This window comes from Martes martes, assembly GCF_963455335.1.
Source record: "Martes martes genome assembly, chromosome: 10".
NCBI lineage: Eukaryota > Metazoa > Chordata > Mammalia > Carnivora > Mustelidae > Martes > Martes martes.
In genome coordinates, this window is record NC_137898.1 from 77707240 (window position 1) to 77778873 (window position 71634).

General features: G+C 47.7%; 1 protein-coding gene across 1 annotated transcript; it reads left to right on the forward strand.

The window, feature by feature from the left end:
* Window positions 1–517: 517 nt before the first annotated feature.
* Window positions 518–39201, forward strand: PANX1 (pannexin 1; the record flags this gene model as incomplete). The annotated part of the gene is made up of 5 exons (XM_080817525.1): window positions 518–698; window positions 26015–26151; window positions 36788–37011; window positions 38054–38712; window positions 39122–39201. The coding sequence occupies 5 exons, from the start codon at window positions 518–520 to the stop codon at window positions 39199–39201; spliced, it is 1281 nt and encodes a 426-aa protein (XP_080673651.1).
* Window positions 39202–71634: the final 32433 nt, after the last annotated feature.

Below are 71634 nucleotides of genomic sequence, written 5' to 3' on the forward strand. Positions count from 1 at the left end.
GGCGGCGCCCACCCCGCCCGCGTCACCGCGGTTTCCGGCAACTCCACGCGCCCGGGCTCTCGGGCTCGCCCAGGGTCCCGGAAGAGCGCGGCGGGGCGAGCGGAGCGCGGGCGGGCCGGGGGCGGGAGGGGGGCCGGCTTCGGGCCCTGGGGCGGGGCGGAGGGGTCGCCGGAGCCGCTGCCTCTCGCGCCTGCGGACGCCGGCGAGGCGGCGAGCGGCGCGCGCAGCCGGGGAACCCGTACTGGGCGAGCGCGCGGGGGTGGGACGGCGGCGGACGAGCGAGCGCGAGAGCTCCTGCGCCCGGGCGCACGGCGGGAGCTGCGGCGGCGGTGCTGTGGCTCGTCGGGAGCCGGGAGCCCCGACACACAAAGGCTGGGGATCGGGGAGGGGATGTGTGAGCAACCGGGGAGCCGGGAAAGGGAAAGCGAAAGCCGCGGGCGCGGCAGGTGACGGCGAAGGCGCGGTACCCGGGCCGGCCCTCCAGAGCCTGTCGGGCTGACCCCGGCGCGCCGCAGCCATGGCTATCGCCCACCTGGCCACCGAGTACGTGTTCTCGGACTTCTTGCTGAAGGAGCCCTCGGAGCCCAAGTTCAAGGGGCTGCGGCTGGAGCTGGCAGTGGATAAGATGGTCACGTGCATCGCCGTGGGTCTGCCCCTGCTGCTCATCTCGCTGGCCTTCGCGCAGGAAATCTCGATCGGTAAGGCCGGTGCCGGAGGGGCGGGGTGGGGCCGGCCGGCGCGATTGGGCGTTATGCGAGGAGCCCAGGTCTGGTGGGAAGAGATTTTACCGCGCGCCCCTGGAAGCCCTCTCAGGCTGCGATGGGCGTGAACGTTGGGAAGAAAGGGAGCCCCAGCTTTATGTGTATTCTTTGCCCACGTGGTTCATTTTATACCCCTGTGGATCCTGTTTGCATCCCTACTGCTCAGTTCTTATGCTTGCTTCCCCACTGATCCTGAGTGTGGCTTAGCGTTCATGTCCGGCCCTTAGGACCAGCGCCCTTGCCATCAGATTTGTTGAAAGCAACGCTCTCCTATTCCCTTCCCTCTCACCCCTGCGTTTGTGTAATTACCTCAAATTTTGGAGCAGAGAAGTTCCTGAGTGGCTGAATGGTGAATGTGAAGAAAAGTACTCCATGAAATGTGTGTTCTCCCTTCATTACCTCACATTGAGTTGGTACTGATTGAGACTTCAGCTCTGCAGGGTCATGAGTGCTGGGAAATGACTGCACCTGGCAGGTATTAGAGGGATACCACAATCCTCCACCCGGACGGCGTTGTTACGAATGTGGGATGAGCAAGTCCCCATCATGTAGACTATCGTTTACTCATAATAACACTTCCGAGCTGCGAAAGTGTTTGGGGCAGGATCACATGGCTAATAAGACTGGTCTTTCTCATCAGCTGTTCTGACTTACAACACAGGAGAGGATGCTTTTGAGTCAATGGGACAGCTATAGCCTGTTCAGTAGAAGAGAAGAGAGGTGTGTGGCAATGGACCTTGGGGAAAGCTTCTATGAGAAGTTGTGCTGGTCCTGAGCCCTGGAGCACGGGTGGGATTTGGATGAACAGAGGTGAGACCTTTGCTAAGATTTTGAGATTTCACAGAATGTTACGTGTTCCTGGAAGGAGAGAGACAGTGACCGTCCCTGCTGAGGCAGGAGAGTTAGTCACCGTTCTTGGAATAGGAGCATGAATACGGGTCCAGCCTGTTAGAACAGAGGAGTACAGACTTGATGATTTTCAAAGCGCGAAGTTATCGTTTGAGCGGAGGATGGACCTGTTGAAAGCAGTGCTTAATAAACCTGATGGTAACATGTAGGGTCTAGGGGCAAGGAGGGAAGTGGAACTAGGGAGGCCAGATGCCAGATGATGGGGCATTAAATGAGGTCTTATGCATATGTGGGGGCCAAGATTTGAAGGGGAAGGGTGGGAGAGGATGATTTCTAAGAGATCAAGGAACAGTAAGCGGCCCTTGGGTACCTAGCTTTTAATAGGTCAAGAAGGGCAGATATTGACCAGAGTTGTTGGAAAGGCTGCAGACCTGAGTGACTGGAAAATGTTGGTGCCTACAGTGGGGAGAAGCAGAGGGAGAAGAAGAGAGACTCTCCAGTGGGCTCCCCACTGAGCGCGGAGCCTGACACAGGGCTCCATCTCATGACCCTGAGATCACCACCCGAGCTGAAATCAAGAGCCTGAGGCCTGAGCCACCCAAGCGCCTGGAGAATGGTGGTATTTTGATGGGACTTCTGAAGTTGCGGAAGGAGTTGGTTAGAAACGGCTTATGGTGAGCTTGATTTTGTGATCTACAGCACTAAATTGTTCGACTTGGCAGGAAGTTGCCAAATTCCTTGTGGAAAACAAGTGATCAGGGTTTTTTTTTTTTTGTCTTTGGGCAGGCAGAGTCATGTAGTTTTGCCTTCCAGCTGGCAAGGAGTTGGGACTTCTGGTAGAAAGGAAAACCACCAAGTAGCTGGGGTCCTGGAGATAGTCTCTCCTGCAGATGTTCTTTGAAGACCAGATGTGGGCTGGAGCCTGTGCTAGGCACTGAGGGCCCAGGAGCAAATGAGGCACGGTCCCCATCATGGAGAGGCAGCGGTCTTGGGCCTCTGATGCCAGGAGGATAGAGTTGGTTACCTTCAGTGATCAAGCTTAACGTCTACCCGCATAGTAGGGGCATTCCGGAGGCAGAAGCCCTCTCGAGACGTTCAAGTTGATGGGCTGCTGGAGGGGCATTTGGTTGGGATTGGGAGTCGGTTTATCCAGCAGCAATCTGAGCTTATGCTAGGTGCAGAGCACTGCTGTGTGTTGAGTGGGACACGAGAGGAGGTCCAGGCATGGTATTCTTCCCGCCCTATAAGAGTTTACCCCCCATCTGGGGGCTAGGACAGACGCGCTGACCGGTGATGTCCAACAGCACGTGGTTCAGTGACAAGACAGTGTCAGGCTCTGAGCGCCCAGCCGCTGAGGGTTGGCGGGGACTTGGGTGATGCTGTGGAGCAGACTCCCCTTATTCTCACGGGCTTCCGCAGGGAGGGCAGGCACGGGGGATCCCAGCTGCACTGGGGAACACCTATTAGGTGGAGTGCTTATTAGATAGTGCCAGAAAGAGAGAGAGTAGGGAGGAGAAGAGAGGTACATAAATTCATGCATGGAGTCATGTCAGGCAGCATTGAACTTTGTGCGGTGTCAGCTTTTGGGTGAAAGCAAGAATAAGCAGCGGCGATTAAGGAGAACAGTAACAACAAAGAGAGAGGGGAGTGATTCGATGGAGCTGACCCCCACCACTTCAGTCAGGAGCGCTGGCCCCGAGCACGTGTGAGACAGGCCTGCACACTTAAAACCTGCCTTCCTCCTCCCTCATGAGAAGTCCTCCCCACCTTGCTGGTGCCTGAAATATTCTTTCCAGGTTGCACTTTGCACGTTGCGTTATAACTTGTTTGCGTGGCTCCCTTGCTTATGAGTTACTCTGTATTCTGTTGCTCCCTAGAAGCTGGTGTCTTGTACGGCACGTGGAAGCCTTTCTGTAAGGCTTGTCAAGTGAACGAGAGGTGGTAGGTTTTGGCATCATCGACGTTTGTTGAGCCTGGTGTGCACGATGGCTGTTCTTGGCAGTGGACGTCAGACCATTATAGGACAGAGAACCTGCCCCTTGGAAGATGGTTGAGCAGAAAAGATAGTCATAACCTCCTCTTGCAGGACTCATGGCATCTGGGCAGTGTCAGAGGTGTGCACTGGGCAGTGTCAGAGGGTGCCGTGGAAAGCAGAGGAAGGGGTGGCTTCTGACTCGGGGTAACAGTCACAAGCAGGGGAAGAGTTCGAAGGAAACTCTGAAGAAGGGTTTCAGGTATAGGTTGCAGTGTGAGCCGAAACAGCAGGGCATGGGGTGCCATGTGGCTGTGGGGCTTTAGGAGCAGGCATGGTCACGTGGGGAAAGGAAAAAGGGGGAGTCAGGTCAGTCAGGTCCAGAGGTGCTGCTAGGGAAGAGGGTGCAGTAAATCTCACTGCTTTCCTGTCACTGTGGGCATGTGTATACAAAATGTGAAAATCACCTGTAGTGGCTACAGATACCAATTTTCCTCTCTTCGTCTGACATTGGTATGCTGGTATACATCAAAATGTGTTGATTGTGATATGATATCCTCTTAAGCCTAAAATAACTTTTTGTTTTCCAGTTTCTGAAAACTAAACTTTCCATGAACTAGTACTCTATAAAATAGGATCCAAGTCGTAAATGGGTGACAATTTTTACTTTAAGGAAACATTTTCTTTTAAAGAAAGGGTTCTACCAAATCTGAAAATTTGCACAGACTTTTTGGAATTAAAAAAGTACATGTGTACAGAAGCAGAGTGTGGAAGATTGGAGAGAGACCTCATGATAAAACCGACTGGGGTTTATATTAAAGGCTTCTCCTTGGTCTTTGGCCCATTTTCTCACTAGTTCAGCCCACTGGGCTTCTCTCAGAAAAGAGGGACAGACCCTGCCCAGGCCATAGAGACTCACAGGTGGGGCAGTGAAGGACCGTTATTTAGGCCCTCCTGGGTGCTGGCATGGGGGGATGGGGGGCTGCAGGCAGAGCCCATGCCACAGAGATTTTGCGCCCCACTCCCCCACCCCCCCACCCCCCCACAGCAGCAGATACAGCCCGGCATGGTGGACGCTGGTGTGGGGCTGCCAGCACTGGGGAGGATTGCTGCAGGGCTGGGGAGCAAAAGGGGCTCTGCCTTGCTGTCTGCTGGCAGGTTGTGGGTCATCGTAGAAATAATGAGGTGCAGGAGACCAGAGAGGGTGTGGTGCCCGTGGTCAAGTTCAAAGGAACTCTGGTAGCCTTTGCAGCAGCCTGGGGCTGGGACTGCTTGTTGATCCTGACTGCCCTGAGTTGGGGAGAATTACAAGCAGAAACATTCTGGAAGAAGTCACTAAGGGGACTTTTCTAAGCCCTGAGTTGCTGCTGGGCGCATTTGGAAGGCTTTTGGAGCATGAGCTCCTGACCGTTGAAATGATGTAAGAATTAAAATATGGTCTGGTCTGGTGAGGCCTGATACTTCTGCTCGGCTCACCTCAAACACTCCAGCCCCAGCTCCCCAGTGGGCAAGTTGGGTATGGAGAAAAAAACCAAGCAAATTTTGCATTAGCTGGTACACACCGGAAGTTTTGGTGTCCTCATGACTGGACTGGCAAGACTGGGATGGGAGCCAGAGAAGGGGGAACTGACGCTCTGTTTTACCAGCCCTCCCTTTTGCTCACCCCTCGCCTTGCCTCATGTCTTGTCCACAACAAGTGCTCAATAAAAATATAGCAAAGGATATGCTGGAGCCCATTAAGGACTCTCTGGAGTCATCCCCTGGACTGTGGCTGGGCTCAGAGGGAGCAGGGCCGTTGCGGGCAAGGGGAAGCATGGAAGATGGGAAGCCACGTCCAGATGCTAAGGTTGCCATGTCCCACCCAGTGCCTGGAATTCACCAGCAAGAGGCAGGGGTTCCTGGTATGGAGAGGGACACTTCCCAGTCGCTGGGCTACCCGTGTCATTTAAGAACACGAGTCATGTCCAGCCATGGATTCCTTCCTGCCATCTCCTCCCAATAATAGCATTCTCGGATACCAGTCATCATGGGAGGGAGCCAGGCTGCCCCACTAGACTTACAGGAGTAGCTTGTATTCCAAGTACTTCAGATTCCCTTTTGCAATGTTTTGTGGCTAGGAGGGAGCTGTGTTTGTAGTGCTGAAGGCTCCACTATGTAGGTCGGTGACTGTCATTCCCTGTGGCTTAGAGAACACATGTGTGTCGCCAGCGTGGGAGGGGGACAAAGTTCTGTGCCACGGAAGGACCCTCATTCGAATATACCTGCCCCCAGGGAGAGGTGAGGAGATAGGTGGGTGGCAACTCTGTTTAGAAAACAAGCATAAATAGGGGCGCCTCGGTGGCTCAGTCAGTGAAGCTCGGCTCTCGATCTCACGGTTGTGAGTTTGAACCCCGCATTGGGCTCCACGCTGGGAGTGAAGCCTACTTAAAATACAAACAAACAAAAGGAGAATACCAGCATGGGTAGACTGCATGGCCTTTAAGCTCCAAGACTTTAAGCGGATTTATCCAAACTATTGAAGAAACAGATGCCCTAAGTGTGCTGCCTTTCAACATGAGTGGGATTCATGTTCTCGGAGTCTTTGGCAGGGTCTGCCGTGCCCTTGGCTCAGGACTGTTCAGGGCCTGATGCTGACGGTTTCCTCCTGAGGGACGGCTTTGCTTCTCCGCTGGCCTGACCTGGCATGTCAGGAGGCCCTGGGAGAGGAGAGCCCTTGTCTTCTGCCAGGATGCTTCTTACCCGGAGCCAGTGTGGCTGGACGGAACGAGCAGTGGCACAGCCGGCAGACCCCTGGGAAAGGGTGTTTTGTCTTGCCCTGGGAGCCTTTGCTCCCTGCAGCCCCCCACCCCCCTGGCAAGCACCCACAGTTCTTGGCTCCACAGTTAGTTTTACAGGGTAGGATCAGCCAGTCTTCCTCTCCCTCCCCCCTCGAAGCCAAAGGACAGGTGACAACTGCAGCTGCTTCCAGTCCTCTCAGCTTACAGTCCCCTTGTGTTTCCTGCACTTGGGAGAGGCTACTGATGGGTACGGTTTTTCTGGGTTAATTTTTGTGAGGTTTTTTTTTTTTTTCTTTTTTACCCTGGTATTTTTATTGTACAGATAGTACCTAAATACATTCTCATGATAAATGATGCCTAAGCCGCCTTCATCCTGTGCCAGAGGTAACCACCGTGGATGCTTGGTACAGCCTTAACGTTCCGTCTCGCTCGTTAGTATGCCGTGTGTACATGTTCTTTTAGAAAACAAATTGAGTCAAACCTAATGGTTTGCTTTTTCCCACTTGGGGTGTTTTGGAGAGCCTTCCATGTCAGGACATGGGCATTACTGGCTGTTTTTCTAACTGAAATGTGATTAACTTACAGTGGTGTGTTAGTCTCAGGTGAACACTGTAAGGATTCGGCACTTGCATCCGTTACTCACCCCCTCGCCTGTCCCCTCACCCACCCCACCTCTGGCAGCCGCCAGTGTGTCCTCTGTATTTAAGAGTGTCTTCTTTGTTTGTTTGTCTCCTTGTGTCTTTGTTTCTTAAATTCCACATATGAGTGAGATCGTAGGGTATTTGTCCTTCTCTGGCTCCATCCATGTTCTTGAAGAGCGTAGAATGTTCTCGCCATAATTCATCGAAGCACTCTCTCAGTGAGGCCCATTTAGGTTCTTTCCGGCTTTCTGCTGTTACACACAAGCCTTGTTTGTACATAAGTCTTTGTAAATACTTCCCTCCTCTCAACATTGAAAGGGAAGAAGAGACCAGTATCAGCTTCTAGGATGAAATCATTTTCCAGGATAGTTTTGGATTCCTGAGTTATTATTGGAAGTAAGTACCAAAAAAAAAAAAAAAAGCCACCTTGTATGCCTCCACCGCTAACTCCCTCTGGATGTTACTCTGTCAGAAGATTGGGAGAGGCACTGTGATATGCTTTCAGTTTTAAGGATGAGCCTCTTCCCAGAAGAAAATTGCAACATTTATTGGACTCCAGTAGTCTCATAACACACTGTAGGGTTCCTTCTAAGCACTTAACCGTAAGTTGCAGTTACTGTCTCCCCACCACACTGTAAGTTCATTGAGGGCAGGAACCATCTGTCCTTTGGCTGGTTGACTGCTCTGTCCCTAGTTTCCAACATAAAACTTGATACATAGTAGACATTCAACAGTGTGTGAATGAGCGGATGATCAGCCATGTGGTAGGACTGGTCCTGAGTGTCAATTACTATATTGTCTGCAAGATGGAATTTTATGGATCTTCAAAGAATTAGTCTTAAAAAAAATTGTCAAAAATCGGGAGCACCTGGGTGGCTCAGTGGGTTAAAGCCTCTGCTTTCGGCTCAGGTCATGATCCCAGGGTCCTGGGATTGAGTTCCGAGTTGGGTTCTCTGCTCAGTGGGGAGCCTGCTTCCTCCTCTCTCTGCCTGCCTTTCCACCTACTTGTGATCTCTCTCTCCATGTCAAATAAATAAATAAAATCTTTAAAAAAATTTGTCAAAAAAATTGTCAAAAATATTTGGAAACCCTCTATAGTGTCATCGGAACTGATTAGAATAACAATAATAGAGCAAGGAATATGAGTTGAGAGAAGATAAGCAAACATTTAGTAATGATGAGACCAATTTTTAAAATATCTAGAACTTGGGGCTCTGGGTGGCTCAGTGGGTTAAGCGTCTGCCTTCGCCTCAGGTCGTGATCCGAGGGTCCTAGGATCGAGCGCCACATGGGGCTCTCTGTCTGTCGGGGAGCCTGCTTCTCCCTCTCCCTCTGCCTGCTATTCCCCTTGCTTGTGCACATGCTGTCTTTCTCTCTGTCAAATAAATAAATAAAATCTTTAAAAAGATAAAATAAAGAAAATAAAATAACTAGAACTTACCCAAGCAGCATTTGGTCTGTTTCTTTTTCTTTTTCTTTTTTTCTTTTTTTATTTGAGTAGAATTGACATACAGTGTTATGTTAGTTTCAGGTGTACAACATAGTGATTTGCAATAACATATCATTGATTGTATTCCCTATGTTGTACCTTCTCTTCCCGTGACTTATTCATACCATTACTGGAACCCTCTCTCCCATTCCCTTCACCCATTTTGCCACTCCCCCCAACCCCCTTCTCTCTGGCAACAGTCTGTTTGTTTTCTGTATTTATAGGTGTGTTCTGCTTTTTATTTGTTTGTTTATTTGTTGTTTAGATTTCACATCTGAGTGAAGTCATATGGCATTTGTCTTTCTTGGTCTGACTTATTTCACTTAGCATAATACCCTCCAGGTCCATCTATGTTGTCATAAGGGGCAAGAGCTCTTCCTTTCTTATGGCTGCGTAATATTCCTGTGTGTGTGTGTGTGTGTGTGTGTGTGTGTGTGTGTGTGCACGTGCACGCACATGCATTTTTATCCATTCATCTATTGGTGAACACATGGGTTGCTTCCATAACTTAGCTATTGTAAATGATGCTGCAGTAAACATAGGGGTACGTATATCTTTTCAAATTAGTGTTTTTGTTTTCTTTGGGCAGATATCCAGTGGAATTATTGGATCATATGACACTTATATTTTTAGTTTTTGGAGGACCCTCCATACTGTTTCCCATAGTGACTGTGTCAGTTTTACAATGGGGAAAATACAGGGTCTTCAATAAATGGTGCTGGGAAAACTGGACAGCTATGTGCAAAAGAGTAAAAGTGAACCAATTTCTTACACCATCCACAAAAATAAGCTCAAAATGGATTAAAGACCTAAATGGGAGACCTGAAATAATAAAACTCGTTGAACAGAACATAGGCGGTGATTTCTTTGACATCAGCCATAGCAACATTTTTCTGGGTATGTCTCCTAAGGCAAGGGAAATAAAAGCAAGAATAAACTATTGGGTATACATCAAAATAAGAAGCTTTTGCACAGACAAGGAAACCATCAACAAAACAAAAAGGCAACGTGCTGAATGGGAGAAGATGTTTGCAAATGATATATCTGTTAAGAGGTTCATATCCAAAATACATGAAGAATTTATACAACTCAACACCCCTCAAAAAGAACAGTCTGATTAAAAATGGGCAGAAGACATGAACTGACATTTCTTCAAAGAAGACATCCATGTGGCCAACAGACACATGAAAACATGCTCAGCATCACTCAGCATTGGGGAAGGGCAAATAAAAACCATGATGAGGCATTACCTTGTACCTGCCACAATGGCTAAAATCAGAGAAACAAAAAAATAACAAGTGGGCGAGAAGGTGGAAAAAAAGGAACCCCCGTGTGCGGTTGACGGGAAGGCGTTCTTTCTGTCTTTGGTTTCAGCGCACCCTGTCCCCTGACTTGAAGAGACCTAGTAAATAGAAGAGCCCTGTTTGATGATTTCCCTCCTTCCTGTGTCTCCCCACCCATGCCCCAAGAAAAAAAGAAGAAAAGAAAATGAAACTGGGAGAAAGTCTGTTCTTTCCTAATAGATGGAATTTCCACCACTAGCAAAAACTGAAAGTACATCTTGGAACATTTGCAGATTCCAAGTTTGGATTAGCAATAGCCTTTTAAAAACCCACAGAAGCCCCTCTTTCTCTGCCAGTTGCTTCCTTGGGTTGCTTTTTGCTCAAATGCTTAACTCAGGCAGTGAGTTGGTCCAGAGTGGAAAGGGGAGGCAGTTTGGGAGTGTCACGCCCACTACGCCGTGGCAGAGCAAGGCAGGCAGTGTGGGGATGGAGGTGGCGTGGCAGGGTGGGGGTTTGCGGGGAGGGACCTAGACCGAGCCTGTAGAGTACTGAGGCCAGCCTGGCTCTCTGCAGGGTACAGGTGTATGTTGGGGAAAGGGGTTTTCATTCTCATGTATTTATTCATCTTCTCTAAAGCTTGTGCTCCTTTTTCTCTGAATTTGTGTTTTTTTAATCTGATGATAAAGACAGGGCTTCGTGTGGAAAACATGGAAGATACAGAAGAGAAAACAGCAGTAATCCCACCACTAGAGATAGCCACTGTTACACCTTGGTGTATTTCCCCCTGAGGCTTTTTATATATACATAGCTGACAGCTTCTACTTCTTACAAAAATCAAACACTAAATCAGAGCCATCTTACCATATTCTTTTTTTTTTTTAAGATTTTATTTATTCTTATTAGAGATAGTGAGAGAGAGCACAAGCAAGTTGGAGAAGGAGAGCAGCCTCCCTGTGGGCAGGGAGCCCAATGTGGTGCTCGATCCCAGCACCCTGGGATCATGACTGAGCCGAAGGCAGACGCCCAACCGACTGAGCCACCCAGGCATCTCCCGCCCCTAATCTTACCACATTCTTAAACTTGCTTTTTGTTGTCTACAAAATTGAGCATTGAATCTGAGTATCAAAGTCTAGCCCTTTCACAGTGTTTTCGCTGATATAAATAGCACTGTGGGGAATACACCTGAACAGAGCCCTCTTTCCTACGGAGATTTCAGTATTTTAGCAAATCATGTAAGTCTAATTATGAGGCCAGAGTGCACATTTTCAGGACTCTGGTGTAGCAGGCTGCCCTCCAGAAGGATCATCCCCATCACTTCCACCAGCAGGGAGAGAGCCCATCTCCCTTCTGTCCACAGCAGGTGGTGACTGTCCTTAACAGTTTAGTAGATGGATAAAGTTCCACCATCATTTCAGGTCACATTTATTCGGTTACGGTGCTGGACGTTTTTCTATATGTACTTTTACCATTTGATTAATTCTCTGAATTGTTCATGTCTTTTGCTTGTCTTTCAAAGGGGTTGTTGGTTTCTCAGTAGATTTTATTAATTAAGAGCTAACATAGTTTCACATACTTGGGGACCGTCCTTTATGGCAGATACCTTCCTTTCCAGTTGTCAGTTACCTTTGAATTGTGGCTGTGGTTAGTTTTGATGGGCAGATGTTATTTTAAGTTGTCAAAACGGTCCCATCTTTTCATTTTTTTATTTCTTCAATTCCGTTATCATTAGACCAGTGTTAGCGCCTCCTTAGGACAGTTAAACATCCATTTAGTTTTCTTTTAATTATCTTCGATGATTTTAACATTTACCTCTTTAGTCTGCTTTGGTCTTTTGATGGTGTAAATCAAGGCTTTAGCTGATAATGTCTCCATTGTTCTTTACTGAGGTACCTGTTACTTACCCATGGGTCTACGGTGGGTTTTTTATTATTAACTCTTATGTGACTGAGCCTGTTTCAGGCAGGGCTGTCTGTATTGTTCCAGTGGTCTATTAATTCTCATAAAATAACACACCATCCTGTTACTGCTTTCATCCTGGCTTGTTTCTAGATACAAGGAGATACCTGGGTAAATTAAATAAATAAAATCGGGGAATACTAGAACCACGAGCAAAGAAACGAAAGCATAGCTCACAGTTGAAGTATCCCACTTGCATAGCTCAGATTGTTGCAGATAAATTCCTTACAATACAGTGAATATTTAGAATGCTACTGAATTATAGGAAGAGGATCATTACCAACGGGTCCCTTATTGGAACCCTACTGGGAACTTGTCAGGTTATCCCAACCCCTGGACATGTTTCTTTTTGATAGTTATGAGAACCTGTACATTGCTAAATTTTGGGGTGTTATTAAGGCTACTTAACCCTCTGTATTTTGATCACTGCTATGACTACTACTGTCTTTGTGATTACAGGAAGTTGTAACTGATTATGAATGGGTTCTGAGAAGAATTACAACTTCGAAATTGGTTTGGAAAGAGGTGAATATTCCAGGAGGAAGGATAAATAGGCTGTCCCTTGCCTCAGTGCCTCCACTGATGGGATAGGTCATGGCCAGTGAGACAGGCTGTGGCCTGCTCCAACCAGCCCCAGTCTGTCCCACCACCTGCCGCTGGTATGATAGTGGAAGGAGCTTCCTCCATACAAAATTCTAATTTGCCACATGTCTGTAGGTCTCTGTGTGTGTGTGTCTGTGTTCAAGTTCAGGCAGTAAGAAAATTAAAGCCCTGCCCTTTTTTGGACACACCTACCCTTGGTCTCTTTCTCAGAGGTAACTACCGTTACTGTTTGTTAGTGTTTTAGGCCACTCTGGGTTCCTGTGGAAAAACAGGAATTTATTTGTATTTTATTATTATTAAATTTTTAACAAAATATTATGCCGTGTATTACTAGCTTGCAATTTGCGCATTTATCTGCAGTGTGTCCTGGAGATCTTTTCGTGTTGGTGCATGTAGATCTGCCTCATTCTTTTTAGGCGTGGAGTAATTTTCCACAGTATGACTATGCCCCAGTTCAATTAACCATTCTGTTAGGGGTCAGGTACGTTCATTCTGCATTTTCCTACTGTACGCAGTGGTTCGGGAGTGTCCTTGGATGTGCTTCCTCATGTAAAATGTGTTTCTCTAGATCAGTGGTTCTCAGACTTTTTGGTCTCGTGACCCCTTTCCACTTCACGCTTGTAAATTCTGTTAAAGATTTTGAAGAAGTTTTCTTTGTGGATTGTATCTGTCAGTTTTTTTCATGTTGAAAATTAAAACTGAGAAGATTTAAAAACAATTTAAGGTAAGTCAACATATATATGTCAACATACATATTTTTAAAAACAACTTCAAAGACAAGGATTTTGTAAGAGTGGCGTTGTTTTCCACTTGTACCAAATTTTCTTACTGTCTGACTCTCACATCTGCTTTTTATTCATGTGGTAATATCTCATGTGAGTAGCTTCTAGAAACTCCACTGTATAAGCTCATAAGAGAATGAGAATAAAAAGGCAAATAAAACCTAGTGTTATTGTGAAAATAGGCTTACCATCAACCTTCCTGGGAGACTCTCAGTTTCCAGACCACACTTGGAGACCTGTTGCTCCAGGGTCAAACGGGAGGGTGGAATTGGAAGTTAGAGGAGCACAAAGTGTAAAAGGTACTTGCAGGCGCTCCCGGAATATCACCTGACGCTCCTACCAGCAATGGAGGGGAGCTGGCCTGCCCCACTGATTTACTCACACTTGATGTTTTCAGAGTTTCCTCTTCGCTCTTCTCATTAAAACGGCATCTCAGGGGCGCCTGGGTGGCTCAGTGGATTAAGCTGCTGCCTTCGGCTCAGGTCATGATCTCAGGGTCCTGGTATCTAGCCCCGCATTGGGCTCTCTGCTCAGCAGGGAGTCTGCTTCCCCCTCTATCTCTGCCTGACTCTCTGCCTACTTGTGGTCTCTCTCTCTTTCTGTCAAATAAATAAATAAACAAAATCTTTAAAAAAAAAAAAAAAAAGAATGAGGCAAGGCCTTTAAACATAGCTCAACCCTTACTCAGCATCACAGAATTCATACCGGAGAGAAACCTTACAAATGTCAAGAATGTGGCAAAGCTTTAGAAAACAAAACAAAACAACAACAAAAAAAACCGGCATCTCACTGTTTTGGTTTGTAGTTCCCTATTTGCACCGAGATTTCACAAGATGTGGTTCTGGGCTCTGGCTGTAACCCTTCGCACTGTTCTAGGGGCTGCTCATTCTTTCCAGCCTCCCTACTCATGCTTTTGGGGGTATCTGATCTTAGGGAGCCCGGGACGTCTCAGGTGGTTATCATTGCCTTATGAAATCTCCCCCATCCCCAGACTATCTTAACTATTTCTTTGTATGTGTTTAAAGCGGAAAGTTAAAAAAACAAAAACAAAAAAACCCAAAAAACATTTCCCTCTCTTAAGTTTGCTTAAGTTTGGTCAACGAGCAAAACTAGCAAATATCTATTGGGAACTGTAAAGATGTCTTTTCGAAAGTCTTTCTTTTAAATGTTAACATCTGCTGCTCATTCGATGATCACATGTAAGGTTCTTAGGGTTTCAGAAAGTAGAGAAAGTTCTGTTCCCTCGTTCGGGGAGGCTCACCTCTCCTTTGACCAGGTTTTCTTTGCAAAACAGAAATGATGCGCCGCAGGTGGGGTACGTTAGGCTTCTGCAGTCTGGAGGTGTTTTGCAATGTTGTGTTGAGCCATCTACCAGCACAGCCGAGATGAGAGCGCGCTTCTCCCCAGTTCGCCCTCCTGCTTAGGCGCTCCTGAGACGGGCCCGGGAGGCTCAGCCCCAGAGGAGTGGCTCACGAGGCTCCTGTCCTTCCCTCCGTGTCCCTTAGAGGAAGGAGAGTCTGATGATCTTGAAATCCTTCTTCCCAGCAAGGCATCCTTCCTTTTAAGTCTCCCTAAGCCTTTATGCTTTCGGTTTCCTTTGTCGCACACAGTGAATTCCCAAGCGGGAAGATGGTGCCTTGTGAAGGGAAGGAACGCCGTTACTGCTTCCTCGAAAGGAACCCCTGTGCGAAGCATGTGTGCCCGGAGGGCATCTGGCTGAGACCCACTGTCAGCCTTGTAACGGGAGAACGGTGGACTAAAATTAGTTACCAGATGCCCTCCAGGCCCTTCCACTCGGGCGCTGTGGGTCATGCCCCATCTTAAGGTCGTGACTCTTTTGCACCTCTCGCCCCCAGGAAGTCGAGTTCTCATCCTTCTGGTGCTCTTTCGGCCCAGCCAGTGCACCAGGAGCTCTGGCTGAAGAAGGCAGGCAGCTTGCGGCCCGGCCTGGGGGTAGGGGGGTGGCTTCCCAGGGACTGCCGCCTGCTGCTGGCTGTGAGAAGTGTTCTGGAACCAGTGCCCCGGGAGTCGGGGGGAGCCTCAGCCAGTGGGGGCCATTAGGGGTGGCTTTAGGCCTGAGTTGTCCTTCAGCCTGTGCAGAGCCTCTTGGGGAAGAGCAGACGTGGTTTCTCGGGGGAAGAGGACAGGGTCCGGGTTCCTGGAGCCTGTGGAAGGAGGGGAAAGAGTGAGGGGTGCACATGTGAGAGGTGGGCAGTGGCCCGGTCGGGGAGTGCCTGCGGCGTTTGGATTGTCATGTTCATCCAGAACATTCTTAGCAGTCAGAGGGCTTTTAGGTCTACGCGATGTCATCTGGGACGCATTTTAAAACCTCACTCCAGGTGCACCGTGAGAATGGCCTGGCCTTGCAGAGACGCTAGTCAGGGGCAACTGCAGGGAACTTGGGGGACCGATGGTCTCTGTGCCCCTGGAAGGACGGGGACGGTTATAGGGCTCCTGGACTCTGCCGTGGTACTTTGGGTAGATGGCTTATTAGAGTTAACTGGGGGGTCACTGCCAGGTGCTCTGTGATCATGTACGGGCTCGCCTGCCTCTCCTGGGATGCGGGAGCCCATCTGGGAAGGACCCAAACTGGTTCCCGGCAGCGGCTCTGTTGGGGTGTGGGGGGCAGTGGCTTCGTGGGCACTTTGGAAGCCTGGCCTGGTGGGGGAGGAAGGGGTTGGCGCAAGCAGCTGTGGGAGCCTGGTCCTAGGGGGGAGGGGTGGCCAGTGATTGGCGCTCACCATCCAGCCAGCAGGAAGCCCCTTCTGCGGTGGGTGTGCCTGTGAAAGCTGCAGTTCTGGGTGGGCCTGGCCTGGGCCCCAGAGGGGGGCCCACAGAAGGAAATGCCACCTGCCCCTGTGCTGAATGCCTGCCTTCCCCTGCTGTCGTTCGGACCAGGGTTAACAGCTCCTGGGTGTGCACAGATACGCACACATGCTTGCATTTTGTAACGAAGGCTTTACTTTTTTAGAGTGTTTTCCGGTTCAAAGTGAAACTGACGGGAGGTCAGGAGATCTGCTAGATAGCCCCCGCCCCCCCACGCCTGGCCCTCCCCCTCATCAGCATCGTCCCCCACAAGGGTCGTGTATTCTGTGAGCTTGGAAAAAACCGTGAATGACATGTGTCTATCATTATGGTGTCGTGCAGAGTGTTTTCGCTACCCAGAAAGTCCTCTGTGCTATGCTTATTCGAGCCCTACCCCCACACCCCTGGCAACCACTGCTGGTTTTCCTGTGTCTGTACTTTTGCCTTTTCCACAGTCTCATGGAGTTGGAGCCATACAGCGTGTTCCCATTGGCTTCTTTCACGTGGTCGTACACATTTGGGATTCTTCCACGCCTTTTTGTAGCTCGATGGCTCATTTCCTTTCAGTGCTATCCTGTTGTCTCGGTGTACCACAGTTTCTCTGTTTCCCTGCTGAAGGACTTCTTGGTTGCCTCCGAGTTTTGGCGATTGTAAGCAAAGCTGCTGTAAATAGCCACGTGCAGTTCGTGCATCAACATGAGTTTTCAAGTCCTTTGGGCAAATGCGAAGGAGCACCATCGCCGGATGGCGTGGGAACAGTATGTTTAGTTTGGTGAGAGATCGCCCTCCCAGGACCCCGGTGTCTTTGCATCCCCGTAACAGTGAAGGATCCTTCCTGTTGCTCCATGTTCCTGCCGACATTTGGGACTGTCAGCGTTCCAGATTTTCACCATCATAATAGGCGGGTACCAGTACCCTGTTTTGATTTGCACGTCTCCGGCGACATACGTGGAGACCCTTTCCACACACTCATTTTCCATCTACATATCCTCCTTGGTGCGGTGCCTGTTAAGGTCTTGGTTAATTGAGTTGCTTTCTTAACTGTTGGGTTTGAAGGGTTCCTGGTGGACTTTGAATCACACTCCTTTACCGCATGAAGCCACCACAGACCCACACCGCCTGTGTGCTAGTCCTCCGAGCACAGTGCTTGCTGAGCCTCAATCCTGCCAGACAGTTATATGTTGCTCATTTTTGAGAGACTGTGGGATAGTAGTTAAGATGTGAGTTTTGGGGGCGCCTGGGCGGCTGTCAGTTAAGCATCTTCCTTCGGCTCAGATCATGATCCCAGGGTCCTGAGATCTAGTGCCGCATCAGGCTCCCTGCTCAGCGGGGAGCCTGCTTCTCCTTCTCACCCTGCTCCTCCTCCCACTCGATCTTTTGCTATCACTTTCTCTCTCAAAGAGTTGAATGAAATCTTTAAAAAAAAAAAAAAAAAAAGGATGTGAGTTTTGGAGGCAGACCGCCTGGGCTCATCCTGGCGGGTGACGCATCCACCTCGGACGAGTTGCCGAACTTCCCTGTCGCACAGTTTCCTCCTCAGTGACATGGGGAGTCATGGAGCCCATCTCACAGGGCTGTGCGGATGAGGTTGCTCAGCACAGTGAGCACCGGACCCCCATCTGGGGCCGGGCAGGCGTCTGGGGAGACTGGCCGCTAACCATACCCTGGCACAGGTGTCTCCGGAGGATGAGGAGCTAAGGGCCACGGAGGTCAGATAACCGGCCAGGGGCCCGCAGAGCCCGGGGGGAAAGCAGCTCTGATCCCAGAGTGAGGAGTGAGGGGCAGCGGAGGGGGAGCCGGGCAAGCTCGCACCCCAGCACCAAAGCCGCTCGCTTGTGCCAGGGCGTGGGCCCCGCTGCTCTGGGGCTATCCTCCCCACTGCTTGCATTCCTGCTGGGGTCAGTGGCGGGGGCCGTCTGCTCTGCTAAGGTCACAGCTAGCCCTTCCCAGCCCAGCACTTGGGCCTTTGCGGGTCATCAGGACCACTCTGTGCAGAGGACAGCCTCAAGGACATTAAAACACAGCTCCCCCACCCTCCATCCAGCCCTTCCTGCCAGCACCACAGAATCAAGTCTGCAGGGACGTCCTTTCCCTGATGCCGGCTGGGCTCTGTGTTCCAGGCACAGTGGTCTGCTCCCCTTCATAATGAGCTGGGAACTCGAAAGACCCCAGTATCTGCTTGTACTGGTTCCCCAGCCTGGGTCCTCCTCCCTTCGAATGGGAACTGCTGCCATGGCCTAGCCATTGCCTGTATGCAGTTTGCTCTGTTTTTGAACCATTAGTGTCATTGTCTTGGCCTCCTCCACTGGGCTGTAAGCTCTTCGAGGACAGGGACCTTGTCTTCTTTACCTTAGAATCCCCCCTTTCCCGCATAACACCATGGACATAGTCATGCCCAGTGAGTCCTTGCTCACTGACGAGTTCTGAGCACCTTAGGGAGAACATCCGTGCTCTGTTGCCCTGTAATAGATGCAGGAAGAACAGAGCACTTGGGGAGGGCGGGGGTCCCTGGCTCTCTCTGCTGTGCCGTTAAATACCCAGCTCGGAGGAACTTGAATATCTCTTCTTTTCTAAGGTTTCTTGAGAAAAGAGCATTCGCCCTGAAGCCAGAGTTGGTCTACTTAGAATGTCTTTGTATTTGCAAAGAAGTCTCATGACCAGTTATCTAAATAATAGTAACAGTTGTTCCAAGTTCTTTTCATTTTATTGGAGTCACCAATCTCGGATTCATTCCCAGATTGAGACACCGAAGGCCTTTTCACAGTAGGGTTCCTTTGTTGCCAGAACCCCAAAAGCTAGCTTTTCAAAGCCGTCACCGAGGGTGAGGAGGTGACAGAGGGACTTAACAACGTTGGGTCTGGTCTCAGGCTATGGCCCCATCACATCTAAGATCCCAGTGATCCACGGCGGGCTTTTGGGGCACGGGTGTTCGAGGGCTGGAGAAGATAAGACAGAGAAGTAAACCAGCCAGTACAGGTGACATTCAGATCTTTCCAGGCACACTGAAGAAAGTAACACAGGACGTGACAAAGGCACACGTGTCTCTGTATCTTTTGACATTTTTCTTAAGCTGACCTCAGACCCCTGACCTCCTTTTTGGGGCAGCATCCATTTCTCATGTTCATTTTGAAACGACACCTCATTTCCCCACTGCGCCCTCTAACAGTACGGAAATCAAGACCGCATTTCCTCTGGCAGAGGTGCGGCAAGTCTGGCTTTGCCACCAGAACTTAATCCCGGCTCTCACATGTCTGGTTGCCGCTGTGGCCTTCGTGGTGGTACAGTCTCTTTGCTCTGGTCCTTCCCTTCCGTGCCTCCAGCCTCCACTCCTGCTGAGCGACGTCCATGCCCGCGGTCTCCTCTTCTGCACCTCGCCAGCAGTCTTCCTACTCCCCACAAATCAGCATTAGGTGCTCGGGGTAGGTCTTCACTCACCAGCCGTTGGCCACCTGGGGCTGCTCTTGTTGGCCCTGTGGTTTTCGGTGACGCTTTCTCATGAACTCGAAGCTCAGGCCCAGGCTGCTGGGGACACAGACCCTGGCCCTTTTCTGCTGCTTCTTGTGTCTTTGGCTGGCCTGGCATTGCGCCGCACCTGTCCTTCTCCCTTCCACCCTGCCTCCCTGCCCTGCCTCCGCTTTCTCTCCCCACTGCTCCCTCGTTCCCAGGCTGCCATCACACCCGGGAAAGAGTAGGGCCCGCGAACTTGGGAGTGTGTCGCACCTATACCAAGTGCCAGCTGTCTGACTTTGGAAGTTACTCGGAGCCTCGTTTCTGCCTCAGACAAATGGAACCAAATGATAACTAGTCCGTCGGCTCTTTTTATTGGATTGAACAAGAGCTTCTAATTCCTACTTAATCGTAGTGTTTAATAAATGACCCCTGCCCTCTTTTCGTAGGCGATTCTGTGATGGGAAGTAGCTTGCATGTGCTCAGCACCCAGGGGGATGCCAGTGGAATGGGGGGTCACCTCCGTTCTTCTGTCTCGGCGTGTCCATGGTGCCCACTCGCCCCAGGCTCTTCTTCTGGCCTCCCCCGGCCTCACGCTGTGTTTTAGAAGTGCCGTCACGCAGTTCCCTCTGGTCTTCGTGAGTTTTGCTTTTTAGTCTTGTGCGCTAACTCAGCAGCCTTCCTTACAGCCCCTGTCATCATGCTCGTGTTTTTATCGGGATCGTTGCTGTTTGGTTAGTGCTCTAGGTACAGATTTTGTGTGAGTTTCCTGTTCTTTTTAACACAGCAGTGGCAAGATAGCAGAGATGTTTGTGTTGATTTCTTTCTCTGCCTTCCGTTTGGCCTTTTGCATTTCTCTCCCTTTCGCAGACCCTGTGCCTTTGGCTGGGCTCACACCGCGCCTGAGAGGCAATAGTAGAAGAGGCTTGAGGCCGCTGTGCGCTGGGACTGCTTTTGCAGACCGTGTCTCTGCTGTGATGTTGTGCTAGACTCCTGACCTGTGTCTGCTTCTGTTCTTGACCCTGGATGGGCAATTATTGACATGGCATCCGGAGGAAGCCTTTTAAAATGAAAATCAGGAGATGACATTGGCTTTAAAAATTCTGAAATTATTCTGTGTGCATTTTCGGATTGAGAAAATGGGTAACTCTGTTGGTCTATTTGGGATCTAGGAGTCTCACTGTAAAAGATAGGAGATGCAAATATGGACTGGGGGAGGCCAGGGGTGTATATTGGAATTAGAATAAACACACACACTCTCTCTCTTTCTCTCTCACACACACACACACACACACACACACTGATTTCCTCGCTGCGTCTGTTGCAGGCAGCAAGGAGCAATGACACCCCAGTAGCAGTGAACACATCTTGTATCCATATCCTGGGCTTAGGAATTGCTTTACCTACTAAAAGGAACCAAGGGCTCCCTGAAGACAGGGCCAGCGGCAGGGCTGGGACAGGGAAAGTACAAGAAGAGCCCAGAAATCTGTGCCACAAAGTGCAGGGTGCCCATGTTAAAGGGCACGGAGCTGGTCAGAAACTGGGGAAGGGGAAGTTCCTCTCTCCAGTACAATACTGACCAACACACAGAGGGAAGGATGAAGTTGGAAAACCTTCACTGTGCAACCCCTGTGGAAGTGCCTGACTCACCACCGGGTGCAAGCCTGCTGGGCAACCAAAGACTTGCACAGTCTGGGATCTCCACATAGACAACGTCTGTCTCAGGGACAAAGAGCCCTGACATTGGCTTGAGCACGTAGCCGTCCTATGTGATGTCACTGACCCTGGAGGAGACTGATGCCAGGTGCCTCCTAGGGAGTCCTGCCGAGGACCCGCACCCTCGTGGGGGCGTCCTGCCCGTAATGCAGACATTGGTCAGAGCATGGACAGATGATCAGATGGACAGAAATCGGGGGGCCTCCCACAGAGCAGAGGGCCTGTGCCCTTCACCCCCATTAGGGCTGCAGATGACAGAGAAAGGCTGTGGAACCCTTCCAGGAGAAGGTGATAAGGTGGCTGAAGATATGTGGCATCTGGTGCAGGATTGGGGTCCGATTGGTGGGGAGAGGATCGCTCTACACTTGATCTTAGCCAAAAGGCCGAGAAGCGATGAGAGAGAGATCGCTCTAAAGGGGAGTTGGGAAGGTCCGAATACTGTTAGCGGTATTGCATCTTTAAAGATTTTGCTTATTTTTTTGACAGAGAAAGAGTGTGATGAGAACTTTTAAAATTTGCTTAGCAGGGGCACCTGGGTGGCTTAGTGGGTTAAAGCCTCTGCCTTCGGCTCAGGTCATGATCCCAGGGTCCTGGGATCGAGCCCCGCATCAGGCTCTCTGCTCAGCAGGGAGCCTGCTTCCTCCTCTCTCTCTCTCTCTCTGCCTGCCTTTCTGCTTACTTGTGATCTCTGTCTGTCAAATAAATTAATAAAATCTTAAAAAAAAAAAAGATTTGCTAAGCAGCAGCTTTTGTAGTTTTAACTATGGTCACTACGCTGTATGTTACATCTCCAGAACTTAATTATCGTACAGCTGGAAGTTTGTACTCTTCGACCACCTGCACCCGTTTCCTGTACCCCATCTCCACCTTCCCCCTCTGGCAACTACCAGACTGTTCTCCGTTTCTAGGAGTTTGGTTTTACTGGATAAAACATCTAAGCAAGATCATACAGTATTTGCCTTTCTCTGTGCGACTTATATCACTTACCAGAATGCCCTCAAGGACCATCCGGTTTCAAATGGCAGGATTTCCTTCCTTTTAATGGATGAACATCATTGGAATATTCCTGTAATTTCTCTGTAGGTGTGAAAAAAATCAAAATAAAATGTTTAATTTAAGAAAACGGAGTAAATACAGCAAAATGTTCATATTGCTTTAAGTTCCTGGGTGTCTATTATTTTTTATTTTTTTTAGATTTTTATTAACATATTATGTATTATTTACCCCAGGGGTACAGGTCTGTGAATCGTCAGGCTTACACATTTCACAGCACTCACCATATCACATACCCTCCTATTATTTTCCGTAATATTCTGTGTATTTGAGTTAATCTCAGATGTCAAAAGTTTTAAAAGAAAATAACAGGTAGATACATGGAGTCCTACTTTGCGTCTTTCCTGGAACATTGAGTTCTTTTTGTGCCTTTTTTGCCCTGGTACCCAGGTCATGGGAATTTTATTCACTGGACAGTCGTCAGGTTTTACACTAGCTTTATACAAGGCCTTCTTTCCCGTGGTGTAGACTTTCTGGGTTCTCCCCCACAGGAAAGGAACCACTCAGCCTGCTGCTTCGTTCTCCGGTCTTTTCTTCTGGGTGTAATCTGGCTCCATGGTTCTGTGGAGCCAGGGTCTGCGTCCAGCTTCCTTTTCTCCTTCTGCGTCTGCACTTAGCAACCTGTTTTCTGTTCTGCTCTTAACGCCATCAGCGCTTGACTGAATGAAAGCAGCCACGTAGGTTCCGTCTGCGGCTTGCCACCTTGGTCTTGGGTTCCTCTTTGACTGTGCGGTGTTGTGGTCACCTGTGGACCAGAGGTTGCTAGGTACCAGCTATTCTCCCTGTCCATTTAGGGAGGGTGTTGTGCACTGATGGGGCCTCTGTCTAATTTGTTGGGCCCCGAAGGGGAAAACCATTCATTCTGCTCTTATTAGCAGGGATGGGTAGTGCCTTGGGCCTCAGAACTCTTTTACGAGATAACACTTGATTATGCCCATCTCAGCTAATGTTAGCCTTGGTGGGTTCTTTTTAAAAAGCTGGGTTTGGGGGGGCGCCTGGGTGGCTCAGTTGGTTAAGCGTCCGACTCTGGATTTTGGCTCCGGTCATGGTCTCGGGGTCATGAGCTCCAGCCCCTCGTCAGGCTCTTCACTGGGCATGGGGCCTGCTTGGGTGCTTTCTCTCCCTCTCCCTCTGCTCCTCCCACCCCACCTCCCTCTCTTAAAAAAAAAAAAAAGAAAGAAAGAAACAGTCTTGGGTGTGGAAAACAGAAACCTGGTGAATTAATTTGGTTCAGTGCCCTTTTTTATTTTTTCTTTTGGACCAGAAGCTTTCTGCACTAGACAAAGTAGGAAAATATACAAAGCACCGTACTTAGATGCTTATGTATGATTTTGAAGACTCAGTGAGATGAAGGTTGTGGAAGTACGTTTGGAGAGATGAGTCAGGACGCTACAGGTCCCCAGCGTCCTAGGCTCCGGCGGCCACTGAGCACCTGGCAGGTGTGTGCCCGGAAGCCAGGCTGGTGGGCTGCCCGGGGCCAGGCAGAGGTTGCAGGGCCTGCACAGCCCAGGCCCTCTTGCTCTGCCCTTCCGTTACTCCCATCAGTTTGGCTCCAGCTGCTGCCTGGCTCTGGGCTTCCTTTGTTTCTCAGAGCTGGCCCAGAAATACCCCTCAGGGCTTGATTTGTTTCCTTTTCTGGGATTTGTCCTTGAGTCTTCCCAGAAAGTTCTGCCCCTCCTGCTCACTTGGAAGGACCTGTTTCCCAAACCACCTCCTTTCCTACAGACGCTGGGTCCAGGACCTCCCCAGCGTGCCCTCGCCGGAGCAACTGGCACAGAGAGGAGGGTTTAAGAGACTGAGGGATTAGAATTCTGCCATCACCAGTCACTAGTTCGGGTAGGGGTGACTTTGAGCTTCGGTTTCATCGAGGGCAAAAGGAAGAGAAGGCATCGTGTTCTCCCTCCCTCTCTGATTCAGTGTGAGGTTGAAATGAGGCAGTGAGTTAAGGGCGGCTTAGTGTCTGGTGAATATTGGCTGTCTGTCGTCTTTTCTTCTGACCTTCTGTTGCAGACGAAGAACGTTTACTTTTGAGCTCAGCGCCACTGTAATTTCTGTCTCTCTAGACTCAGTTATGTTTTCTTTTTTCCTCTTTTGCAAAAGCTTTGGTATAAACAGTTCAGTTATTTATGGTTTGGCGTTTTCTCCCAGCACATTGGGGTAGGTTTGGGAAGTCCCAAGACAGGACTTGCTGCACACTCTCCTGTAGAAAGAATGTTACGACGTGTTGGCTATGTGCACAGCGAGGACTGTACCTAATGGATACACGGGACGGACAGATCTTCCTGAACTCCTACTAGCACGGCCCATTTTCATGAGCAAGCATTTGGACACTCTTCTCTGGGCCAGTTGCCCATCCATTTATAACCCCGGGGCTGCCTCCTGTATCTGCCACTGGGCTCAGTCAGCCTCGGTGGGTGGGACTGCGCGGGCAGCATTTAGCAAAGTCATGCTAACACAAGAGCTTTGTGAAGTCAGCCCCATGGTTCTGCGCTGTTCCGGCTAGTCTATTTTTATAAAATGCAAGAACTCAAGTTCAATGGGATATGAGAATTGAAAGGTCCTGGAAATCCCCCAACTCATGCCTAAGCCATTCCCAGCTGGCAAGAACGTACCCGATTATCAGACACTTTCCGATAGTGTGTGAGTTTTCACAGCCATCTCCCCTAAGGGCTCTTGCCGAGAAGTCCTTTCTTTTCTTTTCTTTCTTTTTTTTTTTTTTTTTTTTAAGATTTTATTTATTTATTTGACACAGAGAGAGAGAGAGAGACAGAGAGGGAACACGAGCAGGGGGAGTGGGAGAGGAGAAAACAGGCTTCCCACAGAGCAGGGAGCCGGATGTGGGGCTCCATCCCAGGACCAGGATCATGACCTGAGCTGAAAGCAGACACTGAACAACTAAGCCACCCAAGCGCCCCCTAAGAAGTCCTTTCTTAGTGTCTCCGGGCACAGAAGTCCCCAATGAAGGGGGACTGCTCTGGGTCCATTGTACCTCCTCCACCATCAGACTCTGCTCCCTGGACAACAGCCCCCCCTTACTGCCCTCTCCTGCCACAAGTATAAAGCCCTCCCCCTCCCCAGAGGGAGGTGACTCTTTGGGGCTTTTTCTGTTCCAGAGACAAGGGAAGTCCACCCAGGTGCCTCCCTACCGTCCCTTTCCCCTCTGTCTAGGGTTGGCGTCCCCCCACTTTTCAAGCAATAACAGCACTTGCTAGTTACTTCGTACAGAAGAATGTAATGCTTACTGAGCAACTCCTGGGAACCAGGCGCCTACGGAGAACGCAGGCATCAAGGCCAGCATCCGTTTGGAGAGCCTTGGCTTGGGAAGGTGAAGTGACCTGAGGTCACCCAGCTGTGATTGGCAGGGCTGGGTTTGAATAGAACCAGCAGCAGAGCCCAAGCACTTGGCATCTCTCTGGCCACGTGGGGTGTGGAAGATGGTACGGCTGCTCTGGGCCTGAGTCGCAGGTCCCCACACCTGCCTTGCACACCTGCTCCCCCACATGTCTCCCTCTGCCCACCCCGCACCCGTCCCCCTGTCTGCCCTGTCTGCGGGGCTGCGCACTCCCACTCGGGCTGTGCTTTCGCCTGTGCCACCGTTTTCCTTGGAGGAGACAGAAAACTGCTGATTTGCCCTCCAGTGACCCATCACCAGATGCTCCTTTGGCCTTCCCTTCGTCAGGCTTGAAGCCCTGACTTCTCTGTTCTGAAGGAGTCCTCCGCTAGTCCAATTTTCTGACCGACCCTCCTCCTCCTCCCCCTGCCCCGTCACCCCTCCCTTCTCTCAGTCCTGCGCTAACACGGGAGGGAGGGCTTGGGGTGGAGGGGTGGGTCCAGACCCTGCACTCACATTTATTTGGCACCATCTGTTTTTGCTTCTCAGGTACCCAGATAAGCTGTTTCTCCCCAAGCTCCTTCTCCTGGCGGCAGGCTGCCTTTGTGGATTCCTACTGCTGGGCTGCTGTTCAGCAGGGCTCCTTGCAAGGTGATTCCGGACGCCTTCCGCTGTGGCTGCATAAGGTAACTGCGGATACATGCGAGTCTCACCTGTTTGCTCTGTCATTGTGGGAACGGGGCCCCCGAGAGGCCACGCTTGTCCACGTTCACACAGAGACTGTGGCCAGCCCACAGTGCCATCCCACGGATCAGACAGCCAGAGTGCTTTCAAGTCAAGAGAGACCTCGGAGATGACCTGGTCCAGCACCCTCGCTAGCAGGATGCAGGGGCACTCTTTGGATTTTAGCTCTGTCCCAGGGGACACCTCTTATGTCTTAGTCCCCTTTCTACCCTTACTGCCCAGTGGTGTGTGATGCAGAGTAGGCTCCCGGTGGAGCCTGGGTGGGCAGTGTTAGACGGGGCAGAGCTAGCACTCGCACCTGGCTTTGGCCGGTGCCTTTTCACTGCTTACAGGGTCTCCTGGCAAAAGTAAGGGCTGACGTACAGCCAGTGTGTTTTGCTGCAACGTCGGGAAGCCTGGTGAGGACTCCCTCTGGGGGTGTTGCCTTCGGGATAGATTGCTCTGCTCTCTGATGGGTCCAGATACCTCAAGGACGGGGAGGCACGCTACGACGTCTTACAGAGAAGAGGTACAGATAGTTAGGAGCTCTGTGTCGGGGGAGTGGTGGAGACGGGGGAGACGGGTGCATAGAGGATGGGCCATGGGGAACTTGAGCCGGAGTCTGTGGGTTTGTGCAGGAGAACATTCTCTGTGTAAGGGAGTGGCTGCATTAGGTCTTCTCTGTGCATACAGAAATAGGATCATGCGTCTGCCTGTCATTATTTTCAATCGCTGGTCTTTTGTCCATTGTGAAAACAAATAGAAGATGTGTGTTTCTTCTGCTCTTCTCCTCCATTGAGGAAAGCATGCTGTTTTACTTTCTGAAAAGCCACAGGCTGATGTTTGACTCTCTCCAGCCTTGACCTATTGTTGAACACAGCATCCTTCTTTCTAAAAATGAGCAGTTTAAGTCCTTTACTATGACTCAGGCCTCTTCCCCTGTTTATTAATTGTATGTTCTCGGGCACAGTGATGCCCTACAATGACTCCTTTCTTCTCTGGGGTTGGGCTTTTCTCCTTGACTTTTAGCCTTGGCATCCATTGGGTCTCCGTCAACTCTGCATGTATAGTAGCCAGGCCAACCGATAATGATATGAATGGGCATAGTTCCAGAAGCTGAACAGCCTTGTTTGCAAGTCGAAATCCATGCAGTTATGGCTTAGGTCCCTTTGTTGTGATGCTCTTGGGAGAAGGGAGGTTGTAATTTGTCACTGGGCTGGGCATTAATGGAGCCACAGAAGAATGTATAATCTGGCTTGTCTGGTGTAAGTGCTGGCAGGGATGGTAGAGACTGTGAAACTTTTAGAGCAGGAAGAAACTCAAGGATTTTGCTGCAGTGTAAGGTGAAGGGCACCTAGAGAGCAAGCCGGGACTCAGGACTCGTTGCCAGCTCTAAGACTAGAGTCCGGTCCCTGGCTGTCCCCTGCCCTGCAGTACAGAGGCAGAAACCGTATACAGCAGTGGCGGCAACCAAGCCTTCTCTCTCCAGTGCCAGTGAGAGGCTGAGCGGCTCTCTTTCTGGTGCTGGTAGTCCAGCTTATTTGGATGGAAATTTGGCAGAGAGATCTTTCCAGATTCACAGGGCTGGGGGCAGAAATTAGAGGTGGGACCAGCCAAGTTGGAAGGACCCTGGACAACACCCCAGGCTCAAAAGTCCTTACCTGGGGAGTAAGGGATGATCTTGAATTAGACCAGCCCTCATGGGGACTAGAGTCCTGATTTGAATCATTTCAGTACTGATGGAATGAGGAGATGGGGGATCGTCCGTGCCTCTAGTCTGCCCGCCAGCCAGCAGCAGAAATAAATCTTCTCCAGGGGCAGCTGACTTCATCCGGAGCCTCAAATCCTTGTCCAGGTTTTCATGTGTAATTTCAGGAGTCGATTAAAAAAATAGCCAATGCCCAAGAATACCGCATCTTCATTTGGGTGGTGTTGCGTGTTGAATTGTAGCCCTTAAAAGATGGATTGATGTCCTAACACCTGTACCCCTCAAATGGGACCTTTTGTGGGAACAGGGTTGTTGCAAGTGGAATTAGTTACGGTGAGGTCCTACCAGAGTTGGGACAGGTGACTGTCCTCTGTGACTGGTGCCTTCATGACAGAGGGAAATTGTTTGCAGACACAGAGTGAGGAGATCTGAGATGCTGAGGACAAGACGGCGTGTGACACACGGACTCGAGCAGAACGTGCATGAGGCTGAAAGGGTCCTCTGCTTGCGGCACTGGCGGGGGCCCGGACCTGCCAACATCTTGGTTTTAGACATGCAGCCACCCAAACTCAGAGGGGAAGCATTGTTTAAACTGCCCGGCGTGTGGGCCCTGGTCAGAGCAGCCCTGGGGACTGATGCAGGTTGTCACAGAAGCTAGGGCTGCAGCCAGGCCGGAGGAGAGCGGGATCCGAGGGCAGACGTGCACATCCATGTGGTGGTATTGGCCTGTCCAGACTGTGCGATTCTAGCTGCTTTGTTTCCACGCTGATTTCCTCTTCCGGTGTTTTTGTTTAGTGGTGACAAAGTACACACCACGTGAAATTTACCTTCCTAGCCGTTCTCAGGTGAGCAGCTGTGCGGCGTGAAGTACGCTCATTGCCAAGATCTGTCTGACCCTTCTCGCCTTCCCAAACTGAAACTCCCAGCCCCCACCGTCCTGCTGTCTGCTGTCTGCCCTTCCAGTCCCCTCCTGTAGCTGCAGTCGTAGGAGATGTGTCCTTTGACGTCTGGCTTATCTGTGCTCGCTTCGGCAGCACATATACTAAAATTGACGTCTGGCTTATCTAACTCTGCATAACGTTTTCACGACCCTTCTCATGTCACGTGACCAGAACTCCCTCCCCTTTCTAAGGCTGGGTCAGACTCCATCATGTGTGTCAACCACGTCTTGTGTGTCTGCGCCTCCCCCCAGGGGCCCCGGGCAGCTTCCGCTACCCGGCTCCTGCCGTGAACGCCGCACAGACACAGGTGGACGGGCATCTGCGCGAGCCCCTGCCCGCGGGTCTCGCAAGCGTACACCCGGACGCGGGGCTGTTGGATTCCACCCCGAGCTCCCAGAGTTCTTCCCGGTGGTTTTCTTTCGGCCTCTCTGCATTCAGCGGACCCTTGATTGCCGAGTGTGGCTTCAGAAGTCTGCACGCTGCCCCCAGGCTCACCTGGTGAGCCTCAGCTCCACACAGAAAGGATTTTCTGGCAGCAGGGTGGTGCAGAGGGGGGCCCCTTGGTTTGGGACAGGCACAAAGGTGTGTGTCTTCTCTGCACAGCTTCACTCCTGACCCTGGCTGGGCTTCTTTCACGCAGAAGCCCAGCTCCCAGCTGTTCTGGGCATCTGGCTGTGTCATCCCCACCTCCCCGACTGTCACGCGCCCAGTCAGTCCTCAGTCGTCACAACTCCGGAGGTGGCTCACAGACCTTTCCATCCCACGGGAGCTCTGTCCTCCCGGGTGATGCCTGTGACGCACCACCCTCTGTCTGCTCCCCAAGGACTTACCCCTCTTTCCATGTGTCCTCCACTCCCATGGCCGCCACACTCCGAGTTCGTTTTGGCACTTCTGTCATCTAGAATGCTCTCCCCGCGTCCCCAGCAACCCTGTGATGCCGTGTAAATGCCTGCTTCTTAGGGCTTATCCCACCTGCCTGCTCTTAGCGGACCATGCCCTCATTCAGCAGAAATGCTCCGGACTCTTGGGGCAGGGTCTCCTTGGCAGACGGCGTCTCGTTTGCCCATCACTGAGAAGTTGGGGCTCCTCCAGGCCTCTATCCTAGACCCCTTCCATTGTCACACCACCCCCTTCCCTGGATCATCTCACCTGGCATCTGTCTCGGCTTCCTCCCCTCTGCCATCAGCACCGGGGTCTTCATCGGCAACCCCCGCCCCTCCGGAGCTCCAGATCCAACCCCCAGAAGCCCCCTCCCCTCTAATCTGCCCCTCTAATTGGCAGATCCCAAAAACGGGGCGCTGGCGGAGCAGAACGTGAGCTGCCCTGCACTCTGGTCTCTGTTGTGCGTTCCCAGAGCAGCCTGTGCTGTTCCCGGAACAACCGTGGGAGGTAGCACATACTCGCCCGAATTCTACTGAAGGGATGTTTTGCTAAGCCCACAGGTTCCTGAGTCTCATGCGGCAGCAGGCGCCTGGGACAGGGCACCGCCCGTGGCAGGGGCTCAGAACACGTCTGTTGCGGGGGGAGGGTGGGGAAATGAAGCAGTTCCTAGGGCCTGCTCAGGCTTCATTCTCTGGGAGCCTCCCAAGGCCAGGGGGAGGGCGCTGGAGGCCCAGGGTTTATGGGAACACTCCTCAAGTCAGGGCCGACACCAGACCTACCCCCCAGGGAGCCCAAACTCCCCCCAAAGAAATTACCCACTGGAATATTTAAGTGTACATCCATATGGAGTTTGTGGTCCCAGTGTAAGGAATGCCGTGATTCCCCCCAGCTACTTCTTCACGCTTCCCTTCCTCTTCCTCCTCCACTCACTCCAGCTTCCAGTAGCTCCAAGGAATGGCTTTTGTAGAAATGTGTGTGCAGTCAGGGGGACCGGCAGGTGGTGCTCAAGGACTCTTTGATAATGGGCCTTTTTTTTTTTTTTCTTTTCGCATTCTGTTCTTTGTTCAAGAGCTTAATGTAGGCAGCGGCTAGGCAAGCTTTTTCTTTTCTGAAACAGGAAAGCAAGGTTTTGACTGAAACAAAAAAGCCGCAGAGTAAGAAAATAAAATTGATAGAACGGGCAAATCTTTATTTAAGTGGATTTAGTGAAACTTAGTTTGGAGGGATCCACGGAGACTCCCAGACCAGAGGTTTCCATACCTTAGCATTACCCCCGAGGGGCAGGGGTTTGTGAAAATCCCGGATCCGGAGGGCCAGGAGTCTGGTTTTCTTAAGTCTCCCAGGAGGTGCTGATGCTGCTGGTTCGCCGTGGGCTCCCGGGTGGGTACCACTCACCTGGACCCGGGTTTCACAAATTGTGTGCGCACGTTAGTCCTAGGGAACCTTGTGGAGATGTAGGCTCCGGTCTGGTAGGTCTGGCGGGGCCTGCGTTCTTCCTGACAAGGGCCTGGGTGATCCTGTAGTTGTGCTCTGTGGACCACTCTCTGACAAGCAAGGATCCAGAGCAAGGGGTTGACAGACTCAGACGTACGTGCTCCCACCAAACCCAGCCCCTCCATCAACTATTTCCTCGAATAGTTTTCTTGGCACAAGCCATGCCCGTCCCTTTACACATTCCCTGTGTCTGCTCTCACGTGCGCACCAGGGGTCCTGTGGCTCACAGACATTTACTGTCTGGCCGTTCGCAGGAGAACCTTTGCCCACCCCTGATGGAGAATTCTAAAGCCCTCCCAGATGATTCGCTGGAAGGGAACTCCCTGCTTCCCAAAAAGTTTGTTGCATTTTCATATAGATCTTCGGGAACGTTTGTCCTTGCTTCCTCATCACTTGCTTGTAATTCTGCCTTCAGGACTCTCTTTCTGCTTCCACACGTAAGTGCTTGGCTTACATCCTCTCTTTTCTAGGTCTCTCCTTGTGCCAGGACCCTCCCCCAATGACCCGAGTCATGAGGCCTGCTAACCTGGGTGTCTTCCCTTGAGTGCAGAGTAGGATTGAGTACCTGCCTTTCTTCTCTGTCCTCTGTAAGCTGCTCGTGGATGCGCTAGCCTTTCTGTGTAGCCCTTCACTTGAGACTTCCCAAATCTGGGATTATCTTTAAAGCAAGTTATGGTCTGAACAGCATGAGGCCAAAAGGAGACAACTTCCCTGTGTATTTTTTTTTTTTTAAGATTTTATTTATTTGACTGCCAGAGAGAGAGTGAGCACAAGTGGGGAGAATAGTAGGGAGAGGGAGAGGGAGCAGCAGCCTCCCCTCCAAGTGGGGAGCCCGACACCGGGCTCGATCCCAGGACCCTGAGATCATGACCTGAGCTGAAGGCAGACGCTTAACGACTGAGCCACCCAGGCACCCCTGGGGTTCTCTTTTTGCCCGACCCTCACGTCAGGATCCCGCATCCCTCCTCGCCCCTCTCAGCCCCTCCTATGCATTCTCCTTGGATGAGCTCAGGCGTTCTTGGCTCTGACCATCTCTGTGTGTTACACAGTCCTGAACTGTAAGATCAGCTGGATTTTCCCCCTTTATTTTCAGCTGCCTACTGCACATCTCCACTAGGATGTGAGTTCTTGAGTATGGGTGTCTTACGTTCACAATTTCTCATCTTCTCCGGTCCGCCTCCCACCTCACTCCCCTCTGCTTGGAATCCATTTCTTCTTGTTTCTTCACATCAGCTAATGGTACTACCACCCACACCCTTGCATAAGCTAGAAACCCCGAATTAGCCTCTGTTCTTCCCTTTTCCATCCGTCCCTTCCACATGGGCACTGCAGTGTTTGCTTCTCGCTGTCTGTGGCTCTTGCCTCGGTCTCCCCCTTCTCACCGCTGCTGCCTCAGTCCAGCGCATAGCCCTTCCCGCCGCTCGCCGCCGTGACCTCCTGCCTTGTCTCCCTCCTCTCCAGTGGGTTCCCTTCTCCACAGCTTATAGGAATCTCTCAAGGAAGTTTTCACCACGCTCTGCGCTGGTGACTTCCCACTGCCTATAATGTGGGAGGCCGAGGGCTTCGTAATTTAGTTCCTGCTTCTGCCTGAAATGAGCTCCGAGGGCCGCTGTAACAAATCACCACCACCCCCTCTGTGGCTTGGCACAACAAATTCATTCGCTCCTATTTTTGGAGGCCAGGAGTTGGAAATGTCAGCACAGTGAGTTCCTTCTTGGGGGCTCAGGGAGAGAACTGTGTGCCACTCTTCTCGCTTCTGGTGGTGACCGGCAAGCTCTGGCGTATTTCCCAACAAGGTCACGTTCTGAGGTTCCGGGTGTATGTTTTGGCAGGGGAGGGGGCACCCTTCAACCCAGTGCGTCCTTCTAGCCTCTGCTCTTACTGCGTCCTCATCCTGGGCTTGCTCGTTTGCTTTGGTGCCCTGGATGGGTAGGAATTCACTGGGCGGAAAAGGAGAGAGAATTCCATGTAGCGGAAAGAGTGTGTCCAAAGGGCCGTAAAAAAGGGGAGATTTGAGTGGAGTCTTAATGTACGAACGGCATTCTTGTATGTTCTCATTGCCTCACTGTCCTTGAAGACCTAGTTCCGGTGTCATCTCTTTGTAAGGCCTTCCTTGACCTTAGTACTTAAGGACCGACATATTTAGTGCCTGTCACTTTAATGTTTTGATCATTTAATTATTAGCTGCTATTCCTACCTGGCCCAGCTGCCAGCCCAGACGGGTTTTTTGGTTGTTTGTTTTAAGATTTCATTTTTTTAAGTAATCTCCATTCCCACATGGGGCTCAGACTCCTAACCCCAGGATCAAGCGTGGCATGCTCCACTGTGTGAGCCAGCCAGGTTCCCCCCAGCCCGGATGATTTGATGGATTTACCCCTATGCGTTTAGTGCCATCAGCCGTGACCGCTTACATTTCAGGGGAGGAGCTGTTCGGCCCTAAGTGGACGTGTCTTCACCTTCCACGAGGCAGAGGGGATTGGAATGTGGAGGGAGGTTGTACCAGAGCCCCTCCAGGCTTCCTTCCATCTGAAGTTCTGCTGTCCGAACTGCAACCCCTTCCAGAAACAACACTTTGAAGAAACTTTGAAGGCAAACAGACTGGAAATTGTGCTGCCGTTTGGTTCTCCTGGGCTTTGAGAAGCTTTGCCGTCACTGAAGAGCTCAGTGCTGACATGACAGCCGTGACTTTGAGAGATGCCGAGGGTCTCAGGCCTCATTTGGAGCAGACGGAGCTCCCGAGCAAAGCCATTCCCATCCAGCAGGTGCACTCCTAAAGTTTGGCAGTTTTCCTATGTTCCGTATGTGGACAAAAGGATTTTAATGTTTTTTTTTTTTGGATTCCTGTTTCAATTGAATTGATTTTAATTCCACCTTGTTGCTGAGTCACTGAAAGTCACATTTTTGTTTTGGATGAAAAACAAGAGGATTAACTGTGCAGACAACCGAGAAATGGGGCATTATTCAGCTGCATTCCTTGCAGAGGTGATCAAGGTAACAGGGTATCCGAGGCGAAAGCAAACACCCAATGTGTAATAGCTTTGAACACTCATTTTTCCAATTACCATGGGCTATGCCGATCTAGTCATCGGTTCTAATTATTGCTCCGTACGGGCCTATTGGAAAAAGTGCCAGACTGTGAACAGTCACTTTTTAATTCAGAAGAACAGCTTGAGGTAAAAATTCTGCAATTCAAATAACTTTGAGACAAAAGAGACTTGTAAAGGTATCCCACAGCCCCAAATTAGAAATAGCCTGCAGCTCCCCAAGAAAACGCCTGGCTCTCCGTTCTGGGAACAGCACCGACGCCGTTAGACACGGTGCAAATGGGCGCCCTTCAGAATACAAGCTTCTCACCACAGCCAACTATGAGTGACATGGCCAGAGTTCACCAGATCTCAGCCTGTTGTGCATGTCACAGTGCAGTGGGCCCCTGCAAACTGGGTTCGTGGTTTGGAGAAAGCCCATCCCAGGCCAGAACCCCAGACGGAGGTAGAAGTGTTGGTGAGGGGACCTCGGTGCTATGTGGCCTCCAGGAATGTCAGGGAGGCTGTGACCCTGGAGAGGAAAACATGTGACAGCTTGAATTTTTTTTTTAATGCATCTCTAACTAAAATTTAACATCGAAAAATACATATCATGCAGGCAATAATCTCTGATGTCAGTGGTATCTGTGATTCTGGTACAGAGACCTTTACCTCTTCAAGTTGGTGTCAGACCATATGTCAATAAACACACATAAATTTGTTTTTTGATGTTGTGGTAACTCAAATATCCACTTCTTTGGTGAACTTTTAGGTATTACTTTATACATTTAAAGATACTATTCTTGGGCCACTTGGCAGGCTGTCGGTGGAGGGTGTGACTCTTGATCTTGGGGTTGTGAGTTCAAGCCCTACATTGGCTGTAGAGATTACTTAAAATCTTTAGGAAAAAAAAATGCTATTCTGCATGAAAACCCAGGAAAGACCCGAGAAACTATCACAGAACCAAGGAGACGAGGGAGACGTGACAACTAAATCAACAGACAGATCCTGAATTGGATCTTTGAGCAGAAAGAAGACAATGATGGGACTGCTGGAGAATTCCAAGTGCAAGTCTGAAATTGAGTTAATGATGGCTTCTTCATCTTGACAAGTGGACCACGGAAATGTAAAGTGTTAACAGTGGGAACACCAGATGCATGTCATTCGAGAACACCCTGTACGGTCTTTGCAACTTTTCTGTACATCTGACTTGATGGCAAGAGGCCCAGTGCCGGGTCTGCTGCCTGCTCTCAGACATGTGGGTTGGGAGATCTGTGTCCTCTCGAGGCCATCACTGCTACACCTCTGAGGAGACAGGAGAGACCAGTCCAAAAGACAGGGAGTTTTCCAGAGAAGTGAAACAATCTATGGCGTATTGTGGAAAAGGCACGGCTCTGGGTTCAGAAAGGTCCGGCTTCCTGTTCTGTCCCTGGCTCCGGCTTTGCACTCTGTGGCCAGGAACCATTCTGGGCTGCTTCTTCCCCTTGGTGAAGGGAAGCCATCAGTAAAGTCCTTGGCAGGGTCGTTGTGAGGACCAAGGGTATGATGTGCCCCCGAGGTAGCCCTTCTGTTGGTTTTAGGTGGTGTGTTGTGCATTTTACACACTGGGCAGCAGGCTAAACAGTTGACACAAGTTAACTTAATCTTCATGATACGTCTCTTACATGACCGTTTCACAGATTGGGAGCCTAAGAGTCAGAGGCTCAGTGACCTCAGCACCCAGACACAAAGACGAACTTGAATTCAGATCCGTGCTAACTGTAGTTAGTGGTCTTCCTTTGCCTGCTCTTGGGCTTTCCTGATGGCCCTGGTTCCTGGGCGCTTTTTGCTTTCCTGGACTCCAGACTCCCCTCATGTTTCTTTCTCACGTACATCCCTGTCCAGATGCTCTCTGCGGGGCTGTGGCCCATGGTGATTGGCTGGTCTGGACCTGACCTGGCTCAGGTGCACACTGGGGGTGTTGGGCAGTCCCCAGCTCTGTCCCGGCACAGAAGGTCCATCCTGCATTCTGGGAATTTTAACTGCTTAAACCTGTTTGACGGTGTGATTACTGGATCACTGAGGCCACGATTTTTCTCATCCATTTTGGCCGAGGTTGGCATTTCCACGTCATTTTCCCAGATTGATGGTGGCTGGGAGAGCTTTAAGATTAGTGACCGCCTAAAACCATGGCAGTGAAAATTAAACAACCCCCCGAAACCAGCAGAGGCCACTGTGACATTTACCTGTTCCTTAACTGGGGTTTTATTAAGGGATTACTCTAAAGGACATGGAAGTCATTTTGGTTTTTTGTTTCCTTCTGTGATTAGTGTAGTTGCCAGTTACTTCAAACTCTATTGAAGGGGGATTAAAAAAAAAAAAGTGATGTTACTTACCTTGGCAGGTGAGTTTAGACTTAATAGTTACAAGGGAATGAGCCTGATTTCTGTCCGTGCTTGATGTGGGCATGCACATTGGTCTCCAAAGGAGAACACGGTGAGCAGCACTTGTACCCTTAGGTTCCAGAAGTGAGGGCTCTGCGGGTCCCCTGACAGGCTCTCTTGTTTTTCAGTTTTTCCCCTACATTCTGCTGCTGGTGGCTATCCTCCTGTACCTGCCCTCCCTGTTCTGGCGTTTTGCAGCTGCCCCTCATCTTTGCTCAGATTTGAAGTTCATCATGGAAGAACTTGACAAAGTTTACAACCGCGCAATTCAAGCCGCGAAGAGCGTGTGTGATCAGGACGTGAGGGATGGTACCAGCCCAGTTCCAGGCCTTCAGGAGAACATGGGGCAAAGGTAACTCAGCCCCCAGCAAGTATCTTGGCGGGCTTTGGAGTATGAGCTCTCAGTCCTCCTCCTGCCCATCTGGGCTTAGGGTTCCCACTGTAGTAGATGGGGTGGGGGGTGGGGGCTATGATCCACCTGCAGACACACTGTGGGAGCCAGGAAGGCTTGCCGGCCCCCAGTCTCATCCCACCTCCCGGCGCCAGCACCGGTCCTCACATCCAGATGCCTTCCCTTGTTGAGGGGAATGCCACCGTCTCGTGTTCTGAAAAGCTTGGGTAACGGGATGGCACCAGCTACTCACTGGCGCCAATGGAGAAGCGAGGAGGATTATGGGACTGCTGAGCTTAGAGAACCAGTGAGAGAGAAGTGGGGGGAACGAGCAGGCAGTGCCTGGTCTCTTCACATTCTTCCTCTGGTTCCTGTTGTCAACAAGGGTAAATGTATTAATAGCTCTCATTTTTAAAATACTTTATCTACCCTGGAGACTGTGTTTTCTCTGGGTACATTACCTCAACCCTCAGAATGTCATTACAACTAACTGCGTTGATTTTCTGCCTCCCTCTTCCACAACTAAAAAACACCGGCTTCCAGCTCTCAGCGAGAGAGCTGGGACCCCACCCAGGCCAGTGGGCCCGAACCTGAGCCCCACACCCATGGAGCTGTCCGCCTCCTGCCCCTTGCCTGGGCGGGAAAGTCTACTTCATTGTGCACACCTGAGAAAATCTAAATCAGATTTAGAAACACTAGAATAAGAACGGTCCATGTGGAGTGTTTACCAGATGCTGGGCATTTTAAGAATTTGCAAATAGAACCTGTTTAACCAGACCTTCTTTAAAATACTAAGTGGGAGAGTGTTCTGTGGTAGCTTGTCTTCTTACTTGGACCCAATTATATTCCCTGATCTGCCAGCAAAGTCATAGGTGAAGCAGGGAGGGAGGAAAGGGGTTTGAGCTTTTTAGCGCAATACTGTCCTGTGCATTTACATCTTCGATATCTGCTCTTCACGGAGGTTTAAATTTTTTTTTAATTCCTTCGTTGTTACTGTCTGCAGTCTGTGGGAGATCTCTGAACGCCACTTCAAGTACCCGATCGTGGAGCAGTACCTGAAGACAAAGAGGACCTGTAGGAACTTGACCATCAAGTACGTCAGCTGCCGGTTGCTGACACTTGCCATTGTCCTGTCTGCAAGCGTCTACCTGGGCTATTACATCAGCCTCTCGTCACTGTCCGACGAGTTTGTCTGCAGCATCAAGTCTGGGATCCTGAGAAACGACAGCACCATCCCCGATCGCTTTCAGTGCAAGCTCATCGCCGTCGGCGTCTTCCAGCTGCTCAGCCTCATCAACCTCGTGGTTTATGTGCTCCTGGCCCCGGTGGTCATCTACACGCTCTTCGTTCCATTCCGGCAGAAGACAGACGTTCTCAGGGTGTATGAGATTCTGCCCACCTTCGATGTCCTGCATTTCAAGTCGGAGGCGTACAACGACCTGAGTCTCTACAACCTCTTCTTGGAGGAGAACGTAAGTGAGCTCAAGTCCTACAGGTGTCTGAAGGTGCTGGAGAATATTAAAAGCAGTGGCCAGGGCATCGACCCGATGGTCCTCCTGACCAACCTTGGCATGATCAAGATGGATGTCATGGATGGCAAGAAACCGGAGCCCATGGAGATGACGACAGAGGAGCCGGAGGACCGGATGACGGAGCTCAAAGGTAGGGGGAGCTCTTGGGGCACCTCAGTACTGGGAGACAGAGGGGAAGAATCGGTGCCGCCCCAGATCTCCAGAGGAAAGTGTGCTTTCTCCAGACTATCCTTGCTTCTTGGTCATGCTCTCACAGTCTCTGCCCCAGGCATCCATCCGTGCTGTCCTTCTCACATACGCTTGTCCTGTGCTGCTGGCTTTGTCCCCGTACTTCTGGGCCTCAGCCCGTTGTCCTCCATTTCTCTCAAAAGATACAGAGTTTGTTGATTGAACCGGAGCCCTGACCTAACTTCACTGTTCCCTGAAATGTGGCTTAGAAGCAAAACCTTGTAAGGCAAACAACACGGGATTGATAGAAGAGAAGGTAATTCATGCTGTCGGTTCTTGTTTTTTGTCATAAATGTTTTCTGTTTTTACAGATTCGAGCACACCCAGTGATATTAAAGTAAATAACGGAGAGACGAATGCTCGACAGAGACTTCTCGATTCTTCTTGCTGATTTTTATTCCCCTTGAGCTTGAGGTCCGTGACCCTCTGTGACTTGGGATTTGTATCGGCTGTCAGGTTCCCCGCTGGTCCTTCTGAGTGTGCCTTACTGAATCCCTAAGGAAAATGACGGCCCCCAGAATGCTGTAGGAGCATGATTCATGAACTTCTGATGAGCAGCACCATGGGGGTGAGCCAGCCCTAGCAAGTGTACGTGTGAGTACGTTGCCTAGAAGGTGGGAAGGCTCATCAGAGCAAGACTCAGAGCCCTGTTTGTGCCTCAAAGAAGCCCCTTTCTGGAAAGATGTGCAGTAAGACTCAGGGGGTACCAGCAAGGACTTCGGGAGGCTTTTTGGATTTGTTATATAAAATAATGATAACACCTGTCAGGATACAGCTTTACTGGGAACCTCCTATGTGCCCCTAATGACCACTGCACAAGAGAAACACTCACCGGCCAGCTGCAGACTTGCTGTTGGCAGTGTCCTCCTCTGGGGGCAGTGCTGGCGTGGGTTCCTGTCCCCCAGGGCTCTGTGCACACTACTGCTCGTTGTCCACGGCAAACCACAATCATGGCGCTCCACCCTGGAAACGTGGTGAGCCAGGCAGAGTCCAGAGGACGTTGAACTGTGACTTCTGTATGGGAGAGGATGCTTGTCACAGAGCCTGGTGGGGAGATCTGGGCAGATAGAACAGGTTATTTCAATCCATTTTCCAAGGGGTTCTGTGCAGGTCCTTCCTCTGTTATCAAAAGACTCGAAACAGGATGGTTAACGAACAGAACACATCTTGGTTATTACGGTCAGAACATATAAATGACATCGGCCATATGGTGTGCTTGGACCCAGACCAGCTTTGCGGTTTATTTTATCTATATTTTGAGCACATCTTTTAAAAACCCATTTTAATATAGAATCCTGTGATGTCAGAACGGATGCCATTTGGGAAGGATGTTCTAGCATTGATGGAGAAAGAATAAATGTTACAGACAGCTATATCACACCCAAGCATCATTTCATAAACATTTAAGGCCAATTCAGAGTATATAAAAACCTTTCCCAGTTCTAACCATGTAAATAGGTCCAAACTATGTTTACATTTTATACAAAACCCTTTAAAATTCCGTTTGTGGATCTCCCTGTTTTTATTCTTAGGAAATTAACACATTACTAAAGTGAGTAATCCTCAGGAACCTTGAAGTTTACATTTGGCTCCTAGGAAGAGTTGTTTATGTAATCTAATTAGTGTTTGAAAAACAAAAGTTATATAAGCTACTCAGAATATTCTGAGAATACTCTACTCTTTTTTCAGAATATGCACATAAGTGGATTTTAGTTGCACTTCTGTGATGGGGTCTGAGATGGACAGCTGACGGCGAGTCTCAAGGATGCATTCATGCTTTAAATTATTATGTGCTATTTATTACCTTTGAGTTCATGTGACTTAGAAATCGCAGGAACCTAAATACTCCTCTTTCCTTCATTTTTCTATCACGTGTCCAAGTGCTCCGTCACAGCTCCCCACCCTGGCTTCTTTTTATAATTTGAAAAGATTCCTGAGCTATTTTTCTAGGATGTACTTCTTTTCCCCCCAAAAGCTTCATCTTCTCTATAGACGGCCCCTAATTTGTATTTTGAGGTGGTAAAATAGATCCATTTTTTCAGGAAACCAGCAATTCTCTAAGTCCTGTGCCATGTAACCCTTTTGTCACAGTTGGTGGGGCTGGAGTCTTTCCCTGCTCTTCCTCGTCCCTGTTGTGACTTGCTGAGCCCCAGGAGGTCCTGATGTCCCAGGCTCATCATGCTCGTCACTGACTGTTGGACAGGACAAATAAGGCTGCTCCCCGTCTTTGAGGAGTTTAGAGCCTAGTCAAAGGCAGCAAAGGCAGAGGCAGGTACAAAGGAGTAGCCACAGTAAAGGCCCTTCCAGAAAGCTCCCAGCAGCTGTTCTGTGGTCTCGGGAGATGCCATCTTGTTTTGCTGTCTCCTGGAGCTGGTGGTCTTGAGAGTCCAGTTCTGGTTTTTCCCAGAGGCTCTTCGGCCACTGGTCCTGTGGTGTGAAGCTGGGACAGAACACTAACAGAGTGGTTTTGCACAGGAAGAGCTCCACTGGCCTTCTGCAAGTTACCAGTGGCCTTCTCCACCAGCCTTCTGCAGGGGAGGGGGGAGGGCAAGCCTGCAGCGACCGTGAGTTACCTGTGAATGACCGCTGTAGAGCTAAGAGGCCAAGGCAGTTGCCCGGCCCTCCAGTCCGGCGTGGGGAAAAGCGTTACCAGGAAAGTGAACTCTTCCATCCCCTGGGATTTGCTGGACGACTTCTGAGGGTTCCCTTTCCGGAAAGTGAAGAGTCATTCCTTGCTTTCTACAAAGGGACTGATGGATCCTAACTGGGTACCCCAGGGCTACTGACTTTGTTTCCAGTTCGCATCTTCCTAGAAAGGCACCTGCTGGGACTGGAACCAATCATCCTGGGAGCAGCATCCAGCCACCTGTCTGCTTTCCCCCCAGGACAGGCAGAGACTTCCAGTGTAGACCTTCTGCAAACTTCTGGGAAGTGACAAACCCCAAAAGGCACAGACCCTCTCTTGTGACGTGCACACAACACTAAATGCACCTCCAGAGGCCGTCCTCAGGCACGCACACGGCGAGGGGCTGGAGACCAGTCCACCCGGCGCACAGCGGAGGCCCCTTTGGCCTCCCAGAGAGCTGCTTCCAGCAACATCTGCTCTGTGTCCACGTAGTGAAATCGTGTTTGCACACTTCTGAATGGGCTGGACCTTCTGAGGAGTGGGTCTCATTGTTCAGAGTCCGGGTGAACAGCCAGTTAAGAGGACGCGTGGATGACAGTGGCTGGGGGTGAGCGGGCCGCTGCCACTGACCCTGTTCAGCCTCTCCAGCATGGAGAGCCGGTGAGCCTAACCCTCGGACGGTGCTTTGTCTTATTTTGTGCTGTGAAAATGCTAGAAACTTCCAGCTGTGTGGGCTGTCTCACTGCATGGTCGTGCTTTGTCTGTAGAAGCCGAGCCTGTGTCCTATCCAAGAATGAGCCAAGGTCGGGAGATGGCTGGGCAGATGCTCCCACGGCCGGAGTGTTGCCACTTTTTAAAAATGCGTTCATATTGGTTTATTTTGCTTATTGTCAGTCCCGGGTCAATAGAATATCTACGAGGATGGGTGTTGTTGATCTCGTGATGTGAGCTAAACCAGCGGCTGGCCTGTAATAGGCATTCTGTAAATATTTGCTGAACAAACACACAGTTATGAGAACTCGAGTTTGTTGGCAACTGGGATTTGATTCGAAAAGGCACACAGTCCTCTACAGGAAAGGAGAGGGGAGACCTCCTCAGCCTCCTGTGGAGAGGGGAATGTTTGTGTAAAATGACTACGGACCCACAAATAAGCAGTGACGGTTCTTAGCTGCTGCTTGTGGCCGCTCTCCAAGTTCAGTCCAAGTGCAGCGTTGCCCTGCCGTGATTAGTGAAATTGAAGTTTTGATGCTCCCGATCTCCGTCATTTCCCAGAACAACCTCTTGAAAAGGAACGATGATTGAAATGTGCAGTTAGCGTTGATTGGGGTTTCAGATGAGGGCGCGGGGATGAAATGGCCCTTGTGGGCAATTGTTGGCCGGGGCCCTGTTTTTCACGAGTAATGTGAAGCCCCGAAAAAGGACTGGCAAAGAGGGTAGTGTGTCCTTTGTGGAGCATAATAGATGTTAATTCACCCTTGGTTTGTTCGGCCTGCTTGAAATGAAATGTACTGTGTTTGGGGGCTCTCTTCTTAGCTGTAATTACACTTTGTCACTTAAAGCATGTGGTTTGATCCGTGAGTGTTCTTCAAGTTCTTGAAAGTTAATATAGTTTCTCATGCCATGAGTGCTTTCCCCCGTGCCCCCCATCCCGCCCCCCAGAGGAGGAAAAGCCTTGTAGAATTCGACAGGGTCACGAGTGTTCCCTGCAAAAGCTGATGCCACCCGTTCCTCTTTAACAAGTTGGCTTTTTTAAAAGCACCACTGTTAGTCTCACGGAGTTCTGTGGAGAGGTACTCGAGGCGTACTTTAAATTCTTTCTAATGACTAAACATCTTCACAAACTTTTAAAGAAAAATACATGGGTTCTTCTCTGCTGTGTCATTCAGGAAGGACGATCGCTCGCTCTTCCACAAAGATCAAAGGATGACCGCGGATCACGGTGTTAGAAAATGACCCTTAAGAAAAGGACAAGAGTCTTGAAAGCTCTGAGGTTCGGTGGTTCTCGCTAGGACGTTTTCGATTTCCACAAGTCACCCCCATCCAAGTTCTGCATTCTGGCTTCCCTTTAAGGAGGGATCCAAGGCTGCCCCTGTCTGTAGAGAATGTGGAGACAATGTTTTCGTTCTGCACGGCTTGCACCCACCCCAATAAAACGTCTCTCACTAATGGAAAAAAATGCGTCTTGTCCTATTTCTTGCCTTCTCTTCAGGGTGGATGTCACGGAAGACGAGTCCTGAAATGTCACGAGGCTCAAGGCTCCTTCCTCTCCACCAAATACATAAAATTCAGTAGGCGTCGTGGTACTTGCTCCCACCCAGCTGGCAGGAACCAAGGGAAGAAAGCCCTTGATGAAGGGCCCACAGCTTCTGTAATTTCCAAAGCCAAAATCACATGCTTTCTGATTAGGGATTGTCCGCGCGGGCTTGGCGAGGAAGAAACGGGGACAATATGCCACTAAACCCGGTTGGCCTGCCTGCCTCTCTCAAGACTCCCTTACGTGTGGTCATTTAACACAGTTTTACTGCCGTAGGGAGTAAATCCGGGGCCATCCAGAGTCGTCGTACAGCCGGGCTTATAGTCACCCACCGACACCGGCTGCAGACCTCCTCGCCCCCTCCTGCTTCCCAGCTGTTTCCTAGGGCGGCACCCCAAGGAACCTTGGAAGTGGCACTCGGTTTCCTTCATTTCAGAACAAATCACCACAACCTAAACACCTTAAAGCAACACACCTTTATCAACTCAGTTTTCTGGGCCAGGGGTCTGGACGTGGCTGAGCCAGGTGCCCTGCTCAGGGTCTGACAAGGCCGCAGCCAAAGTGCAGACAGGCTTCTTGCTCCCCTGGAGCCTCAGCTGGGGAAGGAGCCACTTCCAAACCTCAGGTTGCGGGCAGAACTCAATTTCCTTCTGTCCTGACTGCTTCTCACTGGCTGTTGGCTGGAGGCTGCCCACCTCTGCCGTGTGCGTTTCTCCAACATGACTGCTCTTGCCATCAAGCCCCTAGGGGTTGTGTCTCACCTCAGGGAGGGCTCAGCCCTTCTTTTAAGAGTTTATACCCGCCTCAGTCATGCCCCTCAGGATTCTCTCCCTTTGGATAAACTCAAAATGAGCTGCTCGGGGAGCTTGATTGCGTCTGCGGAACCACTTCAGCTTTGCCATGTTGTGCCACCCAGAGGCAAGTCCCAGGTCCCGCCCGCACTTGGGCATGAACATCAGGGGAATCATGGGGCCACCCAAGGAAGTTATCCTCATTCCCAGCCTCCCTGCCTCTGAGCTTTATAGCATAACGTCGTCAACATCCTTCTGAGGGCTCGCTCCATTTCCAGTCCTATCTTACCAGCTCTGGTCTCTTCTTTCCCGAACTCCTCTTCCAGGCTTAGCATATCTTGGCAGCCTCTGCATTCCTGTCAGGACTTCTGATACTGCCAACCCTCCCTACCTCACCCCCACCAGCTTAAAGCCCTCAGGATTCTTCACAGATTCCAGCACAAAGAACAGACTCGTGGTTTCTGCTACAAAAGGCCCCGCCTCCTGCCCGCTGCTTCAGGCTGTCCCGTACCCCTGTGTCTCCCATCTCAGATGCAGCCCCGCACACTGCTCCTCGATGGCCTCTCCCCTCTCTCAGGCACCCTTCCCTCTCCCCACCCCCCCCATCTTCTACTCAAAAGTCAGCTCTGTGTTGACGGGAATGTAAAACCATGCAGCCGCTATGGAAAAAGGTAGGTCAGGGCCTCGAAAAATCGAGCGTAGGATTACCACCTGACCCAGCAGTCCCACGACTGGGCACGTATCCGTCCACTTAGGCTGCCCGAATGAAATACCAGAAGCTGGTGGCTTACACGATTGGATTACTTTTCATGAGAAGGGAGGCTTTTTCTGGAGCCTAGAAGTCTACGCTAAAGGTTCCAGCCAATGCAGTGTCTGGGGGAACTCTCTTTCTGGCTTGCAGACAGCTGCCTTCTTACTCTGTCCACACATGCTTCTCCCTGGTGCATGTGATGATTGGGGGAAGGGTGGGGGTTTCTCTCGTACTTTTTTTTTTTTTTTTTTCCAGAGTAAGAGAGAGTGAGTAGTGGGAGAGAGAGAATCCCGAACAGACTCCACACTGAGCACAGAGCTGGATGTGAGGCTCCATCCCAGGACTCAGATCACGACGAGCTGAAAGCAAGAGTTGGACACTCAACTGACAGTGCCACCCAAGTGCCCCTCTCTTCCTCTTCCTATAAGGCTACTAGGCCTCTGGCATTAGGACCCCACCCTTACGACCTCATTTAATTATCTCCTCAGGGGGCACCTGAGTGGCTCAGTCATTAAGCATCTGCCTTTGGCTCAGGTCCTGATCCCGGGGTCCTGGGATCCAGCCCTGCATGAGGCTCCCTGCTTGGCGGGAAGCCTGCTTCTCCCTCTCCCACTCCCCTTGCTTGTGTTTCCTCTCTCGCTGTCTCTCTCTGTCAAATAAATAAATAAATAAATAAATATTATCTTAAGACCTCATCTCCAAATACCATCTCCTTGGGGATTAGGGCTTCAACCTGTGAATGAGTGGGGGGACAGGCAGAGGAGAACTATTCAGTCTGTGCCCTACAAGTACAGCACATTCAGATAGGTGACTGATGTCAGCCTTCTGTGACCATCTCAAGGAGAAACCCAAAACAAGAACCAGAAAACCAGTCAAGCAGGGGCAGGCAATATTTCTGAAAACTCAGATACAATGGAAATAATGGATTAAGACAACTAATGGTCTCTCCATGTCTGTGGAAATCAGTAAGCCTTAATTTCTACAACCAAATTATACCTCATGACGTGCAATTTTACCTCGAGAGAACTATTTGCAAGCACATGTATCCCTCCTTTCCCTCTTTGCATATGATCCCCCATAAGCTAACAAGCTTCGGAACAGTCCTTCAGAACTAGCTGGAGTACTGTCTCAGGAGCTATCATTGTTCTTAGAAGATAAGGAATAAAGACTTTACTTACCTACTTGGAGGTTGACTTTTTTTTTTTTTTTCAGTTGACAAGTCCAAAGTAGAGAAGGGAAAGTATGATCTTGAAGAGGTATTTGTACATCCCTGTTGATAGCACCACTAGTCACGATAGCCACAAGGTAGAAGGAACCCAAATGTCTGTCAGTGGATGAACTGGGAAAGGAAGTATCTGTACCCAGACCCTCCTGAGAGAAGAGAGTTCTGACCCAAGCTGCAACATGAATGAAGCTTGAGGACATCATGCTCAGTGAGGTAAGCCAATTCACAGAAATAAAGTAGACTGGGGCTTACCAGGGCCTGGAGAGAGGGGAGAGGAGAGTGTTGTTGTTTAAAGGGCCCAGAGTTCAGTTCTGCAAAATGAAGAGAGCTCTGGAGATTGGTCACACGGCAGCGTGAATGTCCTTATCACTACAGAACTGTATGCTTAAGCCTGGTTAAGGCGGGCAGCATTAGGTTACATACACTTCACCTCAAGAGGAAAATGCTCAAGATCAGCAGCAGGCAGCTCTCTGCAACCTCCCCTCCCCTTTCCCAAGGCTCAGAGGACTCCCACCCCCCTGGATCCCTGCCCCCCTCCACCCCCACACGGCCAGAGCCTTCCTGTCCTTGACTCCTGGCACCTGGCCCACAGCCTAGTAGTTCTTTCTACCCTCATAGCCCTGTGATGTCTCCTGAGAATGGCCCGTGTGGACAGGAGCATCCGGTAAGAAGGGATGCTCCCTGGCCCCTCATCCCGGTTGTCATCGGGCTCCGCCACCCCTCCCTCCAGTTTGCCTAACTCATGTGGCTGAAGACAACCATCCTCTGTTTCCTCCCACTTCTGTGACAGAGCTCAACTGGGGCCTTTCTGAAACACTTTTAGGAGTTTCCTGGTAAGTGGTTCCTCCATCCATGCCCACGCCAATTTACATCCGAGTGGTCTCAGTTCGTTTTCTCAACAACTCTAACACACCCCACCCTCTTAGAATCCTTGGCATTCTGTGGCTTTGAAATGCTGATGGCATTGTAGTCAAGAGGAGAACCATGACACATTTTCTAGTCACAGTTTGGGAGAGGCTTAGTCTGTGGGGCTTCCCCTCCCCCCACTATACTGCCAACCCTAATCCCCCCAAAACCCCCCCACCCCTGCCGACCAGCATCGCTCCCCACCCCCACCACCACCCAGGGGGAGGACAGGGGTAAGGGGGAGACGTTGGGCTGGAGCCTGCTGACTTGGGCCAGCAGCTCTGTGCCCTTTCTGACGAAACTGAGTTACAGTGACTAAACAGCAGAATGGAGAATTTGCTGATTCAGATCTCTCTCTTCTTCCCCCTTCAAATAACATCAGTGTTCTGGGTTCCCCTTCTTGAGAGTGAGATGAAGAAAAAGAGAAGGAGTAGGTAAATGCTCCTTTGTGGTATACTGGAGACTGCAGACCCCTGGCGGAAAGGAGAAGCAGGTCAAATCCAGTGAAGGAACGGAAATCGAAATACGCTTTCCCAGACCCTGGTTTGATTGTTGTGGTGTGGCTTTTCAGACGCAAGGAAAAGAAATCCCGAGAAACTAAAATGCTATCAGAAATCACTTCCACATCCCGGAACTGTGATTCCTAGGACCCTTAGGAGTCCAGCAGAAGCTGGGCTTTCATGGAAACATCAGGAATGTAAAAGGGAAAGTTCTGATGGTAATTTCAGAGGTAAAGATTTCAACACTCATCTCTTTTGCTCGTTTTGAATATCAAAACTGCTTTAAAGGGAGCATTGTCGAGCACAGAGGCCCTTGGGGCTGTTCACCATTTCCTAAAGTATTTTATAAGTAATATTGCCCTTGAGATAAGGGAAGCTCATTTAAGAAAAAAGAAATTACCCCAAACTATGGCTGCTGCAAAAGGGAGCAGAAAAAAAGAGTAGTATTACAGTAAGCATGGCCTGGACAGGCTGTGCAATAGAATAAGATGAGAGCTGATGAGGAGAACAAAGGCAAGAGAAATGCAGATAATACGAAATCTTACAAAGCGCAGCCCACTGAAAACACTTGAGGCAGGTCGGATATGACCTTCCTCCTGGAGCTCCCAGCTATCTTAAAGTTAATGGTTTGCCAGAGTCAAAAAGGAACCTTAGCTTGACTTTAGCCTGACCTCCAGGATCCTGTAAGTCTTCTTTAATATATGAAAAAACCCTTTGGAAACTTCCTTTAACTCTACCCCCCAAGAGATATGTCAGATATATGATATATCTTTCAAACATAAGGCCCACTGATATGCATCAGAAAGTTTACTAGCCAGCAGTAAATAACCTTATTCCAAAAGCCGCTAGCCCCTCAAGGTCCTAGAAGCCTTCCTTCCAAATTTCTTAGACACTTACACTATCCCTAACCCCAGCAAACTAAAAACTTCTAATCAGTCACTCCTCACAATCCCAGCACTGTTCTTTCTGCCCTCAGGTCCTATCCCCATGCTATAATAAAAATACCTCTTTGCACAGAAAATGTCTCAAGAACTCTTTCTCAACTTTCAACCCTATATCACATCAAGAGCCAAGTAATTAATTTAGAATTTTCTAGTAACTACGTGAAGAAGTAAAAAGAAACAGGTCAAATTAATGTCCATAATTATTTTAACCCAATATATCAAAAATATAATTTCAACCTATAATATAAAAATATTGAAAAGTACATTTTTTTGGTACTAACTCTGAAATTCCAGCCTGTATTTTATGCTTACCGCACATCTCAGATCAGACTAGTCTCATTTAAAGTGCTCAGTGGTCGGGGCGCCTGGGTAGCTCAGTGGGTTAAAGCCTCTGCCTTCGGCTCAGGTCATGATCCCAGGGTCCTGGGATCGAGCCCCGCATCGGGTTCTCTGCTCAGCGGGGAGCCTGCTTCCTCCTCCCTCTCTCTCTTCCTGCCTCTCTGCCTACTTGTGATCTCTGTCTGTCAAATAAATAAATAAAATCTTTAAAAAAAAAAAAATAAAGTGCTCAGTGGTCACATGTGGCCAGTGGCTACAACTTTGGATGGGGCAGATCACAACAGAATGCTTTGCCTACATCTGCTCCCACCTAAAGGCGCATACTTTAATGTGCTTGTATCTTTGCCAGTGTCTTTCTTCCAGTCTGGGGTTCTCTTTTCTTAAAACCTAGCTCCTTTCTGAAAGAGTATGAATCCCCCTCATCAGAAGAGTATATATTCTCTGCTGCCTTGAAACTCAACAAGTCTATGAGTACCTACCACCCACCCACAATGCGATGTACATTAAATATCTCCCTTTGAAACAGTTAATGGAGTAAGAGTTTGTGGCTGCTTCTCCAACCACATGCTCCCTTGCCTTTGTTGCTGTTTGGTTTGTTTGTTTACAACTTGTCAATGGGCTCCTCAAATGGGTTTTAGCTCTGTTTCATTCAGGCATCTTGTCTTCAGGCCTTCACAGTAAACCTTCCCACCCAGCCTTTGTCTAGCAAGTGCCAAGTACAGCAAGATGAAGTGAGATGGAATTTTCTGGGAGAAAGTTTGAGTGGCTGAAGAAGTGTTTCCTTCCTCTGAGGGCAATCAAACTGCAGGTGCTCAGGGTCATTCTTTCTCCTTTAACCAAAGCCTTGCTGAAGGTGAACAAAGGAGGGTAATAAGAGTGTATGGTAGATGCCCTCCAAAGGCTTGTCCACCAGTGAGCTGGCTAAGTCTTAGACTCTCACCACCCAGGTGGAGAAACATGGATACTTCACATGTTCCCTTTACAGGAGGAGGCACCAATTCTCTAAAGAGAAACCTTTGAAAGTAGGAGTGGAGAACTTGGGATAGCATGGGCTGGCTTCTACAGCTCCCTTTCGACACTGAATGTCCTGTGGTAGAGACAGAAGCTCACAGTTCTGGGGTCAGAGTGCTGTTGGAAACTGACCTCCATGCTACAGAGTCAAAATATAACTCAGAGAATTTGCAATAAAGAGGAATAACAACTTTATTACTTTGTCAGGCAAGGGAGGCTACAGCAGGCTAAAGCTTCAAAATGCAAGCACACCCTGAGGAAGGCACTGAGGGGGTTTACAGGAAAATAGAGGATCTAGTTGGCCTTGACAGGAATTGTGTATCTCTTGTCAGCCTCTTTTGTCACATTTTCCAAGTGGTACCAGATTCCTGAAACAAAAAGCTAAGAAGGAAGGAGGGGAGGTTTGGGGAAGAGAGGAAGAGGTTACTTAGTATAAAACTGAGATTTGCTGAAGCATTAGTGCAGCCATTTTGATTTTTGTTCAACTTTATACTTTTAAGGGGTTTCAAGAGAAGTGAATAAAATTCTTACTTTCTGCCTAGAGCTATATAACCTCCATGAGACTCAGATCTCTCATCTGTAGAATGGGATAACAATATAAGCTGGATCACAAGGAAAGGATTCGAGACATCAGCAAAACCATAAAGTGAAACAATATTAGAAAAGTTGGGATCCCAGAGGAAGAGGAAAGGGGGGGGGGAGAGAAGGTTTATTTGAACAAATTATAGCTGAGAACTTCTCTTATCTAGGGAAGGAAACAAGCATTGAAATCCAGGAGGCACAAAGAACCCACTTCAAAATCAATAAAAATAGGTCATCACCCCAACTTATAATATAATATGAAGCTTGCAAATTTCGGAGATAAAGAGAAAATCCTGACAGCAGCTGGGGACAAGAGGTCCTTAACCTACAAGGGTAGAAACATAAGGCTGGCAGCAGACCTGTCCACAGACACCTGGCAGGCCAGAAAGGACTGGCATGATATATTCAGGGTACTAAATGAGAAAATTACACAGCCAAGAATACTTTATCCAGCAAAGCTGTCATTCAGAATAGGAAGAGAGATAAAGAGTTTCCAGGACAAACAGAAATTTATGATCAATAAACTAGCCCTGCAAGAAATATTAAAGGATCCTATAAGCAAAGAGAGAGCCCAAAAGTAACAAAGACCAGAAAGGAACAGAGACAATATACAGAAACAGAGACTTCACAAGTAATACAGTGGCACTAAATTCATATATTTCAATAGTCACTCTGAATGTGAATGGGCTAAATGCTCCAATCAAAAGACACAGGGTGGGATGCCTGGGTGGCTCAGTTGGTTAAGCGGCTGCCTTCGGCTCAGGTCATGATCCCAGCGTCCTGGGATCGAGTCCCACATCGGGCTCCTTGCTCAGCAGGGAGCCTGCTTCTCCCTCTGCCTCTGCCTGCCTCTCTGTCTGCCTGTGCTCACTCTCTCTGACAAATAAATAAATAAAATCCTTAAAAAAAAAAAAAAAGACACAGAGTACCAGATTGGATAAAAAAATAAAACTCATTGATATGCTGTCTACAAGAGACCCATTTTAGACCCCAAAACACCTCCAGATTGAAAGTAAGGGGATGGAGAACAATTTATCATGCTAATGGACATCAAAAGAAAGCTGGGGTGGCAATCCTTTTATCAGACAAATTAGATTTTAACCAAAGACTGTAATAAGAGATGAGGAAGGACACTATATCATAATTAAAGGGTCTGGGGTGCCTGGGTGGCTCAGTGGGTTAAGCCTCTGCCTTTGGCTCAGATCATGGTCTCAGGGTCCTGGGATCGAGCCCCGTATCGGGCTCTCTGCTCAGCGGGGAGCCTGCTTCCCCCACTCTCTCTGCCTGCCTCTCTGCCTACTTGTGATCTCTCTCTCTGTTAAATAAATAAATAAAGTATTTTAAAAAAATAATTAAAGGGTCTATCCAACCAGAAGATCTAACAATTATAAATATTTATGCCCCTAACTTGGAAGCAGCCCATTATATGAACCAATTAATAACAAAATTTAAGAAACATATTGATAATAATACAATAATAGTAGGGGACTTTAACACCCCACTCACAGCAACGGACAGATCATCTAAACAGAAGACCAACAAGGAACCAAGGGCTTTGAATGACACATTGGACTAGATGGACTTCACAGATATATTCAGAGCATCTATCCTAAAACAACAGAATACACACTCTTCTTGAGTACACAAGGAACATTCTCCAGAATAGACCACATACTGGGTCACAAATCAGTTCTCAACTGGTACCAAAAGATTGGGATTATTCCCTGGATATTCTCAGACAACAATGCTTTAAAACTTGAACTCAATCACAAGAGAAAATTTGGAAGGAACACAAATACATAGAACTTAAAGATCATCCTACTAAAGAATGAATGGGTCTACCAGGAAATTAAAGAAGAATTTAAAAAATTCATAGAAGCAAATTAAAATGAAAACACAACAGTTCAGAACCTCAGGGATGCAGAAAAGGCAGTCCTGAGAGGAAAATATATAGCAATACAAACCTTTCTCAAGAAACAAGAAAAGTCTCAAACACACAACTTTACCTTATACCTAAAGGAGCTGGAGAAAGAACAGCAAATAAAGCCTAAATCCAATAGGAGAAGAGAAATAATAAAGATTAGAGCAGAAATCAATGAGATAGAAACCAAAGGAACAGTAGAACAGATCAAGGAAACTAGGAGCTTGTTCTTTGAAAGAATTAATAAGATTGATAAGCCCCTGGCCAGACTTATCAAAAACAAAAGAGAAAGAACCCAAATAAATAAAATCAGGAATGAAAAAAGAGAAATCACAAACACCACCAAAGAAATACAAACAATTATAAGAACATATCATTAGCAACTCTATGCCAACAAATTAGGCAATCTGGAAGAAATGGATGCATTCCTAGAAACCTATAAACTACCAAGACTGAAACAGGAAGAAAGAGAAAATCTGAACAGACCCATGACCAGCAAGGAAATTGAAGCAGTAATCAAAAATCTCCCAACAAACAAGAGTCCAGGACCAGATGGCTTCCCAGAGAAATTCTACCAAACATTTAAAAAATTAAAACCTATTCTTCTGAAGCTGTTTCAAGAAATAGAAATGGGAAGAAAACTTCCAAACTCATTCTATGAGACCAGCATTACCTTGACCTCAAAACCAGACAAAGATCCTATCAAAAAGAATTACAAACCAATATCCCTGATGAACATGGATGCCAAAATTCTCACCAAGATACTAGCCAACAGGATCCAAGAGTACATTAAAAGGATAATTCACCACGACGAAGTGGAATTTACCCCTGGGCTGCAAAGGTGGTTCAACATCTGCAAATCAATCAATGTGATACACCACATTAATAAAACAAAGGACAAGAACTATATGATTCTTTCAGTTGATGCAGATAAAGCATCTGACAAAATACAGCATCCTTTCTCAATTAATACTCTTCACAGTGTAGGGATAGAGGGAGCATACCTCGATATCATAAAAGTCACATATGAAAAGCCCAAAGTGAATATTTTTTTCAACAGGGAAAACTGAGAGCTTTTCCCTGAATGTCAGGAACACGACAGGTATACCCACTCTCACTGTTGTTCAACACAGTACTAGAAGTCCTAGCCTCAGCAATCAGACAGCAAAAAGAAATAAAAGGCATCCAAATTGGCAAAGAAGAAGGCAAACTCTCACTCTTTGGAGATGACATGGTACTCTATGGGAAAACCCAAAAGATTCCACCCCAACATTACTAGACCTCATATAGGAATTAAGCAAATTGACAGGATATAAAATCATTGCATAGAAATCAGTTGCACTAGGCCCCTGGGTGGCTCAGTGGGTTGAGCCTCTTCCTTCGGGTCAGGTCATGGACTCAGGGTCCTGGGATTGAGCCCCGCATCAGGCTCTCTGCTCAGTGGGGAGCCTGCTTCCCCCCCGCCCCCGCCTGCCTCTCTGCCTACTTGTGATCTCTCTGTCAAATAAATAAATAAATAAAACCTTAAAAAAAAAAAAAACAGTTGCACTTCTATACACTAACAATGAGACAGAGGAAAGAGAAATTAAGGAATTGATCCCATTTACAACCACACCCAAAACCATAAGATATCTAGGAATAAACCTAACCAAAGAGGCAAAGGATCTGTACTCAGAAAAGTATAGAACACTTATGAAAGAAAGTGAGGAGGACACAAAGAAATGGAAAAACATTCTATGCTCATGGATTGGAAGAACAAATATTGTTAAAACAACTATGCTACCTAAAGCAATCTACACATTTAATGCAATCCCTATCAAAATACCACCAACATTTTTCATAGAGCTAGAACAAATAATCCTAAAATGTATGGAACCAGAAAAGACCAATCACCAGGGAACTCATCAAGACAGTATGATATTGGCACAAAAACAGACACATAGATCAATGAAATAGAGACCCCAGAAATGGACCCTCAATTCTATGGTCAACGAATCTTTGACAAAGCAGGGAAGAATGTCTAATGGAAAAAGGTCTCTTCAATAAATAGTGCTGGGAAAATTGGACAGCCACATGCAGAAGAATGAGACTGGACCATTCTCTTACACCATACACAAAGATAAACTCAAAATGGGTGAAAGACCTAAATGTGAGACAGGAGTCCATAAAAATCCTAGAGGAGAACACAGGAAGCAACCTCTGTGAACTTGGTCACAGCAACTTCTGGCTAGACACATCTCCAAAGGCAAGGGAAACAAAGGCAAAAATGAACTATTGGAACTTCACCAAGATAAAAAAGCTTTTGCACAGCAAAGGAAATAGTCGGCAAAACCAAAAGACAGCCAAAAGAATGAGAGAAGATATCTGCAAATGTCTTACCAAAAAAGGGCTAGTATACAAGATCTATAAAGAACTTATCAAACTCAACACCCAAAAAACAAATAATCCAGTCAAGAAATGGGCAGAAGACATGAACAGACATTTCTCTAAGGAAGACATCCAAATGGCCAACAGACACATGAAAAAATGCTCAACATCACTTGACATCAGGAAAATATGAATCAAAACCACAATGAGATACCTCCTTACACCAGTCAGAATGGCTAAAACTAACACGTCAGGAAACAACAAATGTTGGCAAGGATGGGGAGAAAGGGGAACCCTCTTACAGTACTGGTAGGAATGCAAGCTAATGCAGCCACTCTGGAAAATAGTATGGAGGTTCCTCAAGACTTTAAGAATAGAGTTACCCTATGATCTAGCAATTGCACTGCTAGGTATTTACTCCAAAGATAAATACGTAGTGATCCAAAGGGGCAGCTGTACCCCAATGTTAATAGCAGCAATGTCCACAATAGCCGAACTATGGAAAAAAAGCCCAGCTGTCCATTGACAGATGGATGGATAAAGAAGATGTGGTGTGTGTGTGTATACATATATTATATACTACATATGCATATATATGTATATATATAATGGAATATTACTCAGCCATCAAAAAATGAAATCTTACCATTTGCAATGACATGGATGGAACCAGAGAGCATTACACTAAGTGAAATAAGTCAGTCAAAGAAAGACAATTATCATATGATTTCATTCATATGAGAAATTTAAGAAACAAAACAGAGTGTCACAAGGGAAGGGTGGGGAATAATAAGACCAAACCAGAGAGGGGACAAACCATGAGAGACTCTTAACTCGGAAACAAACTGAGGGTTGCTAGAATGGAGAATGGTTGGTGGAGGAGTGACTGGGTGATGGGCATTAAGGAGGGCCCGTGATATAATGAGCACTGGGCACTGTTTGCAACTGATGAATCACTGAGCTCTACCTCTGAAACTAATAATATACTATACATTAACTAATTTAATTTAAGTACAATAAAATTTTTTAAAAAGATACAGAACTGTTTTCTATCTACAAAAAAACTCCATGCTACCCCTTTATAGTCAGGCCCCCACTGACACCTTCCCAATCCCTAGCAATCATTTAGTTTCCATCCCTATAGTTCAGTCATTTCTAGAATGCTGTGTAAGTAGAATCACACAGCATATCACTCTTTGAAAGGACCTTTTTTCCCACCCAGCATAAGGCCCTGGAGGTCCATTCACATTGCTGCAGGTGTAAATAGATTGTTCCTTTCTACCAGAGAGTATTCTATATAAACTTGTTTGAAGGATCCTACAGAAAAGCCCAGAGACAAGTCATGAGCACCATGGTCTGAGAACAGGACTTTCCTGGCAAATGTTCCTGGCAGCTAAGCTGAGCTCTTGCTGAAGATGAACACCAGCTTGGGGCAGGGGGTCCCACTGCCCATGAATTCGACCCCCGACTTGGCTTGGCATTCTGTTGTATAAAGCCCTGTGGTCAGAGCTCATCAGGTGCACCCCTTCCTTGTAGAGTGAAGGGGGATGAGGCCCAGAGAAAGGGGAGGCCAAGTATAAGCCCCTGGGTCACGTACTCCCTTCCCAGGGCTCTTTCCACTGTACTGGGCCTGCTGCCAAGCCTGCCGTCAATGCCAGCTGGTTAATCCCCACTGGGTGGGGGGCAATCTGTGCACAGCACCATCGGCTGGGCTCCTCACCAAGCCCCTGAACACTGACTGAGTCGGGGCAGGGAGCCAAAGATGCTCGTTTTTTCCCTAGATACAAAGCTTCAAGGAGGAGACTTCAAGACTTCAAACTCAGCTCAGCTGCAAGATGAGGTTGGCATTCATTCATTTATTTATACAACAAAGGCTTTCCAGACTCCTACCATGACCGATGGCGGTTATAAATTTGAACACACCAACCGGCCCTGGGTTTCATGGAGTTTCCTGGGCACATTGGTGGCCAAAGGGTGGGGGAGGCTGAGAAAGACTAAGGCTTTGTTTCTATCCAAGAGCTCGCTGCCCCTATTTGTCTGCTCCATCTAGGGCTCAGACTAACCAGCCTCTGAGGTCTAACATCTGAGCTTCTGGAATCATAGTGTCCCACACTAGATCCTTAGACTCCAGGCAGAAGAAGGAATTAGTATTTGTTGAGCACCTGTTTGTTGGGCATTTAAAAACATACATTAGCTCACTGCACCTTCACAGTCTCTTGAGAATGTCTCCATTTGTTTTGACCCCTAATTAAGGGGTCAAAGGGAAGGGGTGCTTCAGACAAGCTGCCAGAATTCTGTCTGACCTCCATATGACCTTGGTCTCCTCATCTACAATATCTATATCATCATGGGGTTTTGGCGAGGATCAAAGTAGATCGTCTAAATAAAGACACTAAATAAAGCCTGGGTGGCTCAGTTGGTTAAGCAACTGCCTTCTGCTCTGGTCATGGTCCCGGGGTCCTGGGATGGAGCCCCACATTGGGCTCCCTGCTCTGCTGGAAAGCCTGCTTCTCCCTCTCCCATTGCCCCTGTTTGTGTCCCCCCCATCTCTCTCTGTCAAATAAATAAAGAAAATCTTTAAAAATAAAAATAAAGACACTAAATGTTATGGCAGCATAGAGAAAACCCTTAATTCTTGTTAAAAAAAAAAAAAAGAATAAGTCTAACAACATTTTCTTTATTCACAAAGTGAACCATGTTTGAAAACTGGAAAACCCCAAATTCTTGGAGCATAACAAAAGGCAGCTCAGCATCCTGGAAAAGCTCAATTTGAGTTCTGATCAGAAAATCTGGCTTGGCGCCTTAGCTCTAACACTTACGAGAGGTGACCGTGCAAAAGTCACTTCAAATGTTTTTCCTTGTGCCACAGTCCCTCTCTCAGGGCTGTTGTGCACATTCAGTGAAACGAGGCACCTGGCGCTGAATAGGGGCCCAGCAAACAGTAGCTACTAATCTTAGCTCAAACAGAACCCGCTCAAAACAGCTGGAGGCAAGGCACACTGGAGGATCTTCACACAACGCACTGGCCAGACATTTGGCTGCAAAGTTCATTGCTAAAACAGGAAAACCTTCACCTTTTCCAAGAGCAGCTGGACACGCTGCCCTTAATCCCCGGGCTTTGTGTCTGGGCTGCACAGGAGTGGCAGCAAAGAGGGAGGATCCTGACGGTAGCTTGGGGCTTTCCAGAACGGCTCAGGAGTGTCCCTGACTCAGCAAGCGCCTGAGGAAGAGCCAGATGGGCCCTGTGGGTGTGAACCTGCGAGCACGTGCAGTGGAGGCGGGAGAAGCCTCTCAGGAACCCCCGGCCCCTGGGCCTCTGTGCTGACGGAGGCCACAGTCACACATCAGGGCCCCTGTCCCCGCGGATGGGCACGTGCCTTCCTGGGCGCATGTGTTCCCGGCCTCGAGGTGGGAAGAGTGAGGCCCCAGGCAGGCCCCTGCTCCTGCTACTCTCCCCATTTCTCTGGGTTCGCCCCTCCCCCCACGGCCCCAAGGCCTCGCTCTGCCCACTTAATGCTTTTAGGACTGAATCATTCAGGAAGAGGAAGAGTGTCGTACTTCTCTAACACACACATTTTTCTACAATCTGTGACATTTTTAGTCAAACAGTACTAGCTTGAGGCATTGTTTTTCAGGTGGATTTAGGGGTTAAGAGGGGTGGGGGAGGTCTGTAAGGTCGGCAGGCTGGCTCCTAGTGTGGTTTTCCTGCACAATTTCAGGGTTCCTCAACCTCCTTACAACTCCATATTCAACTGAAAAATGTGGATAGTACCACCTCCCTCAAAAGCCCGTTCTGAGGCTTAACTGAGGGAAGACATGGAAAGAGCTTCTGTGCCCAGCACCAGTGAAGTCTGTTAGCTCTCCTTCCGCGATTCAAATCCCTTGTGTTTGCCATACAACGTAACCCTCAGGCAAGTCATGTTTTACCGCCCTTTCAGGCTCTTGGGGATCGCCTCACAATGGGAATCTATCCAATTTACTGACTCTGAAAGGAGCCCGGTGAATTTAGGCTTCTGAGGATTCCAGAATCCACACTCCAAAGAGTCTGGTCTTAATCCTCTTAGACCCTCAGTTTCCTCATCTATAAAATGGGGGTGAGAACAGGATTATGGAGAAGACCCATTGAGCAACCTACGTAATCCACAGAGGCCCACAGAAATTCACACCCTATGGCAGATGTTATTGTTTCCAATGTTGAGGTTAAATCAGATAACATAGGAAGTGCTCGGACCAGAGGCTGAACTAAATTAGCCATTCCTTTCATTTCCAATATTATGTACAGAGCATGGCATCCTTTTTTTTTTTTTTAAGATTTTATTTTATTTATTTATTTGACAGACAGAGATCACAAGCAGGCAGAGAAGCAGGCAGAGAGAGAGGAGGAAGCAGGCTCCCGCCGAGCAGAGAGCCCGATGTGGGGCTCGATCCCCGGACCCTGGGATCATGACCGGAGCCGAAGGCAGAGGCTTTAACCCACTGAGCCACCCAGGCGCCCCCAGAGCATGGCATCCTTAAGAAGCCAACTTTCTAGAGGAGTAGGCCCAAATCCCATGCCCAAAAACAGAATTATTTTTTCTGTGGAGAGCTTCATGTGAGTTTTTCCCTTGTACAGAATTGAAGCTACTCAGGAGACAGAGTGCCTCAAAGCTCATTGTCGATTCTAGCAGATTTTGTTTGGACAAACTGCTTGGCTGGGGAAAGAGAGGTGGATGGCAGCCAGGCAACCCCTGTGACAGTTAACCGAGCCAATTAAAACACTGAACTACTACAATGTAATGCAAAAGTCCTGCTGGGCTTCCCCCAGAGTTGATAGGGCTCTGAAGTCCAAACTGCCCATCAAAATCACTTTTTGTGAGTCATCAAAAGGATGTGAAGAAGATAAAATTCAGGCAGTTGAACCAGAGGGAGCGGAGCCTGGGAGGCCATAGCCAAACTATGTCTCGGCTTTATAAGACCTATGTACCCATAAAATGAACATAACATCCAGAAACAGTCTTGCCAGAAGTCAGGACTTTTCTGTAGGGGGAAAAAAAATGGGAAGTTGTTTGGCAAGAGAAGACATCCTAAATTTCTTCTGTTGTCCCAGTCACTGTGTTGCTGCAAGCCAAGTCCCAGGTTCCTCCACGCCAGGACAGAGCAGGCAGAGACTGTCGGTGGAGGAGGAAACCCCGTATGTACTTGGGCCATCCTGGGGTCATGCGTGCTCATAATTCAGAGACTAAGTTTCAGGATGAGGCAGGTAACAGATAATCAGAAAGCTCCATGCTCTCCATTGATGGTCAGAAGCCATCATCCAAAACAAGATGACATGGCCACTTCTCACCTAGGAAATTCCTAGAGCTGCTGTCTTCCTCTCGGGTCACAGAAACATTTGACTGCACCTCAAAATGTCTCGGCAGGAGCTCAGCATCGTCTTCCATTGCAGTTTGAAAGAGAAGAGATCCAGTGGGATTATTAATTTGCATGATCTGAAAACCAGTGAGCTCATAGCCTTCAAAGGTTTGCCCCATTCTTAGTCTTTTCAACAGTTTTGAATTAGACACCGTTAAATAACATAGCTATGCGTCCATTCACTCGTTGACAAATATGTATTACTACTAAATGCCTTCCTTCTTGAAATGTCACAGCCTTGTCTCCCATTCCCATATGGTGACACCTTCTTCTTCCATTCTTCTGGTAATTCCTTATTTTATGCCTCAGAAATTCATAGCAAGCACTGTGGGAAAATTTACACAATATCCAGGATCTGCACGGTGGGCTATGCGTGGTCTTACGTCTTTATTTCCTTTTATACAATGTGATCAATGAGTGTTATAGAGAGCCAAAACTGGAGACCTGAATTTAAAGGTTTGCTTGCTGAATACAATTTCCGAGCTTGGAGTTTGGATCCTCATTATATATGCTAAACCAATATTAGATACTTCAATCAACTCCTCCAATCAACTCCTTTCCCTCAGCTTTTCTCCCCTATTGCCCCATGAGCTCTTCTGAGTCTCTGTATCTCCTTTATCTGCCTGGACTGATTATGGAGGGTGTGTGATGTAATGAGCACTGGGTATTACAGAAGACTGATGAATCACTGACCTTTACCTCTGAAACTTATAATACGTCATATATAAATTAACTGAATTTACACCAAAAAAAATAATTTTTTTAAAAGAAAGAGAATGGGAAAATGTGAACTGTTGATCCAGTGGTTCTCACCTCATGATCCCTGGGTCAGCAACAGCAGGAGCACCAGGCAGCTGGTAGAAATGCAACCCCTTATACCAGCTATAAGGGCCAGCTATCTTCCCCAACAACCCAATGATCCTGAAGCTTGAAAACAACTGGTTCCAGCCATGGCATAGAATGGAAGGCACCAACTTTTGGTGATAAATTAAGTACCTCTATAGAGTAACTGTTTAGCCCAGGCTAAGCTCAGGATTCCCTGAGAGCACTCCCAGCAGAGGACTACTGTCTTCGTCCTGCCTTCTCACTTCTCAGGGGCTCCCAGGAAAGGGCATTCCTTATCAGGAGAAAAGATCATTCCCATTGGTCTGTATTCTCACCCCTCCCACTTTCCAGTGTCCTTGGGGACATCAACATCCGTGCCCTCTGTGTGAGCCCTTTCAGCATTCCTGTATCTATAGGGAAACAGGAACATTTCTTCCCAAGGGAAGATGAGGACAGGTTTCATATTAAGAGTGAAGTTTTTGAAAAATCTTCTAGGACATACTGCATTATCAGGTCATGAAAAAATTAAGGAGGAAGGAAGGAGACAGCTTTGTTTAAGGATATAAAGCAGTTGCAAGGTTAAATGCACCCCCACTTGTATTTTTTTGCAGGGGTCCACCACACCCTGGGAGGAGGGAGATCTTAACGGTCAGTCACGGGTCAGCCCCTCACCTAGCCCTACTTGTCCAACTTTCTCCTCCACATGGTTTCAGAAGCAAAACCCAGGCAGGGGCAGGGCCTAGAGGCTGAGCCAGGCTGACTGCTGTCACTGGAGGGGCAACCGACAGGGCAAGCCAGGAAGCGATGCAGAGCTCACCTCCAGGCAGCCAGCATGAAGCCTGTTCTCAGATAAATGCCAACAGCATGAAGCCACAGGGGTTGTTTATCTCTTTCTTTCTTTCTTTCTTTTTTTTTTTTTTTTTGCTTTAAACGTGGAAATAACAACAATTTTTAAATGACAAGAGAGAGACAAACAAATGCATCATTTCAAAAGCCTAACCTAATGGCTATGGTCGATAGGTTTTAGCGTGAGCTTTTCTGCCCTCTCTGATAAAACATGCCTTGCATTTTGCAGATGGTCTTTTCTTTTAACCTTGATGCATTTCCTCCAGGAGTGTCACTCCTGAAATTATTTGCAGAATTCCACCAGAAGCACATACATTTTCCTAGGGATAACTGGTATCTCTGATTTCATCTGATCCTTCAAGAAGTTTCGACCCCCCAAATGGCATCCATTCTTTCTGCGAGGGTCACTGTGTACAGCCCTTCAGGCTGTTCCTTATGCAACATGGGGGTGGGGGTCATAGGCTGTAATACTCTGTAGAAGTGTGCAGCGCACAACCTATATGCCCACGGATGATGGGCCCGCATTGTGTTCTACACTCATTTTATGGTTGGCACCAAAGAGCTGAGAAGTGATTTGCCCTCTCCCTGTTTCTATAGCTCCTTTCTTACATTTCCCTCATCACTTAGATTCTATCTAAATGACACTAGGTGGTAAGTCCAATTCTAGGATTCAGTATTAAGAAATCCACTGTTGCACCTACTGCTGTATTTTCCAGCGTCAGTTTTATTACTAACAAAACCAGTCTTTTATTCTTCCTGAACCCGACTCCTTTCTATTTTTCAGTTGGTTCCCAAACTCAGGTAGACAAGAGGGATGCTATTTACTGTCCCCTAAATCTTAAACATGTTCATGACAAGTCGACCAACAGTTCATGAATAAAAGAAGTATAAAAATATCTGTACAAGGCAGTAAGGACCTAATGAAAAATTAATTCCTCTCTATTTCTAGCTGCTAGAAAGTGTTCCCTTAAGGGTATTTTCATACTTAGTTGTTTCTCTATTTAGAAGCCTCAGCTCCCTCTTCTATAAAATGTTGCGAGGGATTCTATTAATTTTTAACAATCAAGAGCTGATGCTTACAGTTCTAAAAACACTTACAATTACATTAGTTCATGTCTCAACAGAAAGAACATGTGTGCTCTCCATTTTACACAGAGAGAAAAAAATCAGACGAAGGAGAAGGAGAGACTTGACCTTGTGAGTGGCATAGCTGGGACTCAAATAAGGTGCGTCTGACCTGAAATTCATTACCCTGAGGCCCCATGCCAGGCAGTGTGGTAGAGAATACAAATGGCCATCAAGATGTAAACAGAGTAACGGGTAGATTGTGCTTCCCTGCTCCCTTCCCTTGGACATGATTGTTTATATTGGCTAGATGTGGCCAATAAAATGAGAAAAGAGATTTGTGCCATTTTGCACCAAAGCAATTAGTTCTTGGTGGTCAATTCATCAGCTCTTCTTCTTTCCTTGTTACAACTTCCAACACATAGAAGCAAGTTTTTATATGGAGGTGATGCAAGATCAAAGCAGCCCAGAATGATGAGACAACAAACAGAAGACATTTACGCTGGTGAGCTACCTGGTTCCTCAGCTGAGTTTGCTGGAGCAAGAACTTAACTTCTGCTGTAGGCAGACAAGATCTGGGGACTGTCTGGTATCACAACATAATCTAGCCCCATCCTGATTAGTACTGACAGACTCAATATGGGACTGGGCTTCTCTCCCTTACAGTTCACACTGGTGCTCTGAGAGCCCAGGAAGTCATGCCCATCTGTACTTCCCTCCTCAACTTCAGCAATCTCCTTGGCACCTGGGGTCTTCAGTTACCACATTTTAAAACATGGATGTGGCAGGAGATACAGTCCAGAAGAGGAGAGTTGGGAAGGGGCAGATTCCTGCATGGCTGAGGGCAGAGATCCCCACAGGTGTGGTACATGCTGTGGTCTGGATCCCACATGAATTTCTCATGATTGCTTGCAATAGCCTAATGAGATGAGGTCAAGATCATGATTCCATGACCAGCAAGAAAGGAAAAGATCGAAGTAGCAGAGATCAGGGTCAAGTTAGAGAGATGGGTCAACCTGGCTGGGAGCTGATTCAGCACCACAGACAGATCCCATGAGCCTATTCTACTTATTATTTTTCTGGGCAGCTCCGTCTTCTCCAATTATCCCTTCCTTTGAAGTATCCTTCTAGGTTCCAAATGCCCAGGGCCTCCCAAGTAAGAGCCTGTCATGCCCTAGGCCAGGGACCATATCCTTATTCATCCCAATGCGGTGCTCTCAACTTTCTTTTCTCCATTTTATGTCATACATGAAAATATTTACCTGGCATTCTGGGATAATTGCCGGGGGCTGCTTCTGGCTAGAGATGACAAACCTGTGAGCCCCAGCTATTCTAGGCCCTCCTTGATGGGCAGAAGGAGATCAATATACCAGCACATTTGTAACATTCTCATGAGAAGTTCTGATCCAGTGATCCTTATCCTCTGCTTCTCAGGGGCTTGGGTAGATTTTCTAGATGACCTTTAGGCCAAGCTAGGTCTGGGTCTTCCGTCACTGAATTCTAGCTCCCCTGGGTGTAGCCAGGCCAGAGGTCCAAAAGACCAAGGCAAAGCACCTGGGACTGCTCAATCCCTTCTACACTCCCTTATTCATTTGGCAAGAATTGAACACCTACCATGTGCCAGGCTTATACTAGCCTCTGGGAATAGAGTGCGGAACAAGATGAATACGGTCCTACCCTTCCATAGCTCACAGTCTGTTAGGGGAACCCAGTGATTAACCAGCACTCATAAGAAAGTCTAATTACTATTATGATGGGTGTGTACACAGGTGCTATGGATTGCCTAGCTGAGAAAACTAACCTGGGGGATGGGTGAGCTCAGGGAAAACTTCTGAATAGCTTTAGTCCCCTTTTGAACTTTTCCTTAATATGTCTCTAACTCTATATAACTGTGGGGATTTGCAGGGTGGCATAGAGTATGGATTTTCAAGGACTTAAAATTCCACAAACATTTTCCAGGCACTACGTGGGATGTTTGCAGTTACATTACATCGTGACAACCCTGAGAGAAAGGGTGTTGTATTTCCCCATTTTCTGTGCAGCTCAGCGAGGCCTCACGGCTAGTTTGCAATGGGCTCACATGCTGGGCTCTTTCCTGTGCTACACTAAGCCTATGGGAGCCCCACTAGCCCTTTGTTCTGCTCTTGAGAATACACACCTCAGAATTCTGAGAGCTCGAGTCCTCCTGCCCTTGAAGTCTTCTGTGTAGGAGTATCCAAGTTAGCTTCAATTTCCTCTAGATGTTGGCTGCTTCAAAGAAGTGTTGACTGCACACAGGAGCAGCAATAGGGCTGCTCTCATGGCCCCTGTACGTTAGAAGGTGGCAAATTTCCCCACAACCCATCGCCCAGGCTTTCCTTTCTGCCCGGTGAAAGTGTCCTTGTGGAATGAGAACGGCAACCCTCCAGTCCTCACGTTCCTCAGCCAGAGGCCCAGGCAATGGCAGAGTGACATCCCCAGAGACACACCCCTGTCCTGTCCTATTGCAGAAGAGATGTGGCTGTTCCTTATTGAGATTTTCACTTCACACTTGACGGTTCTAGCTATATTCTTGCCAGAGTTGCCCATCTTCCTCTATGTTTAAAAATGAGATAGCTGTTTGCCTCTTTTTTTTTTTTAATGGGTTTCTGAAGGCAATGCTTCTCAAAATAAAATCAGAGATCACTAATGCCCAGACGAGCACCCACAGATAGACTCAACTAGTTTTACTGCACATAATGTGAAAAACTCTGTGCTTTCCTCCAAGGCAGAACTTTAATCCTCTTTTTCGTCTCACCTCAGGTGAACACTACTTCAGGGCTTTGCTCCCACTGTTTTCTCTATCATTGATGCCTCTTCTCTTGCTGAGCACCTAGCCAACATTAGCAAGTTTTCCAGATCTCTGCTTCACCTCCTTCATGAGCCCCTTCCTGACCACTCTCCTCTGCAAGGAATTGATCTTCTCACTCTGTGCCTCTCCCGTGTGCTGCACATACATCTACGTGCCATCCTTGACGTCCTGTCACAGATCATCTTTCACAGGGTGCAAGATGGCTGCTCAGCAAATCCTTGCTGAACAAGCTTCGGGTGTCACTGTAGAAAGAGCCCTGAAGCCAGAAGTCCTGGGCTTTAGTAAGTGCGTGAGTTTAACTAAGTCACTGCATGGCCCTAAATCCGGTTCTTCTCTCCTCTAAAATGCACAAGTTGGAATCGATTAAGTCTAAGGCAACTTCCTGCTCTAAATTTCTATTTAGAAGGCAAAATGGAAGGAACGCTGTCATGGTCTTTTGAAGTGTTGACTTGGCTAGTCTATACTCTCTACTTACTCAAACAGTAACCAAGGTATGGCTGGGAAGGTATCTTGTAGATGTGATTAAGGTCTATAATCAGCTGATTATCCTAGATAATATGGGTGGGCCTGGTTCAATCAGTTGAAAGGCCTTATGTGCAGAGCTGAGGCTTCCTTGAAAAAGAAATTCTGCCTGTGGACCCCAGCGGCAGCTCGTGCTTGAAAATGCCACCCAGGCTTTTCTGATGGCCTACCTTACACATTTCCAACTTGCCTACATAGTCTTCACTGTTATTTAGACTAATTATTTGCAATAAACTTCTTCTTATCTCTAATTGGTTCTGTTTCTCTGGTTGAACTCTGACTGGCGTAGCTTTATATTCATGGGAACCCCAGTAAAACCCCAGCTCTACTACTCATTACCTGTGTGATCTTAGGAAAGATACTAAATGTCTCTGGGCCTCTGCTTCCTTATCTATAAAATAAGGGAAATAACTACTTCATAATTAAAACGAAGCTATTCTTATTTATGTATTTTGGAGGAATCCAACTTTTGGTGTTTTCCATGTATCAGTTTCTCTGACAAGCACTTAACATATGTGATCTCATTTAATCATCTAGAAACCCTTATATTATTAAATGACATAATGCATGTAAATAATGATAGCCATGCCTGCTACACTGAAGATCCTTAACAAGATCCTTAACAAGAGTTGATTCTGACTTTTCCTTTCCTTAATATACATAATATTTCTAAATGATAAGCTGTCATAAAGTAAATTCATTCTTTGTATTCATTTGAATGAGTCTTTACAGTGATGGGGCAGGGGAAGAGGGTTGGGGGACAGATCTGAATGGGACAATTGGTATTTTTTTTTAAAAAGCACTCTGTCATTCTATGGGATTTTTTTTTTCTTTACCCCACTGGTCTGTACCATTAAAAAGTTCTGGAAACAATGGTTTAGAACGTGTATGTGACTTAAAGAAAACAAACTATAAGATTCAAAGACAATTAATGTGCTTTACCCACTCTTATCTCCTGTTTGGTTTGCAGATACACCTCTCTGGACATTAAACTGCCTTGGAATTCCAGTACCTTCTGTATGGGGATTTATGAAGATGATCCTTCATATGAAGCATAGAGGATGAGGAGCTACTCTTCACTCCATGGAAAAAGTGACCAGAAATGTCATGAAGTCAAATTGGAAAACATCAGTCCTCTGGATTAATCCACATGTGTTTCACAACTCTGTAAATCAGATTAAAAAGCACTGTAGATGGAATACTAATTGTGAAAGCACAGGGCTGGACTAGGATTTGTGAGGGACATAGAAGTCCTTACATGCCCGTAAGAAGTTTACTGAATTCTAGGAACTCAATGCCATTTAATACACTCAACTTCACTTATTCATGCTGACCTAGGCGAGCAGATACAGACCTAACCACTACCACATCTTTGTGCTCGAGCATAGAGGAAGAGGAGAAAGCCAAAGCAGTAGTAAATGGGGTGTTTGTAAGTGGGGGTAGAAGGTGCTTAGATACATAATCTGGGAAGGTAGCACCTAGAATAAGGGGTGGATTGATGAATGGGTGCATGGGAGGAATTGTATAAGCACAGAAGCAAAGGATTAGACAATCACCCCGGATGCAAGTTTTCATGCTAAGTCCCAGTTTCCATTTTGACCTGGCTCTTCCCCAGGTCTACAACCACTTAGAATTGGCCTTACTGATGTCCATCCATTAGTATGAAGCCTCTGTTGTGCCCTTTTTCGAAGCCAGTCCTGACTGATGTGGGAATATATTTTTAAATTGTTTACTACAGAAAACAAACATACAAAAGTAGAGAGAATAGCAAGAGGCATGGACCCATTCATTCCCCAGCTTCAACAATTTTCAATTCATGGCTGGTCTTGTTTCATTTATACTCCCACTACTTCTTTCTCATTCCATGAATAATCTTGAAGAAAATTTCAGACAACATATAATTTCATTCATAAATGTTTCAGTATGTATCTCTAAAACATAAGGACTCTAAGAAAATAACTAATATATTTATCACACCTAAATATTCATCATAATCCTTAATAAGTATTTTGTCAATGAATCATCTTTTTGTCAATGTAGTGTTTTTGTTTGAACCAGGTTCCAACTATTACTCATTGTCATTTAGTCTTATATCTTAAAAGTCTTTCTGACCCAGCAATATGCCCCACCTCTTTTCTTCATCCCCTTGCAATTACTTGTTGAAGAAAACAAGCTGCTTGTTCTCTAGAGTTTTCCACAGTGTTAATTTTGGTGATTGCATCTGTATGGCATCATTTAACATGTTTCCCTGCCCTCTGTATTTCCTGTAAATTGGTAGTTATGTCTAGGGACTTCAACAGATTCAATCTGATTTTTTTGGCAAGACATCTTTTAGGAGGTGTTGGGTACTTCCTCTAGGAGGTGTATAACGTCTGGTCATCTCTCTCTCTGTGATGTCAGCAGTTGCTGCTGATCATTGCCTAGATCCATTAATTAATGGTTGCAAATAGTGATTCTCTAGGTTTTTCTTTCCTTCACTATGTATATATAGAGAAACTTTCCCTCTTTGACCATTTACTATCCATGGAAAAGATAGGAAAAATGTCATTTCTTTTATTTGCTAATTTCCAAATGAGTAGATTTTAGCATATCCTTCAAAGATGCTCAATAAAATTTTTCTTGACCTCATTATGTAAGAAAAACATGGATTTAAACCTACTTAATGTGTTCCAATCCATTGTAGTTAATATCCTTATTGTTGCTCAAATTGTCCCATCTTTGGCCAGTGTTAGTCTCCAAGTTACTTCCTAAATTCTTTTGACAAGGGCTTACTGATTTTCAACAGATACTCTGCATTCCAGTATGACATGATGTTCTAAACTCCACTTGTGCATTTTTCTGCCTCAGATACAGAAACTGCAATTTTTGCAAAGAGTCCTGGTTCCTAGCAGTGAGAAATGGTATTTAAAGACCATAATCTGAGTAGTAGGGTACTCAGTTCCTACTGATGGATATTTGTTTCCTTCTAGTCTTTTAGCGCAGAGTGTTCCTTTGCCTTCATGTGTGGAACATAGTATTAGTTCCCCCTTAAAGTCATTGAAGCAATATGGTTTTCCTATTTTTCCTTTTTTGCCACTCATCCACTCTACAGAATATCAGTAAGTACTTAATGTTTAAGAAGCAAAATAGTGGGGTACCTGGGTGGTTCCGTTGGTTAAGCATCTGACTTTAGCTCAAGTCATGATCTCAGGGTCCTAGGGTTGAGCCCCACATCAGGCTCCTTGCTTAGCAGGGAGCCTGCTTCTCCCTCTGCCTCTTCCCTCTGATTGTGCTCTATCAAATAAATAAATAGATAGATAGATACATAATTCTTTTTCCTTAAAAAAAAAAAGGCAGCAAAATAGCATAGTTGTGAAGAACTCATATTCTGGAACCAGTCTTCCTGGTTTCGGATCTTAGCTTTGCTACTTACTAGTTCTCTGGCCTTTATACCTCAAATTTCTAATCCCTAAAAGAGTGGTGATAATAACAGTACTTATCTAATGGCATTATTTTTGAATTAATTAATGTACATAAAGAATTTTGACAATATCTGGTACACAGCAAGCATGTATAAATACTTTCCACCATTAATATTTGCAATGGGTGTTATACCTGTGTAACTCTATATACTTCAGCATGTAGAAGGCAATAGAAATTCAGTGCAGACTAAACAAAAAAGTAGGTCTTAATGAATTAAAATGCTTGTATCAGTCATGGGGAGGTGACAGAATCAAGGAATTCAGTGTAAGAGCTAGAAACGAGTCCAGGATTCAAGGCTCCTCACTCTACACACTCTACACTCAACTCTCCTTTTCTTGGCCTGACTCTTTTTCTGCAGCTAGGATTACTTGGTATCAGGGAATTTGGCTGCTGCAGCCCAGAAGCAATGTTCTTTCAGCTCAGAATCTAAGAAAAATGGTTACCCTGTCTCCCTTCCAATTCAGAGAATTTGATGAAGGACTGATGATTGACTTTGAATCATGTGTTTATCCTTGGACTAATCCATGGCTCTGAAGGACTATCAGATTACGGCTTTCCCGGTCTGGGTCCCATGCCCATCCCTCTGAATGGAGGAAATCATTAGAAGTAAAAGTCTACCAGTACCACATGAAGTGAGGAAGACATCTCCAAAGGAAAGAACAGTCCCCCCTCCTTAATGGAAGAAGAAAGAAATGAAAGCATGCTGGGGAAATAAAAAAACAATAGCTTCCAGAGAAGACTACAGAGAAAACTACATTCAAGGAACTTATATTCTATTTGGAGAATAGGCATAACAGGTAAATGAATTACACTGTTCCTGAGTAGCTACGCCATATGGTGGAGGTCTAGGAAGGAGTAAGACACTCCCTCATTCTCAGCTGCTGGCCTCATAGAAGGAACTTTTTTTTTTTTTTTAAAGATTTATTTATTTATTTATTTGAGAGAGAAAGAATTTGCACGAACAGAGGGAGGGAAAGAGGGAGAGAGAGAATCCTAAGCAGACACCCCACTGAGCGGTAAGCCTGAGGTGGGACTTGATCTCATGACCCTGAGATCATGGCATGAGCCAAAATCAAGAGTTGGATGCTTAGGCGACTGAGCTACCCAAGATCCCTCAGAGAGGTATCTTGCTTTCCCTGTGGTATTCCTGAATGTCTTATGATCACTCTGATATTTGAAATACAGCAGGCAAACTGGGGGCAGAGATTTCATGCCAGACTCCAAAGGAATAAAACACAGGCACTCACTCATTTCTAATTTTGAAAGGAGCTTGTCTGAACAGCCTTCCTTCTTCTCTTTTTTAATCTTTTAATTTTATCACAGAAGGCAAATTTATAGGTACTGGGGCTAGAACCTCAACACATCTTTTGGAGGACACTCAGCTCATAATAAACTTCATCTCATTTTCAAAAGGTTTGAAGTAACTTACAAAAATGAATGAAACTGGAATTTCCCAAGCCTCTTGTTGGCTTGATAGCATGAGGAGGCCACATTCACACCAGTATTCATCTTTTAACTGGAGTGGCAGCCCCTCTCTACCTGTTTATAGGGAACTTACAAAATAAGACCAAACAACACAAACCTAAAGCTCTTTTTTAGAGATCTCCACCTTAGGGAAGAGGACCATATTCTCACTCTTGAGCCACATACTACCACCTCTGTGGCT